At 33.4% G+C, this 61,141-nt stretch overlaps 9 protein-coding genes and 1 long non-coding RNA gene across 12 annotated transcripts; 7 read left to right on the top strand and 3 right to left on the bottom strand.

The window, feature by feature from the left end:
* Nucleotides 1-1,110: 1,110 nt before the first annotated feature.
* Nucleotides 1,111-7,529, bottom strand: LOC105179587 (uncharacterized protein SYNPCC7002_A1590). The gene is made up of 6 exons (XM_011103224.2): nucleotides 7,201-7,529; nucleotides 6,786-6,976; nucleotides 6,480-6,525; nucleotides 5,695-5,777; nucleotides 5,480-5,596; nucleotides 1,111-1,360 (listed from the first exon to the last, which is right to left on the bottom strand). The coding sequence occupies exons 1-6, from the start codon at nucleotides 7,424-7,426 to the stop codon at nucleotides 1,289-1,291; spliced, it is 735 nt and encodes a 244-aa protein (XP_011101526.1). The 5' UTR covers nucleotides 7,427-7,529; the 3' UTR covers nucleotides 1,111-1,288.
* Nucleotides 7,530-8,781: 1,252 nt separating this feature from the next.
* On the top strand, nucleotides 8,782-11,135 carry LOC105179588 (putative pentatricopeptide repeat-containing protein At5g37570). 2 transcript variants are annotated; one of them, XM_020691368.1, is made up of 2 exons: nucleotides 8,782-10,428; nucleotides 10,510-11,135. In XM_020691368.1, the coding sequence occupies exons 1-2, from the start codon at nucleotides 8,946-8,948 to the stop codon at nucleotides 10,614-10,616; spliced, it is 1,590 nt and encodes a 529-aa protein (XP_020547027.1). In that variant the 5' UTR covers nucleotides 8,782-8,945; the 3' UTR covers nucleotides 10,617-11,135. The 2 variants fall into 2 exon arrangements, with proteins under 2 accessions (XP_020547027.1, XP_011101527.1); XM_011103225.2 differs by having other exon boundaries at nucleotides 8,782-11,135.
* A 786-nt stretch (nucleotides 11,136-11,921) lies between these two features.
* Nucleotides 11,922-14,446, top strand: LOC110011358. 2 transcript variants are annotated; one of them, XR_002286356.1, is made up of 3 exons: nucleotides 11,925-12,063; nucleotides 12,335-13,844; nucleotides 13,955-14,446. It is a non-coding gene; the product is annotated as an uncharacterized LOC110011358 (long non-coding RNA). The 2 variants fall into 2 exon arrangements; XR_002286355.1 differs by lacking the exon at nucleotides 13,955-14,446 and having other exon boundaries at nucleotides 11,922-12,063; nucleotides 12,335-13,833.
* A 1,279-nt stretch (nucleotides 14,447-15,725) lies between these two features.
* Nucleotides 15,726-16,463, top strand: LOC105179589 (histone H2B-like). Its single transcript, XM_011103226.2, has one exon. It carries the CDS (start codon nucleotides 15,805-15,807, stop codon nucleotides 16,228-16,230), a length of 426 nt encoding a protein of 141 aa, XP_011101528.1. The 5' UTR covers nucleotides 15,726-15,804; the 3' UTR covers nucleotides 16,231-16,463.
* A 4,595-nt stretch (nucleotides 16,464-21,058) lies between these two features.
* On the bottom strand, nucleotides 21,059-21,931 carry LOC105179616 (sperm acrosomal protein FSA-ACR.1-like). The gene has a single exon (XM_011103261.1). The coding sequence runs from the start codon at nucleotides 21,929-21,931 to the stop codon at nucleotides 21,059-21,061; it is 873 nt and encodes a 290-aa protein (XP_011101563.1).
* A 3,721-nt stretch (nucleotides 21,932-25,652) lies between these two features.
* Nucleotides 25,653-26,339, top strand: LOC105179590 (histone H2B). The gene has a single exon (XM_011103227.2). It carries the CDS (start codon nucleotides 25,743-25,745, stop codon nucleotides 26,184-26,186), a length of 444 nt encoding a protein of 147 aa, XP_011101529.1. The 5' UTR covers nucleotides 25,653-25,742; the 3' UTR covers nucleotides 26,187-26,339.
* A 1,275-nt stretch (nucleotides 26,340-27,614) lies between these two features.
* LOC105179591 (prohibitin-1, mitochondrial-like) lies at nucleotides 27,615-31,661 on the top strand. Its single transcript, XM_011103228.2, has 6 exons — nucleotides 27,615-27,756; nucleotides 28,315-28,502; nucleotides 29,206-29,322; nucleotides 29,827-29,997; nucleotides 30,651-30,863; nucleotides 31,296-31,661. Exons 2-6 carry the CDS (start codon nucleotides 28,326-28,328, stop codon nucleotides 31,479-31,481), a joined length of 864 nt encoding a protein of 287 aa, XP_011101530.1. The 5' UTR covers nucleotides 27,615-27,756; nucleotides 28,315-28,325; the 3' UTR covers nucleotides 31,482-31,661.
* A 3,344-nt stretch (nucleotides 31,662-35,005) lies between these two features.
* Nucleotides 35,006-38,990, top strand: LOC105179592 (prohibitin-1, mitochondrial-like). The gene is made up of 6 exons (XM_011103229.2): nucleotides 35,006-35,142; nucleotides 35,693-35,880; nucleotides 36,555-36,671; nucleotides 37,165-37,335; nucleotides 37,897-38,109; nucleotides 38,560-38,990. The coding sequence occupies exons 2-6, from the start codon at nucleotides 35,704-35,706 to the stop codon at nucleotides 38,743-38,745; spliced, it is 864 nt and encodes a 287-aa protein (XP_011101531.1). The 5' UTR covers nucleotides 35,006-35,142; nucleotides 35,693-35,703; the 3' UTR covers nucleotides 38,746-38,990.
* Nucleotides 38,991-41,460: 2,470 nt separating this feature from the next.
* On the bottom strand, nucleotides 41,461-42,159 carry LOC105179593 (histone H2B-like). Its single transcript, XM_011103230.2, has one exon. The coding sequence runs from the start codon at nucleotides 42,088-42,090 to the stop codon at nucleotides 41,647-41,649; it is 444 nt and encodes a 147-aa protein (XP_011101532.1). The 5' UTR covers nucleotides 42,091-42,159; the 3' UTR covers nucleotides 41,461-41,646.
* Nucleotides 42,160-51,054: 8,895 nt separating this feature from the next.
* On the top strand, nucleotides 51,055-60,789 carry LOC105179595 (protein BTR1). The gene is made up of 8 exons (XM_011103232.2): nucleotides 51,055-51,476; nucleotides 53,455-53,693; nucleotides 53,770-53,876; nucleotides 57,461-57,654; nucleotides 59,142-59,227; nucleotides 59,774-59,869; nucleotides 59,942-60,003; nucleotides 60,094-60,789. The coding sequence occupies exons 1-8, from the start codon at nucleotides 51,383-51,385 to the stop codon at nucleotides 60,179-60,181; spliced, it is 966 nt and encodes a 321-aa protein (XP_011101534.1). The 5' UTR covers nucleotides 51,055-51,382; the 3' UTR covers nucleotides 60,182-60,789.
* The last annotated feature ends 352 nt before the right edge of the window (nucleotides 60,790-61,141 follow it).

Below are 61,141 nucleotides of genomic sequence, written 5' to 3' on the forward strand. Positions count from 1 at the left end.
TTGCCATCTCTGGTGGAACTCACTTTTTGGCCCCAAGCACAAACTTTTCAATGTTTTCGACAGAAATTGGGCTAAGAGATGCACCAGTGACTCCTGTTACTGGGCAGCCAATGGAGATGGTATCCAATTTACTGGCCACGACCCTCCAATTAACTGGGTAAAGATATATGACTGGGACAAAGACACTGGTAGATCAAATGCATTATGCAGATGATATGCATCTCAAAATTACCTATGAATAAAAACTAAACAGGCATTGTTGCGCTATAGTGATCTTTTTCTTGATAATCTTTTATGCTTGATATTTCTACTGCAGAGCAATGTGTCTCATTTCACACCGACACAAACAGAGAGAAAGAGAACATCGGTATACAGTTAAATTTCCAGAAATCCGTGGCTGCCTAGTGAAACAAGACCTGCAAAGATGTTATGACCTGCTGCAGCCTACACCATATCTTGTTAATTAATATCACTCCATTCCAGGATTATATGACTCTTGAGCCTGTTTTAGAATGGGTCTGAAAATCTATACTAACATTATCCTCACAGTAATAAGCGTCCACTCATACAGAGTCCTGCTTCAACATTTCGTATATCCAGGCACAGTGGCTTTGCAGACTGACACAGACATGGTGCGGAGAAATTTCCGCATAGTCATACAATTTCCTCATTAGACTAGGGATTAACAGCAGCATGCAGAACTCATTGTCAGACACCAATCGACCTTCTAAATCTATGCATCAAATTCAAACCATCAACTTGTATAGTGATGCGAATCAGCTCCTCCTTTCCCATGCCAAGAAATTTTAACCAACCTAATTCACCAGATTGAACTCAGAAGCTTTCTGCTGTTGTTAGCTTCAATAGCTGAGTGCCTCAAAACATAAGCGAAGGAGGTGCTAATTTTTTTTCATCAAATCTTTCATCCAGAGCACCTTCACTGCTTCGTCTGTATTTCTGGAAGGTTTGACATCATCACTTTCTTTGTCTTGAAAGTGTACTCTAGAGTCAATATGACAGTGATGTGTGTGTGTGTGTGAGAGAGAGAGAGAGAGCGAGGGAGACAGTTCTGTGAAGGAGAGAATTGGAAATAACGCAGCACAAAACTCATGCCTAAGGAGCACTAAAACTTAATTATTGATCTGTTTGAAAATCAAAAAGAAAAACATTAGTTACAAACTGATGTAGCTTTACCTCAGCTGGTTTCCCAATTAAACTGACAAATTTACGTTACACACCATAGAACAGATGTATTACAAATTGCTGGCGTAAAGCAGGTCACTCTATTTTAGATCTCACCCGTCCCAAGAGGCTGCCTGGAGGTGTCTCCAGAAGCCCAAGCCTGATAGTCCTTCACTAACTGCAAAAAAGCATCCAGAGAGGGTTATAAAAATGCTACAGGAGTGAGCCCATAGGAGACAAATAAACAAGGGATAATACATACCCCTCCTATGAGATTTGGTAAAATTACATGTAGACCCTTATGATTTGGGAAATTACATTTATCACCCTTGAAGTTTACTTTCATCTAACAAATAAGTCCCTCAATTAGTCAAATTTCACCGAATTTGCTAATATTAACAAAAAAGTTGGGAACGATATCTTTATTTACTCCCGACTAACTTATTACGAATTTATTTTAGGCTAAATAATCTTTTTATGATCATCAAATTACCCTCATATATCTTCACCATTATAAGGGTTGTTTAGTCGGAAAAAAATGTTTAACCTGCAATAAATCAGTAATCAATCAATCAAGAACACATATCCATTTTCATTCAGTATTTTTATTATTGTCAACAAATTCAGTGAATTTTGACTAAAGAAGGGATTTATTTGTTAGACGAAAGCAACCCTCAGGAATGCTAGATATAATTTTCCAAACCACAGAGGTTCTACGTACAATTACACCAAACCTTAGAAAAGAGGACTATAATAATCCTAATAAACAATCTTACTATATGATAAAGCAAAAACAGAGGTTACACTGAAACCCACAAAATCAATGCCAAGAGTGCAAATGAAACCAAGCAACAAAAGGGTTCATAATAATTCATAATAACATGAACATGACCATAGCAGGCGATCCCTGCAAACACAGGGATACAAAAATACATCAAGGGCAAGTTTTAGGCCAACTCTTAGGCATCAAACTACTATCATATGCACAATCATAATATTTTAGGGTAAATTGCAATCTACATACCTGTGATATGAAAAATAGACAATTAACCCCCTTATGGACCCCTCGATGTTTACAAAAGGTTCAAAATAACCCATTCATGCAAGTGGTGTTGTGTACGCGCGGATTTTCTTTTTTTTTATTATTATTTTATTTTTATTTTACAATCGTTGGATCTTATATAATATAAATCAACATTCAGATCTTATATATTATTTATATATAAAATATAAAAAATACAAATAATTAAAAAAAGAAAAGAAAAATTCATTGTCTTCCTCAAGCATCCCCCCACCCCCGCCTCTGCCATCGCCCACCTTCCCCTCTGCCACCGCCTCCACCTCTCCCAATCCCTTCACCCCCGCCTTCCCCTTCTTTTTTCTATATTCTTTTTTTTATTTCTAAATATTGTATATATATGTATACATGTATATGTATATTTTATGTATTATTCATTGTATAAATCTATTTTTATAATTTTTTATAAATTTATTTTTGTAACTTCAACCAATTTGGCCATTGATTTAATTCAAATGGATATAAGCTATTGATTTGTATCAAATATACACCGTTAATTTAAATCAGAAAAGATATAGACCATCAATTTTTTTGTTAGATCTGGACCAGTGATATATATATATATGTGTGTGTGTGTATAAAATAAGATCTAACGGTTTATGATTAAGGGTATAACATACAGCTAAAAATGAAGTAAAATCACACCCCACGTGCGTGATGTACACCGCCTGAGGGAAGGGGGTGTTTTGCACATTTTCTTAAAATTTAATGGGGTAAATTAGTGTTATTTTTTTTTTATAAAGGGGGTTAATTCACTATTTTTTGTATCACAATTTATTTTAAATTGCTTCATGAATTGTTGTATTTTAAAAAATGAATGAAAGTAAATTGCTAATTTTTTATATAATATAATAATTTATGCATTTATAAGATCACAAGAATTACTTATATTTTTTTTAAATTCTGAATTTGGCCTCGGGTTTCAATCAAAGGGTTCCAACACTGTCACAAACTTATCAGTATAGTTCATTGTATTTTTTAAAAATTATATAGAAATATATACATTATTACATTTGTATGTTTCATTGTATTTTTAAAATTAATATAATTTTAAAAACTAATTAAATATAATTAATTTATAAAAAAATAAAAAATATATATAATTTGTGAATTGAACCAATGTTAATTGCAATTCACAATGTGAAATTGGCAATTAACACCAAATTAATTTTTTTTTAAAAATATTTTCTTTTTATAAAATGTGTCACTGCGGTTTCTTACCGCGGTCACACAATAAAATTTTTCTTTTTTAAACAAAATTTGTGGCACCGCGTTTACAAAACGCGGAGCCACTTAAATCTTTAAACTTTTCACAACAACACCAAATCTCTATTTTTCTTTTTTTCTTCACATTTTTTAAATAATTTCCCCCATAGTTTCCGAAGACACCATTATATCTTATCTTCAAAAAGGACATCAAACACCCAAAATGCTTTGTTTGGTTAGTTTTAAAAGGGGAAAATTATTTAATTAATACAAAATAATATAAAATAAAATAAATACAAAAAAGGGGTGCTTTGAAATTTTTTCAAAGAGTAAGCAGACCCGCTATCTCAGATAGCGGTTTTGCCATTAAAAAATAAATATATAAATAAAAGGAGGAACAACAGCTTGGTTTTTACAGGTTGTACTTGCATACCAATTTGACCAAAAGTAAAAATATATATATATATAATATAATAATAAATTTAATATTTTTATAATATTGCTTACAAAATATTGACAAAGATAATATTGCATATTTATTAATTCCATGCACGAAAAATTAAAAATAATCATATTGAGTGACTTCAATTGAAGTAACAAGACTAAGCAATTGTTTTAAAAAATTATTATTATTAGAATGTATTTTTATCCAAAAATAATAATTTAATTTAATAATACATTTTAACATTTTTACTAAAATTATGTATAGAAAATTAACAAAAGCGTGTTCATTAATATTGTGTGCAAAAATTGACATCAATCATGTTGTGCAACTTTATCCGAAGTAACTACACCAGCTACTTTTAATAAAAAAAAAAATTATTATTATCATAATTTTTTATCAAAAAATTAATTTCGATTTTAGTTTTAAATTGACAAAAATAATATTGCATCTTTATCATTGTCGTGTATAAAAATTGACTATAATCATATTGTGTGACTTAGTTGAAGTATATTTATATATGTATATATATATCATGGGTTTAATTTATATGCACATGTCAAGATACTTTAAACTCATGATATATAATAATTATTTTTAAGAAAAATTGCTTGGTGTCACTACTTCAAGTAAAGTCACGCAATATTATTTTTGTCAATTTTTTTTACACGATACTAAAATAGAGCAGCTCCATTTTTTTTCTGGTTAATTTTTTTGTACATAATATTAAAAACGAGACAATATTTCTTTTGCCAATTTTTCGTACACAATATTAATAAATTAAATTTATTATTAAACTAAATTTAACTTTTTGATAAAGATACATTTTAATAACAATAATTTATTTTAATAAAAATTAGTTGGTGTAGTTACTTCGAATAAAGTAGGACAATATGATTGTTGTCAATTTTTGTACAATATTAATGAACATGCAATATTACTTTTTTTAATTTTTTTGCACACAGTATTGATAAATACATTCTAATAATAAGTATTTAAAAAAAATTATTGGTATGTTACTTTTAAAGTCACACAATATAATTATTGACAATTTTTTGTACGCGACATTAATAAAACTGCAATTTTATCTTTGTCAATATTTTGTACGCAATACTCCTGTACCTGGTTTTATTCTATGTTTAATGATAGAGCTGCTATCTCAGATAGCGGTCCGCCTACTTTTTTTCAAAACATCCTTTTTCTATAATTTTTTATTTTTTTGTATTAATTAAATAATTTTCCCTTTAACAGGCATTTAGCTCTATTCTGTTTCTCCCACCCTGACAAGTTTATCAATGAGCAAATACTTATCATTCTTCAACCAAAAGATGCTGGCATTATCCTAATGATCTCCCATACAGCTATTTCCCCAAAGCTTGTAAGGTCAACTCCGTGCACTTAGTACACAAACAAAGCCGGTTTAGAACAAGCTCAGAGTGTTGGAAAAATTGTATTGCAAACAATTCATACTGCAGAAACGTCAAGCTAAAGGGGCTAGAAAACAAAAGATTTTGTACAAGGACTAGTACAAGGAAGTAAAATAGAACTATAGAATAGTTTTATTCACAAACCTGTGACATAAATCGGGGAAGCATGGCCTTCAATATCTGTTCTAACACCTGGGAGCCTGTTGATTCAATGACCTGTGCTGGAATTGCACGAAATGCAAAGGGAATCTCAATGCTGACCTGCACATGACATACCAACAGCATCATACCATTTGAGTGAAATATGTGACTGCACGAAGTTAGTTATGAACTAAATTGAGGCATTCGCAAAACACTACCTCAATGACTGCATCTGAAGTCAACCTCTGAACTGGTGAATCGCGTTTCGTGCTATCACATGATATCTTATTCTCCATTGAAGCTGCATGCCCATACCAAATCAGTGTCAAAGGACTCCTGAAAAGAATTATATAGTAATTCTCAGAATCAAATGACACCAAACCAGACAAACAAATCATGTTTTAAGACAAGAAGAGGAAGAGAAAAGTTTTCGATATGTGGGAATAAATTTGATACAAAAATGCTAATCATAGATCATAATCTGTGTCACCAACATAATCATCAGTCTCCAGTTCCATTGTTGAAGGATAGGCTCTATTTTCAACTGAAAGGATTCTCTACAATCAGTCATTTCAATGAAGTAGCCCCTATAGAGTTCACTAAACTATGTATTACGCATTTGATCCCATCTCAGAAAGCTAATAGATCACAATATGCACCCAGCAGATCAGAGAAGTGTGCACTTGATTCTACTCGAATTAGCATTTCACAGTGCCAGCAGATCAGAGAAGTGTGCACGTGATTCTACCCGAATTAACATTTTGCAGAGTTCATTGCCGCACAATCAAATATTCCTTTAAAAGTGTTCTTGTTAGTTGTAACACCAGTTTATTAACTAAATTCAGTTTACCTGTTAAGCAAACTTATTACTCATTTTCTTGTTTGAACCATTTTTAAGATTTTTCACTTTTCAAAATTGAATAGTTAATAAGTTACCGGACAAGGAAGTTAGCAAAATAAATTCACTTCAGTCGTGAAATAAACTACAAGGGAAGATTCTAACCATCAAATTTGTCATTCTGTGCAACAACGATGGGCGAGCCCTCGAGCTGCAATTAGCATTGTCAAAGTTAACCAACACTCAAAGTAAAGATAATAATATTCTATTAAGCTATGTGGGTGCATTCATGCAGGGGAAAATGATTTGTCTATGCCACTACTAGCACTGTCCACAGAATTCAATATCACCTATTCCACCAATCTCAAGTTCATTCTACTCTGTTACAATTGCAAGTATCATGAGTGCACAGAGACCAGTAAATATGCATATAGCTCTTAAAAGTAGTACAGGATGAGCCAAAAACAATACCTTGCATGACAAGAGCTTAATGCAGCAACCATCAGGCTGCTCCTCCACTCTCACCAACAAAACTGGACAAACTTCAAAAGCAAAAAACTTAAACCTATACACATAACACCTGAAGGTGTTGTCATCCACTCGCTCTATTCTCTCCGCATCTAAAACAGAATATTGACTCGCAGGCAAGCTCATATACTCAGCTACAAAAAAATGAATACGACCAAGAATTAATATTAAAAAAATGGCATTTAGTAAAGACTGAATATACCACAATGATAAGCATTTAAAGGAGGCAGCAAAATAAAAAATAAAAATAAACACACGGAAAACTCATAAACTCAACCGAAACAATCAACATACAGAATGCATCATAATACAAGACTACATAATTGACTGAAAAACAAAAAGTGAAACAATATATTACTCAGCGGCCGTTGGAGCTGACGGACGGAGACGGATTCAGTTCTCCGGGCCACGAAGCGGGCTTTGGGGGCGGAATCCGCGGAAATGCGGAGAGTGGACTTGGAGGCATCGTCTGATGATGATGATAGGTTCGACAACACGACGAGGTGCGGAGAGTTCGAGCTCCTCAACCCAGTTCTAGGGTTCCTCAACTGGAATGGGATGGGATTGGAGTTCAGTGACGCCATTAATGGAATATCTGGAGTGATGAAAATTGTGTGGGTTTTGGGGGTTTTGATAACCCGTGGCAGTTGGGGGAATAGATTGCGGGTCGAGGTGTAGGATTTGAGTCCACGAGAGCGGTGAGGAGTTGGATGTGACGTCCCGGCGCAGGCTAGTGGTAACACCATATGTGTGGCTAAGATGTGCTGGGGGAAATAATTTGTAAAATTGCACTTTAATATTCAAAACGAAGTGCGATTTTATAAGATTTTGGGCGATTTCGATGAGCGATTTTAATACTAATAACAAAAGTTTAATAAGTTACAACTAATAAAAAAATAAGAATTTAGATAATTAAAACTCTTTAATCGACAAAAAAATAGCAAATTATTTGATTATTGAAATTCTATGTAATAAATTAAGAACATACATAGCTAAATATGAATAAATCATTCAAATAATTCGTTTTATTATTATAACTAGTAATCTTGTTTTATCTAATAAATATATATTCTGTAATTAAAATTTATTGATTAGCAAATAAATAAATAAATATTCATATTTATCCTTGTTGTTCTAGACTTTTAGTTTTAGATTTTTGTGTTATTTATTATTATTTATTTATTTCACAAGACAACCATAAAATTAAGTATTTATGCAAAAGATCACCTCAAATTAATTAAAAAAGAATTATAGGCATATTCGGAATTTATTTAGACTTTAACTAAACCAGTTTATACGTTGGACCTAATTTAAAAAATGGACCTAATTAGAGCTTTTGGACTAAATTGTGCCAATTTGACCCGCTGTACACTTTACAATTGGAATTTCAAACAAAAGTCGATCGAAATACTTTCTTAGGTGGATTTTTTTGTTAAATTTCATAAATATAAATCATTTTAAATGTTCTTGTAAATTTGATGCTTACAAACATAAATATTTAATCTCATGTAAATTGTAGATCTATAACCACGTATCATATATTTTTGTAATTTCAAAAATAATTATATAAAAAAACACTTAAAATGAATTATAGGGACGAACATATGTGTGCATAATCAATTTAAAATTATAAAACAAAATTATTATTATTATTTTAAAAATATACTAATTAGATTAATAAAATATTAAAAAATTAGAAGATAATAAAAAAGTGAGAAAAGAAAAAGAGACGTGAAGATTGAGAAAAGAGAAAATGAGAATTAAGAAAATCGAGAAATATGAAAAGTTAAAAAAAATAATTAAATATTAAAAAATAAAAATTAATATACTAAAATTAAGTGAGATATCAAAATAAATAATGGTCTACACTTTATATACAGTATAGATTAAAACAACTATAAATGCAAATTTCAGTGAACCAATTATACTATTTGCTCGTTAAAATTTCAGGCAACGAATTACAGGCGGTTCGGTGAACGAATGAGTCGCGAGTTTTTGTTTTGTGCACTCGTAGTAATTAGCAGCCCAAGCACACACGACTCAAAGAAGAAGAGAGAAACCTAGACAAATGCGCAGGCATTTACGCAGGCACTACCATCTCCGATGCTCTTCCCGTTAGTCTTGGAGCATTCATCGTCTGCTATATTACCCCTTTTAAGAGCGTGCAAAACTATCAGGGACCTCAACCAAGTCCACACTCACATAATTCGCAGAGGCTGTGAGCAAGATCATTACTTGATTGCCCAGTTTATTTCCATCTGCACCACGGTTCTGCCCACCAATGTATCTTATCCCACCGGCGTTTTCGACTGTGTTACCTGCCCAAATATTTATCTGTGGAACATTTTGATGAAAGCCCATTGTGAGAACTCTTCTCTTGATGAATGTTTCTCGCTTTTCAGTCGGATGAGGAGGGCGGTGAATGTGGTTCCTGATAAGTATACTTTTCCTTCTTTGATTAAGGCTTGTTCCAATTATTTGGCTTTGAGGGAAGGGAGGCTTGTTCATGGGGTGGCAGTGAGGTGTGGGACTGAGGGGGATGTGTTTGTGGGCTCTAGTCTGGTTGATTTGTATGGTAAATGTGAGGAGATTGAGTGCGCGCGAAGGGTGTTTGATGGAATGTCTGTCAGGAATGAGGTTTCTTGGACGGCTATGATGGTGGGACTCTTGAATATTGGGGATATTTATGCCGCGAGATGCTTGTTTGATGAAATGCCCCAGAGGAATGAGGCAACTTGGAATGCGATGATAAAGGGATTAGTGAAGTTGGGTGATTTGAAGAGTGCGAGGAAGGTGTTTGATGTGATGCCCTCGAGAAATGAGGTGTCATTTACTACGTTGATTGATGGGTATGCCAAGGCTGGTGATATGGTGGCTGCGAGTTCCTTGTTCGATGAGTTGCCTCAGAAAGATTTGGTTTCATGGTCTGCTCTGATGTCGGGGTACGTAGAGAATGGGAAACCAGGTGAGGCTTTGAAAGTATTCAGTCAAATGTGGGCTATGAATGTGAAGCCTGATGAATTTGTACTAGTGAGTTTGATGTCTGCTTGTTCTCAGTTGGGGTCCTTGGAGCTAGCAAAATGGATTGAGTCCTATATGAGTAACGAATCATTTGACTTGAGGCGTGCTCATGTTGCTGCAGCTCTTGTTGATATGAATGCGAAGTGCGGGAATATGGAGCGAGCAACTTTATTGTTTAAGGAGATGCCTAAACGTGATTTAATTTCATATTGTTCAATGATACAAGGATTATGTATCCACAGTCGTGGACCTCAAGCAGTTCTCCTGTTTGACAGGATGATAGATGAAGGCATAAGGCCTGATGATGTGGCCTTCACCGTTATCTTGACCGCATGTAGTCATGCCGGCCTAGTGGATGATGGATGCCGTCTTTTTGACTTAATGGTTCACAAGTACTCCATTAGACCTTCTCCTGATCACTATGCCTGTATGGTCAACCTTCTTGGTAAATCTGGAAAAGTCCAGGCTGCTTATGAGCTTATACAGTCGACCCCCGTGGAGACACATGCTGGTGCTTGGGGTGCTCTTCTTGGGGCTTGTAGGCTACATGGTGATATTGACTTAGGTGAGGTAGTAGCTCATAGACTTTTTGAGCTTGAGCCTCACAACGCTGGTAATTATGTTCTTTTGTCCAACATATATGCAGAAGCTGATAGATGGTTGAACGTGTTCCATCTGAGGGGCAGAATGAGCGAGAGAGGAGTTAGAAAAATACCTGGTTGCAGCTATGTAGAGTCAACTACCCCAACCTGATTCCTATCTTTTCAGGTTTTGGTACAATTATGTTGACTTCAAATGAGATGATGCACTTCCTCAGTTTGAAGTGAAAGCATCTATTTTGGCCAGTGCACCAGCAGTGCAACCATTTCCACGCCCTTGATATGCAAAGACGATATCGATTAATCAGTTCTGCAATTCTCGGTTCTTTCTCGGTTGGGCACAGTTCGAAGCCAGTAACACACTTTAGAAGAGTATAGGTTTCACATTGGCCTGACACTTCTAAAAAAATTGGGGTTGGTTGAATTTGGGAGTTTGCCCCAGTGACAAAGCTGGGGCTAGCTATAGTCTTTGAAACACTTTTGTCCTGCGAACTGACCGGAGGTATTCAGTGCCGGATTTGCTATGCAGACACTACTATATGGCTAATTCAAATCAGAGACCACGCAAGAAAATATACCTCAAAGAATCTGGTTGATTGGAATGCAACGCAATGTATATTGTACCCCTTAATTTTTTTTTTTTCAAATGGATGATTTATAGAAACGTCCTTGAGATTTGGTCTAAACATATACAGAGACCCTGTAGGTTTTCAAAATTACATCAATTCCCCAAAGTAAAACGGATGTTGAAGAACCCTAATGGAGGTGATGCGATTAATAATTTGCCCTTTGTAAAGGTTGCTAACATGAAGATTTGTAATGCTTTATTAATTGTGACGGCCTAAATTTTAATACTTTAACTTGTTTGATTTTCCTTTAAAATGTAGGGATTGGTGGAAACAGTTTGTAAGTTAGTTATCCGTGCAGATCCTTTCATCCAAACACAAGATGAAAAATAGAACATAACATAAATTGACCATAATAGATTGGATTAAATGCAGACACCCCGACATTTGGGGGTTTTTGCCTCCAAACATATAAACCATTGAACTCGACACCCCAACGACTTGAATTTTATTACACCATCACATTTTATCATTTTCATGTGTTAGAATGGACGTGCAAAACACGTGAACAATGTTTTCTTCACTTTTGGACGATCATAATATTTGGCCTCTAATTTAGTAGATTGTGCCATTTAAAATGGATGGATTATATAATAATTTTAAAGCTTATTGAACAAAAAAATTGGTTGAGACTTATTTTGATAATCACAATGAATCGAGGCGCTACGAGTTTTTATTAGTCAATCTCAAATCGAGTATCAATAATTTTATTTATTTTTCGGTCCTAGCTAAATGTAGAATAAGATGGGTGAAACTTATATTTATTCAACTTGTAGGACCGAAAATGCAATTTAACAAATCTTACTTTCATGAGCCCAAATACGCGCTCTGGTCTCCGGCGGGCTGGTCCCCCAAATTATTTGGAAAAAGAGGGAACAAAGCCCAATTATTTTATTCAAAATGCAAAACTGAAGAAGAAAACCCTAATCCGCGCCAGTTTCTCTCTCCAGCAGCAACGTTCTTCTTCCACCTGAGGTATGTCTTCTTCTCGTTCTACTGCTTTCGTTTTGTTATGCTCTTCTTCTCGTTTCTGTCAAAGATTACTGTCTCACCGATTATTTATCTGTTTTCTCTCACTGTTACTAATATTTTTTTTTTAAATTGTTGAGTAGTTGATTATTATGTAATTTGTTGTGACTATTTAATGTCTTAGCTCAATTTATTGCTGTAGTATGCAGGTAATTTGCTAAGTTAGTAAATTGTTGATTTTTCTTGCTGTAATTGTTAAATAATTGTTGATGTGAAGGTGGCAACTACACACAGGTTTTGTATGCCATGACGTATTGTAGAGTAATCCGTGACGCAACTACGCAATTGATTTGCGAAAGCTTCAGGTGTTTGAGGAATGATTTAATTGTACAGTAATCCATGACGCATTCCTTTCTATAAAAGTGGTCAGGCAGCTTCCTATTCTTGGTTCAAAGCGAAGTGTCAGCAAGATTATCTGAGTCTTGTTTGCCAAACAATCATTTGTTTTCTCCTGGTATTTCATTTGTCATTTATCTATGCACATGGTTGTGGGATGCATATGCTTGACCGTGGCTTCATGAGGAAAAAGTATGGCAGATCCTGTGCCCATTTGGACTGCCCAGCTTTATTGCTGCAGGTGGTCTTTCGTGGCTTGGATATGAGTGTTGCCTTGCTCATCTGAGCCTAAGTATAAGTCCACACATATACACAAATTTGTATCATCTCATATCTGATGCTGTATGATGTTTTTCAGTTGTTATTGATCTGGTTTCGATTGAAAATAATTGTGGTGGAGGTAAAAGAAAAGCCGTCTTAGCCAACAAAATTTAGTAGTTGACATGAAAGAAAATTTTATTGAGAAAGATGGAGAAAGGAAGATGATGAGTTATGACAGGTACTTATGATGGGCTTGCATATCGTCTTAGGTGTTTCTCCTGGTGCTGCCAATTCTTGTTGTGCCTGTACCGAGCATCTAAAATATGAATTGTCCCTCTGACTACATTGCTCGTTTCAGCTGATTCCTTCTCTATCCTGAAATTAAGATTTATTTCACTATTTATTTGATACATGATGCTTGGAGTTTTTAAAAGTGACTTAATAAGCTTCAAAGTTACATCGCTACTATTTTGGTCCTCATGGAGAAAGTGACCTTTTATGCTTAGGATTATAAGTCAAAAGGTGGAATTATTCATTTTCTTGAGTCATATTGTTAATTGACATATCCTTTGAACTTATTTCTGAAACATTTGGAGGTAATTGTGAGGCCATTTGGAACTTTTATATGCTATGTTATTACTCTGTAAAGAGTGGTGCATGTGTTCTATTAAGACTTTGGTTTCATTTAGATGAACTCCTTATTTTGCTTATGAAAAATATACGATTCAAGTCAGAAGTCTGGCTGAGAATGTCAATGTCTGTCTTTCACTTTGCTTGTGCATCATTAAGTAGCAACCGTTCTCATATGGTGCATATCAGCTTAAGTTCTGGAGAGAGTGTGTGATTCATCCATTTCTCTGCTTGGAGGAACTGCTTTTTTCTGCGTTAACCTTTCAGGTTCATATATTCGGATAAGGGATGGTGCCGATGGTTTACTGCCGGTAAGCATTGTCTTTATGCTTCATATGGTGAAGCGGGCCAGAGTCATGTGGTGAAGCAAAATTAAGAGCTGATTTTCTAAATAGTGGCTCAACATTTAATTCTTAATTTACTTTTGATGTAATGATTTAGATATGTATGATGACTTGTACGTTGTTTATCTACTTCTGTTATTATGATTTTTTAACAACGTTTTCGGGAATAAAATTTAAAAGCGAAGCGTGTTTACTTTGGTTCTGAAGAATAAATCAAAGTCAAGTGAATATAAAAGCTTTTTAGGTGAACTTCGACTCTTTGCCAGTTTTTCATAAAAACTAACCAAACATGTATTTTGTAAATAAATTCGCCTCAAATAATACATCAATATTCAACACATGTTCCCATAAATTGCGACCTATATATCTGCTAATGATGATTTCTGAATGTAAGATAACAAGGTCTCAGACAGCCCGACCCTTAATATTTTATATACTTGCTCCAGGGACCCAAGGAGGAGGATAGAGGTTTAGGGCATCCTTAAACTCGACCTATGATTATGACCCAACAAGAATGATCAGCTAAAATGGCTCATGAACCTAACAACTCCCTCTCCCCACGTGGCGTACATCTAATTCACCAGTCAAACGTCACTTTAAACCACATCAGTCCTACAAAAATAATTTAAATGAGGAAGGGCTCTCTAAAGTCTAGAATTTCCTGACAGCTATGGCTCCTTGAGCCATTTGTCACTTTATCCAACCATCCTAACCCATTTCTTCGAATATCTATGAATAGGGATAGACCCCCAGCAAGCGAGAGCACTCTCGTATATATATAGATTTGGTCCATAAACACTTCAACCCAAATCGTGATCGATTGTTCAGATTCATTGGATCTATGCTATTTTTGTGCGCATTAATCATAATAATATTTTTATTTGGGTAAATATTACTTTTGGTCCCTCAACTATGTGACTTATCTAGATTTAGTCCCTTGTATATATTTTTTTATTAGACTTAGTGCCTCATGTTTATAAATTCCATCAATTTTGATTCATTCTATTATCTATTTGTTAGTTTTAATGAATTTGTGAGGAAAAAGAATATATTTTTTATACTGCGTAAACACAAAATTTGTGACCTTGCATGAAAGAATAGGTGGCTCACCACTCCACCAAATACACTAGTTTATTATTTTACTAAATGAAAATTTTCTTATACATAATTGTGAAATAAAAAATATGTTAAAAAATATTTCAATACATAATTGATCATTGTCATTCTATATATCTTGATAATAAAAAATTAAAATATAATCAACCAGATAACACAAATACCAAACAATATCAAAAATTATGATACGTAAAAATACATTTAAAAAAAGACATAAAAATTATAAACAAATACATAAAAGTCATGTCATCAAATACTTAAAAACAATCTAAAAAATATTTTAAACATTAGTTAAAACATAATTAAAATTACCTAAAAATACCTCAATTTTATAAAATATTAAATTAAAACAGGCTCGATCAAGCCTAATTTGGATCCGAATTGGCTCTGGACAAAGTTTTAACCACGTTGGTTCATGAGGAGAGTCTGAATTTAAAAATAGATCCAATTAAAATTATTTAAAGATTCAAAACCAAACACAAATAATAATCGACTGATCTCAAATCAAAATTTTTCAAATTAGTTCGCATGGATCCTGACCCAATCCAACCTAACTCATTATACACGTTAAATCTTGCCGTAACATTTTTTACATTATCTCATTAGATCTTTTACTTCGTTTTTTTTTTCTCAAATTTCAATCTTCTAACCCTTTTCAACTTCCACGCATATTTTCTTCTTTCAATAATTAATTACGACTTAACTTTCATTTTAATACTTTTTATTTATTGGCTTAAATTACAATATTTACAAAACAACTTAACTTAAAAAGAGGACATTGGAAAAACGGATTTCTGAACTGTACGTCTTTCCTTCCAATCTTGGCCGTTGAAGTTTCATCTAACCAACGGTATGTACTCTCGATCCGGGACATTTGAAATTGACCAATAACAACTCATCCCAGTATTCTATATAAAGTCCACCTCGAGTTACAATTCCTCACGTCGAGAGATCCTCACAGAGTATTCACTTTCCGCTACCTCAAACCGAGCAGCAGCAAATGGCACCAAAAGCAGAGAAGAAACCAGCGGAGAAGAAGCCCGCCGCCGAGAAGGCTCCGGCGGAGAAGAAGCCCAAGGCCGGTAAGAAGTTGCCGAAGGAAGGCGGCGCTGCTGCCGGAGACAAAAAGAAGAAGCGGATAAAGAAGAGCACGGAGACCTACAAGATCTACATATTCAAGGTGCTGAAACAGGTGCATCCTGATATTGGGATTTCGAGCAAGGCCATGGGCATCATGAACAGCTTTATCAACGATATCTTTGAGAAGTTGGCTCAGGAGGCGTCGCGACTTGCGCGCTACAACAAGAAGCCGACCATCACTTCTCGTGAGATTCAGACCGCCGTGAGACTGGTTTTGCCGGGAGAACTGGCTAAGCACGCTGTTTCAGAAGGGACTAAGGCGGTTACGAAATTCACTAGTTCTTGAAGGGTTTTCTAGGGTTTCTTTTGTTTTCCTGAAATTACGAGTCTGTGAGAGGTTAATTTTCTAGATTTAGTGGTTATTAGGACTTTATGTTTGATTGTGTAAATGGGTTTTTAGTATTCGTTTGAATGAAGATGCTTTAACTTGGGCAATGGCTAATCGTGATTGGAGCTTCTGAAGTTTGACCCTTTTTTCTTGTGTTCTTATTTTTCTGGGTAAATGGTTTGGTTTGTTTCTATTTCTAGACTTTTTAGATCGTGTTTGGAAGCCTCTTGGATATGCTGACGGGATATTATATTTGGTTGACTAATGTCTTTCTTTCATATTACACGCTCCATGACAGAGTTGCTTGACGGGATGGTGTCTATACAGCGCTTTAGTTTTTAGCTCCACTGAGATGCCGAAAACATTTTTGATTGTGAACATTTGCTCATCTGGATAGATATTCTATTTTTACACAAGCACTTCTGATGCCTGTTCTATTTTTTGATTTCACTACATATCATTTTATATTGATTCAGAGATCCTGCCATTGAAAATTTTGCTTCCTGATTGATTGGTTAAGCATTGAAGCTTCAATATAGCACTTGAAGTTAAGCCTTCATTTGTATTTTTATAATCAAGTGATATCTAATGAGTTAATAACAAGATTTGGATATTCTTGTAACATTTTTGTCTGTAAACAGGGGAGGCGATGAGCCCGCTGCGTACTGATTTGACTTATCTTCTTGACGGGTAGGGTAATGTTATTCCAATTGAATTGATGGTCCTTATTTCATTATATTTTTGTATGCATGATCTGTATTTTATGCACTGTCAATTGTTGTAACACTGTAAATTGGATAATGCAAATTTCATAACTATATTTGGCTTTCCAGACCAGTTGTCGTTTGATTTGGCTTGTTAAGTGAGCAATATAACATGGAGAGCTTTTTAAACCCGATAGGGAATAACTCATGTTTTCCTCTCAATGTCAATTATTGAGAGAATTGAGTTGTGGAGTGTGCTTGTGCTCTGTATTTGTTAGAGTTGAGGACCTAATGATGATGAATTGATTTTGTTGCAAAAAAGAAGGCATGTAGACGTCTACATACTCTGCGATCTTGAGTTTCTTTCTAGTGTAAGTAACTTATTGTTTTTGTTGATGTATGGTTAAAGAAAAGTAGTGCTACATCACAACTTTCTTGTGTTGGTTTCAGCTTGAGGGTTTGCTATTTTTGGTTGCATGGAATGAATGATTCTGCCTTGTCTTTAGTATTACCATTGCATAAATGAATTCTGGAGATCTTTCATTTATTCAAAAAGCAAATACTTATATTATTTGAAGTGTTGATTTCAGTTGTTTTCTTGAGACTGAGATTATGTGATCAGGTGCTTATGCCTGCTCTTATTCATTCTTATAGGAAATTGTATACTTGTCCAATTTTCAATGACTAACTTTGGAGTTTGTGCAGAACTGATCAAAGTGTTTGGTTTCGGTTTTGGACCATCTCAAAACATTTTCATGTTTTTGGCTTGAATTATTTTGCCCATTATTTACTAGTTTTTTATAGTGTTATGATAGAACTATTATAGATTTTAATCCACACACAACTAAATAAATTATATATATACTCATATATATATATACAAAAGAAACATGATTTGACAATAAATAATATTTTTGTTTCCCACTAACCAACATCAAACATAGGGGTAGCAGATGAGTCGAGCTGGCTCTGCCTCCCGGGGGAGCCGGCTTGATTTTGAGCTCGACTCGAGCTCGAGTTCAGTAGTGTGTGTTCACCAGCTCGCGAGCTGGCCTTTTTTTTATATTTTTTTATATATATTTTTATTTTTGAATTTTTTATATATTTAATTTTATATTTAATATTTGATCAAATTTATAATAAAAAATGATTATATATTACAATTATTAATCAATATCATATATTTTATTTTGAATAATAATAAATTATGATACTTTTATTTATACATTTAATTTTTATACAAACTAATGTAATCAACAACTTAGTATATCAAAATATTTTTTGTAATTAAAATTATTATTTAATATGACATATATAAACTTTATGTTATATTTTAATATATATTTGTATTACGTTATACTTTTTTTAAATTGACAAGTAATTCACTTATTATTTTTTTTATCTATTTTTTAGTTTTATATTTATATCAGGATATATACTATGTATCATGCAATCTATTTTATTATTTATAAATTTATGTCAAAATTTAGTAATTCCTATGAATTAATCTAAAAATAATGATAATGATAATAATATTGATGGTCAACAATTTTAATTATTATTTTATTATATATATAATGAGATCAAAAAATTTAATCAATAAATATCATATCTTAAAATCTGGGCACTCGATTCACACCAAATTTAAATATATATAAGACCGTGTCCATTAAATGATGTTGGTCGGTTTGATTTAAAATCAAATGGCCTAATTCTATGATACACCAACTTGAATTATTATTCTTATATTTCGAATATGATATCTTGACATCCGTATATCCAATAAGTTTAAAACTTTACCAAGTATATTTTTCTGTAAGTATGATCATATCTTACGGTCTGATCTGAATTTTGATAGTCTGATTAACCCATGTTGTTTAATAATGTAAGAGGATAGTTACATCAATGTAATACTAATATTTATAAATATATAAATTTACTGCAGATTATGAACATATATCAATCTCAACTATACAATATTTTTATGTATTTCAATTGCATTATTTCAGATAATTGATACTTTTCTATAACTTTAAACTGTTCAAAATTATATTTTTTTTGTACATTTTACTAATTATATTACTACTAAACTAATTTGTAGTTTATATTTATAACAATAAATTAGAATTTCATACCATATTTTGGTATATTTATAATATAATATACATTATACAATCTATTTTATTACTTATAAATTTATATAAAAAATTGGTGATTCCCATTATTTAATTTAATAATAATAATAATATAGTATGCATTATACAATCTATTTTATTACTTATAAATTTATATATAAAAAATTGGTGATTTTCATAATTTAATATAATAATAATAATAAACAAAAAAAATTAAAAAATTAGTTTGAGCTCGAGCTCGAGCTCAACATATATGACTCGAGCTCGTCAAGCTCAAGCTTGAGTTCGAAATTATAGAATCGAGCTCGAGCTCGAGTTCCACAAAAATGGTCGAGCTCGACTCGTTGTCAGCCCTAATCAAACACACCATACTTATTTTATATTATCTCTAAAAATAAATTCAAATATTTACACTATCTCTGACATATACTTATTTATCTTTATATCTCTATAAAATATACTAAAATAAGTTAAAAATGAAACCAAAGACAGTGGATGTTCTTTTATCTCCACTCTGTGGCCAACTCCTATTGTAGTCTAATCATGCAATAGTGACTAGGGTCTATGAGCAACATTGTTGTGCATTCCTCAGGTAGGTTGTTAAGTTTCTGAGGTGAATTCTCTTTTGCCAGCCATTTTTCAGGTAGGTATAGATATGAAATTGCGCGCAATTACAATGATGCCAAGACGTAATATTCAGCCCACCACCAAACTCAACGTACATGGATATCAACAAATATTATCAGTGGCGAAGCCAAGAAATTATGAATTTAGCTTTATTAAAATATATTTAATTTTTTATTGGATATAATATTAAATTCTTTTAAAGTTACTAGAAAAAAAAAAGGAAAATTAGTGAAAAAAACGGTGATTGTCAATGTTAATATCATCCTTAATTATAAATTTAGTGACAAGAAATTTTATTTTATCTCAATAATGAATTTTATAATTTTAGCAGTGATTATTATTTATTAAAAAATGTTATTGATAAGAATAAGTAACAAAAAATAGTGCATAATCAGACGTATATATAATGGCGATATAGTAACAAAAAATAATTTTTGTTGTTATATTTTGCTGTTACTAAATTTTTACTATAAATATTTCAATTATTATCTACATACAACTTTATGAATAAATTTTTCACTAATAATTATATAATGGCAGGATTAAAATTGTTATCAGTTAATGCATATATATATATATATCAGTAATAATTTTAGAATTATCACTTGATATTTTGTTACTAATATTATATATTTTTTATAGTAAACTTTAAATTAGTACAATATTACCAAATTAAGTGCAACATGGTATGACTAGAACTACAAGTAACTGCGACAACTATTACTAGCTACAATAATGAAAGGCGAGTTAAAATCTATAAATTTGCATATTCTGAAACTTAATATTACATGCATTTGTATAATCATAAATTTTATATTTCTAAATTATATATGAAATTGTCTATTTATCTTGAGATTTGATCATGAAAAAAATATTAAATAAAACAATGAAGAACAAATTTAAAAACCCAAAACTATTTTTAAAAATTTACAATAATTTATTTAAAAAACACGGAGTAAAATATACACAAAATGGGACTTGATTATTACCCCTTTATAAAAAAAATATAGCAATTTATCCTCCTATACTTCTTAAAATGAAGCAAGTACCTCCCTATACAAGGAGATAAATTGTTTTATTTTAAAAATCATAGAGGTTAAATCGCTATTTATTTTTTCATAAAGGAGTAGTTTGCTTATTTACGATATCATAAATAGGTTATATATTACACATGTATATACATGTATACACTCATATATATATATATATATATATATATATATAATACACACGTACAACTCGCATGGCCGTTTAGGTAAGATTGGTTTACTGTGCATCCTTAGCTATTTCCGATAAAGGCTTAGCAGACAAGGAGGAGCACTACGGCTGTTTCTTGCTGGGACTGCTGCCAGTGCTTCGATAACTACTGCTGCCAAAGGGAGCAATGGCGCGGTGATTTCCTGCAGAAGTGGGTTCACCAGAAGAGAAACTATAAGTCTCCCTACTTAGTAATGATGCTGCGGCAAAGTTTTGGGTATTCGTGTTAAAATTTTTGTGGCTGGGAGAGTTTGCAGAAGTACTGGGTTGATATGACGAGTACGACGATGGCTTATGCTGCCCGGAACTGCTGCTATCACTGCTGCCAAAGAGAGCAACGGTTTTGCGATGTCCTGCAGTAGTTGTGCTTTGAGCATCACTGCTGCCAAAGAGAGCAACGGTTTTGCGATGTCCTGCAGTAGTGGGTTGGCCAGAAGAGTGACTAACAGTGTCCCTTCTTATTAACAATTCTGCAGCAACAGATGTCTTTGAACTGCTGCCACTGCTTTGAGAAGCATTGGTGTTAAAGAGAGCAACGGTTTCCTGATTTCGTGTAGTAGTCTGTTCACCAGAACTAGCCTGCTCCTTATTATTGTGATTGATCTGTCGTCGAGTAGTACCAGAATCATCGGTGGTGTACATGGGATGGGAACCACTACTCCCCCTAGGTTGCTTGTTGGTAGAAGATGACCCCCTAGGTTGCCTCTCGGCAGAAGATGACCCCGTGGGTTGCTTGTTGGTAGAAGATGACCCCCTAGGTTGCCTCTCGGTAGAAGATGACCCCGTGGGTTGCCTGTTGGTAGAAGATGATCCCCTAGGTTCCTTGTTGGTAGAAGATGACCCCCTAGGTTGCATCTCGGTAGAAGATGACCCCGTGGGTTGCCTGTTGCTAGAAGATGATCCCCTAGGTTCCCTGTTGGTAGAAGATGACCCCATAGGTAGTGTGTGTATATATATATATGAAGAATATGAATATTGTGTGTGATCGGTAAAGATATGAAATGGAAGTGTATTTACAGAGGAGTTGAACTGAAATCATGTGGCACAAGAAACCTTTGTGTGCCATTCTTGATCATATTCACAGTGGAATGGCATTTCAACTACACCAGTTGTGCAAGCACCGTTCATCTTTTGACAAACAACGCGAGAGACGCGCTCTCCGCCAGCCGCTTTGTTCTTGCGATGTAGATGTAGATGTGAATTCATGTCCTTGTCTCTAATTTATTTTAGAAAAAATTATATTTACAATCGTAATGTATGATTTGTTTATACAAATCCTCAGTCAGAAACTTTTATCTCATTAATTCCCTGGTTCGAAATCTAAAGCCTGCAAACATCCGATGTCGTCAGGAAGCAATGAGAGGGGAATGTACGTATATATGGTGGGGTAATGAATGACTGCATACGAATTGATCAAACAAATATAGGATGAGCGTTGAAGTTAAACTTAATTGGCTATAAATATAGATGTTGCTTAGCTTGTCTGAGAAGTTAAAAAGAGAAAGACTCGCTCAAGGGCTGCCGTTTTCTTCATCCCATCCATGTTCATATGTATGTATCCAAGGGCTTATAATTTTTCATGTGCTTCTCTTTTAATTTGTCCCAGTTGAATCTTGAATTTCTCGAATTATGATTCTCAATATCCGCAAAATTGCAAACTCAGTCCCACATAATAGGCTCATTACCAACTTGATCCTATGCTAGTTTTTTACGCAATTTTAAAAATGACCCATACATACACTCATTCATTAAAAATGGTAGATTTGAACAAAAAATGTTGCACATTTGGTCCCCTCGCGGCACTTGTTGCGGATATTATGTGATTTGTGTTTATATTATATGTTCTAAATAATCTCATATATAAAATATCAAAAGAATATATTATCATAATATATATAAAGTGATAACATAAATTAAATAAAGCTTTAAATTAGAAAAGTGTACTGATGGAGAGTCACGACACTTGTCTCTATCTTAAAGTCATGATTAACTCCCTATGTACAGGTTTTAACGGTTGATCATAACTTCAGGACAAAATCCTATTAGCTCTATGCAGTGTCTCATTTCATGTGCACAACCACGAACAGACTAGAAATCAGTTCATAGTCACGTTACCAAATCTTTAAAATACTTTGTGGAAGATATCAAGTGTTTTTTAAAACTCATAAACTATCCACAAAAAAATTCACTATCTCGATGTCAAATGAAGAAAGCTAATGCCTTTTGAATAGTTGTAAGAGTTTGAATGTTCTAAAACATCAAGTAGCTTAATTAAAACTCATAATATTGTAATAAATCTAATTATAAATCAGTTACATAAATATATGAAACATAACAGTGAAATATTTACTAAACCTCATAAATTCACAATTAAAATATTATAATTATGGGATCGTAAACCTTTAATACATATCGAATTAAATAGGCACGTTAAGTTAAAATAAAATACTAAAAATAATTTATTTTGGGATAATTATACTCTCCTGCCTTGAGATTTGGTGTAATTACACATAGAACCCTGTAGTTTAAAAAATTACATCCAGCACCCCTAAAGTTTGCTTGCATCTAACAAATAAGTCCCTCCGTTAGTTTTCCAAACTATAGGAAATCTATGTGTAATTAAACTCATCTACTAGAATTGGAGGGGAAAAGGCATGAGAAAAGAGGAGGGGAAAAGCGTTCTTCCTCCTCCTTCTAAAGGAGAGCAACCATTCTCTTTTCCCCACTTCTCAAACTCATTCCTCATTTTCTTGCTCGTGCTCAGGCATCCAAAATCAAGAAGGAAAAGAGACAAAAAGTGAGTTTCACAGTCCATAAATGTCTCAAATTGCAGTGTAATGCTTTGGGGGAGTGCTGGAAAGCTTTGAACGTCATGGACACTGTTGTTGGGGTAGGAACCGGTTGTTGTTGGGGTTATTGTTGATTTCATGGTCCATGTTATTTTGCTTTATGTGCAACATTTTTGTCCTCCATCCACCATTTCTATAGTGTAATATGGGATCATTTTAAAATCTCATGAAGTGGCCTGGGGATGACCAAATTTGAAATGGCCCTACTCTATATATGTAACTAAGTTTGCAATTTTGCCTCTGAATATCAGTGTTACAATGGGGATTTACATAGGCACATGCATCCCGAGAGTGTTTGGATTCATCTCGGGAGTTCGCTCCTGCTCCTCCTGCTCTTTAAGTCTCCGATTGTCCTTACCCCTTCTGGTACCGAATGGTTGTTGGACTTCCTCTTGGGGCGTGTGTTCGGAGTTCCATTCGAGCTCTCCTAGCTTCCATTCCTGTTCCGCGCTCTTGATCTAGTGTTCATATTCAAGTCACGTTGAATTGCAATTTTCCACAGACGGTGCCAAGTTGATGTTGCCAAAAAGCGAGATCAATTAGATTTGTATTACAGGGGTGCGACTCAATACACTTCACACTATAATTCTTCTTCCCTAAAAAAAATCCTCCTCCTTCTCAAATGAAGGTGGGTATTTGTACTATTACAAAAATATGCTATTTAGGATAGGTGAAGGCGAAATACAATTTCGTCATTTACCTAACCCCTTTACATGGCTAAAATTTATCTACTGGGGGTATTTTGCTAATATGCCGAATCACAATAGTTTGGTAAGTTTGTGTTCAAACTTTCCTTTTGAAGCGATATTCTCCTTTTATTGTTGGAATGGTATTTTCTTTTATTCTTGAAATTTGTTTATCCTCTATCACTACCGATCTCGTTTCTTCCCAGCAAAGGATTTGAATTCACTTCATGGTATGGTGTAGATTTTCTTAAAAAGGATTCTAGATTGAATCCTCAAATGGATGGACAAAAATTTTGATAAATGAATCAAAGCATGTAGTTGTTCAAGAAAACGAAGAAGACAAAACTCGTGGTTGATTTTCATGCCTTTAACTATTTATTAACCATCTCAATTAATTTTTAGTTAATTAATTGATTTATTTTTTGTTGTTTTTGCCTAATTTTTACATTTTGGACGCATATTTAAGTTGACGTAAACATGTTAATTATTCTTGCCCTCTTAGCAAAACAATCGCGGCAAATAATTTGGGAATCCAACTCTTTCCTTAACTGTATTCTAAAAACTCGTTATTTTCCACAGTCGGACTTTCTTTATGTAATGAATGCTTCTAATTCTTTCTTTACATGAAAGAGTATCTTGTCGACTCAACATCTATTGAAACCTGTTGTATGTTGTTGGATAATTGGAATGGAGCTTCCTTTCCTATTTGGAATGTTGGATTCGATGGCCTCACACTTGCTCCAAACATTTACTAAATATTTATAATTCTCTCAGATTTTAAGAGTGTTTTATAATTTATCTTTTAATATAATATTTTAAAATATTAAATTTTCAATTTACTATAATTTTAATTTAATTTTACCAAGAGTCCACCTGGCGATTGAACTGAAAACATCCCCCCCACCCCCATATTCTTCACCGCCAAACGAGAATTTCAAAAGATTTCGAAGCCCAGGCCTCAAATCCATTTCCTCGAAAGTGAGAAATGCGCAACCTCCATCTTGCAATCTCTACCGTAAATTGAAATTCTGATCAACGGTTAGAATCCAATATCCGCGCGTCCAAATTCGGACCAATAATGGCGTACCCCTGGTTTTATATAAAACCCGCCCGACCTTTCCACCATTTCTTTCATCAGCATACATACATTGAAGTCCTCACCCAAAAAACTTGCAGAATCTTGTCTCGCTCTACCACTTTCTCTCTCTAAAAATGGCACCCAAGGCGGAGAAAAAGCCTGCCGAGAAGAAGCCGGCTGCAGAGAAAGCCCCTGCGGCGGAGAAGGCTCCGGCGGAGAAGAAGCCCAAGGCCGGGAAGAAGCTTCCCAAGGAGGGCGGTGCCGCCGCGGGGGACAAGAAGAAGAAGCGGATGAAGAAGAGCACGGAGACCTACAAGATCTACATCTTCAAGGTGCTGAAACAGGTCCACCCTGACATCGGGATCTCGAGCAAGGCCATGGGAATCATGAACAGCTTCATCAACGACATCTTCGAGAAATTGGCGCAGGAGGCGTCGCGTCTCGCGCGCTACAACAAGAAACCGACCATCACTTCTCGCGAGATCCAGACCGCCGTGAGATTGGTGTTGCCGGGGGAGCTGGCGAAGCACGCCGTCTCTGAAGGAACCAAGGCTGTGACCAAGTTCACCAGCTCTTGAATTGCTTTATGTGTAGCTCTGAAATTAGGGTTTCCGAATTAGGGCTAAGGTTTAGGGTTCCTTTTTGTCATTTTGATGTAAAGAGTGCAGAATTTGTTGTTGTGAATCAAATTCAATCAATGGAAATTCCTTAATTTCTGGAATTTGTCATCATCCCGTGTAGCACCACTGCTGATCTACTGGAATGCGTAACTAAAGCTTCACAATATCTCTAACAATTGGATTTAAAGAGTGATGTTTAGTAATTTAAGTAAAATTTCTATAAATTAATAATTTTGTGATCATGAAATTTTATTAATTTAGAGAGATATTAATTTATCGATAAATTAATATTTTATTAATTAAAAGAGAGATTTTTTAAATTCAGTAAATTTAGTATATATGTATTGAAAATAAATGAATTTATACATGTTTTATTGATTAAATTCATGCATCAATCAATTCTTTGTAACTAATTAAATATATTTATGTATAATATCAATTCATTGTATACAATTAACTATTATATTCACAGACGCATGTATCAATTTATTGGAATTACTTAAATATACTTGTTTACATTAATTCGTTACACTTAAATAACTATTATAACTAATTGAATATATTCATGCATAATGAATGAAACATATATTATATAAATCTCAACATGAAAATAAAATAATTCATAACACCCACTCATGTCTTCTCATTTAAAAGGTATCGCAAAATCATCCATGAATGATCAAATGCGTAAAGCATTACAGACTTTATATTTTAATAAATTACCATAATATTTATAATTGTAATATTTACGAATTATTAATTTAGAGTTTTAATGGGACCTAATATTTATAAAGAAATTTTTCAAAAAATTATTTTCTTATTATCTTATCGAATTTGATGTTTTTTTACAAAGGCCCAAGTCGGGACCGAAAGATTTTATTATTTTAGAGAGTTTATTAATTTATAGAGTTTTAGAGGGTAATTTTTTATATATTTGGAATTTTTTTAGTCCACGTATTAATCTGCTAAAATTAGTTGATTGTGATAGATTTATTAAATTATAATTGGACTAGACTTGGTATTAAGTTTGATAAATTGATACTTAAGTATCATTTAAAAATAATTGAATTTTAATGATGGAGTTCCTAAAAGAAAATTATAGTACATAATTTGTAGACATCTTAATTATCAATAACAAAAATATATGGTATTAAATAATAAAAATATTATTTATGTAAATTAATGTACAAATTTTAATTTATATTTTATAATTGAAGAGGGATGATTCGTGGTGTTTAAATAATATTTTCTAAATAATTAAATATTTATTATTTATTATTAAAAAAAGGCTAAATAGTTCCTACGGAACCATAATTGACAATTTTTAAACATATAAGTGAATAGGGGCCCTTTTATAATTCAAGAAAAACAGAGGGGAAAAGTGTAATTAACTAAGAAATAAGGTTGCCCAAACGGAGGAAAGAAAAACCCTTCTCCGACTCTCTCTCTAAAACCCTTCACCTGTGCTGTTCTTGTTTTTCTTTTCTCCCAAGTCCACATTTTTGCTCTCGTTTTTCGCTCCGTCAAGGTATGTAGATCGGATTCTCTGTATCTTTTTTCTGAAGAGCATTTTGTCCTACTCTCGAACCATATGCAAAAGCGTCGGATAATCTGATTGAGTTCAATTGGGGGGTATTTTCTGGGGGTGAGAAACAATGCTCGGTACTCGAATTAGTTTTCTGCTATAAAAAATGGGTCTCTGAGTGTAAAGCATGCATACGTTTTCAGTCTGGAAAAACAGAGATCGTTACTTGATTTGGTTTTTGTTGATAAATTGCGTAAAACCATTCTTGTTTTACCTTGAAGGGTTTTTTGGGTGGAGTACTTGATTCATATAAATGTGTTATTCGTTTTGCATTTGTTGAAGTTGGTAATTTTGTTGAACTCTGGCTGTTTCTTTACCGTCTGAGTTTTTGAGGTGTAATATTTGATGCTATGTAGCTTATAATTTTAGTTGATGGGTTGTTCTCCATTGGTTTACTCTACGTAGCAGATAATTTGGTTGGAGAAGGGGTTTTTTGTTTGATGGTACGCATTTTGAGAAGGAACATTTTGATCCTACTATTTGCATTTTGCTATTATGCAGCGGTCTAGAAAATGAATTTGAAGAATGTCAATGTTCCGAAGATGCCTGGTGGAGGTGCAGCTTCTGCTTTAATTAAGCTGGGAGTTTTTGCAGGACTCGGCATTTATGGACTTGGTAACAGTCTCTACAATGTTGAGGGAGGGCATCGCGCCATTGTTTTCAACCGTGTTGTTGGAATCAAGGATAAGGTTTTTGTCTTGCCTTGATCTATAGGATATGACATGATATTAAATTTCAAAATTGGACTTGTTATGGTTCTCGATTACCTCCCAGTACTATGTGCATTTCTGTTGAATACTTGCTGACTTTGCTGTTCCTAATCACCAATGAAACAGTCAGGTAAGGTCAGTAGGTAAATGCCTGCATGTTCCTTATCCTTTGTAGTTTGTAAGTAATTATTCATAAATATGAAAGGCTACAGAGTTCTACATGTTGATGAGAGAAACGTTTTTCTAGTTGCTTATCAATTGCTGCTGTGTCATTGCAGTACTTGGTTGCCTGCTATGTGTTACTTCATTTATTAATTAACATAAAATGTGCGTATTAAATTTGTGAATTTTGATTGGAATTTCAGTGTACATCATGCTAATGCACCGAGAGAGCAACTTTATCTAGATATGGAATTGACATGCCGGTTGTGCTTGAATTTTTATGCTCCTTGATTATTGTTAGCAAACTTGTCTTTGTCTATGGTATGAGATCTCTAGTTGAAAATTTGTGAGAACAAGATCAAGTGTTTTAATATATCCCGATATATATAACTTGTACTGGAAAGCTCTCACTATATTGTTAGCTGTTGTCAAATGATGTACTTAGGCTAAAGCATGTACATCCTTTTATGGTATTCTTCAAGATATGTCTATGGACTTCTCTTGTATGCTCAATGTACAGGTGTATCCTGAAGGAACACATTTTATGATCCCATGGTTTGAAAGGCCAGTCATTTATGATGTTAGGGCACGACCACATCTTGTTGAGAGCACATCAGGCAGTCGTGACCTTCAGATGGTAAACCCCCTCTCTCTCTCAGGAACTCACATTCTAGTAGGTCCCTGTGCTGGCTGACAGTTGATGGTGTTGGAAACTCAGAGAGTTTGATATTTACTCTCTACTTGAAATGCGTTGTCATATGATTTGTCAAATGATTCAAATGTTAGCTTACTACTCATATTCATGTGTGAAGATAGGAAGTCATTTGTACACAATAGAGGAGATATTTAGGTTGATTAGACACCATTTTCTACCTGTGCTGCTTTAAGATTGTGTTTGCTTGTTTTGTTTAGGCGGAGAGAGAAGGTTTCTTTTACATCTGCCAAACATGCTCCTTCAAATGGCATGTGTTGTGTGTTTAGGTGTTCCTCAGAAATCCTGAGGCAGGTCCATCAGATAATACAATATATCTCCTTTTTTTAATTAGTTAATAAGGCACTGTTCAATTTATTTTTATCATTTTTGAGGGATTGGGTGCCTTGACTTTTAGTATCTACTTTATTAATTTTTGAATTGTTGCAGGTAAAAATTGGTCTTCGGGTTCTCACCCGTCCTGTGCCAGATCAGTTACCTACTATTTATAGAACCCTTGGTGAAAACTTCAATGAGAGAGTCTTGCCTTCAATTATTCACGAGACTCTTAAAGCTGTGGTAGCCCAGTACAATGCTAGCCAACTTATCACCCAGAGAGAAGTAAGTAAACGCACTAGGGGGGCTCTTTCGTTTTTCTTTTTTTGGAGCAATGGTCACTACAAGTATGGTTATGCTATTCTTACATTATATGCAACCTTTGTTTAACATTATACTTGCTTATTTTGGAAATTATTTTCTTCTCAAGCAAATCTAGAAGACTGATGGTTTACTTCATCTTTGTAGATCATGCATTTATTCATTCTCAAGCATTAGTGCGCGTTTTGTCAGATATATTAATGTAGAATATGGACGTGGTAGATGAATTGACCTTTTAGCTATGTCAAGTTTATAAGGAAGAAGTTAATAATGTAGAATGTCATGTAAGACATCACACTATAAATGGACAAGGATAAATGGCATGTTTTCTGTAAAACAATTTCTATTTAATTGCATCTATGGATCCTCTGGATGACAAAGTTACAAAGTAATATTTTTATATAATTTCGACTTGTTGAATGGTTATTTTGTCAAGCAGTTAGAAGGATGACATGGTAGCTTTTGTAAGTGAGGTATTGAAACTCGGATGTGAATTACTTATGAAGCTTAATATTGTTTCCATCATTGTATTAGACTGAGTCTCTGTTGGATCAAGCGGATTCTGAAATTCCATAATGTGATGGAAGTGGTATTAACAAGAAGTTTTTACTTTGTAGAATGTGAGTAGGCAAATACGGAAGATATTGACCGATAGAGCTTCCTACTTCAACATTGCATTGGATGATGTGTCAATTACCAGCCTGACCTTCGGAAAGGAATTCACTGCTGCAATTGAAGCTAAACAAATAGCTGCCCAAGAGGCTGAGAGGGCCAAGTTCGTCGTTGAGAAGGCTGAGCAAGACAAGCAAAGTGCAATAATCAGAGCTCAGGTAAATAGTTTACTTTATGCTCTATCTATGTCAAAGTAAAGACTTGATTTGTTACGGTACAAAGTCAAACTTTTAAATCTTGTGAGTTGTGACTAACTCATCATATGGATTTTCTGACCTAAACTTCTGAATGTAATTGGAAAATTGATTAGATTGTTTATTATTTCATTAAGAAAAATAGTCAAATTAACTGATCAACTGTAGAATAGTCTTCATTTTCAGGTGTAGGCTATGATATTCTTTTAATGTTCACTTTTTAATTCTCATTAGCCACAATCGCACTGTAGGCAGTGGTTAGTTCATTTGGTATCGATGTATCCCTTCTGGCGCCTTATTGGTAGTTTGATACAGTCCAATGATGTCAAGCTTCTGATGTCGTTTATCAATTATATAATGAATCAAATGCAATTTTTTTCTCCTTTTTGCCCCCAGGGAGAGGCTAAGAGTGCCCAACTGATCGGTCAAGCTATCGCCAACAATCCAGCATTTATTACGCTTAGGAGAATCGAAGCATCTAAAGAAATTTCACACACTATTGCAGCTTCAAGCAACAAGGTGTACTTGAACTCCGACGAGTTGTTGCTGAACCTCCATGAGCTCAATCCCCCTAATAAGTGAACAGTCCAGATGGCAAATACTTCTTTCTTAATTTGGATTTTATCCCACCAGGTTAACTGCTGGTATTAACATTTCAGTTATTAGTGACATAAATAGTAGACTCTTTTTCAAAGGCATTGGATTCAACTTCCTGGGCCAAGTTATTATTTAAAAATATCCTGCCTCCTCGGTTTATCTTCATATGTTACGGTGTTTTTTACCCAGATTTCGGTATTGGGATGTCGGCGCACGTTTTCAAAAAAGTGCTTTTGAACTTTTAAAGTAGCACTTTTGAGTTGTTTGGGCTACTAGTTTCGGCTTATGAAATAGTTAAGAAAAATGCCCTTAGGCCGAAAGCTAGAAGCACTTTTGGGAGTGTTTTTAGTTGCTTTGATTTTTTTGTAAATAAATTTAAATTTATTTTTTACTAGTTTATCTTTATTATAATAATCTTAATTCAATTTTATCATTTTTAATTTATTTTAATATTGTATATCATCTAATAATATTATTTTCTTTCACATTATTATTTGATTAATTAATAAATTAATTATTTTTTTGCAATTATGCAAGTTTAATTATTGTGTATGAATCAATAATTATATTACTTAGTGATAAACATATTTTTATAATATTTTTAAAAATCTAAATATGACATACTAGTCGAACTAAAATTTATGATTTTTGTGAAAATAGTTTATAGTGATAAGTAACAAGTGAAATAATAAGCAAAAAATAGTATTTTTTAACACATAGGAACAAAGTAGCCTTTCATCAATTAAATTTATTATAGAAGTGATTTTTCTTCAATTACTATTCAATTTAGTTTTTATTTGCTTTTTATTTTTTTTTAGAGATACTATCTATTTTTTATTCTACTAAAACTTCTAATTGTTTTTTTTATAAAAATCACTTTTTAAAAACAAAAGTTGTTGTAAACACTCCCATTATCTTATATACTCTACTGAAGTTTGGCTACATTGAATCCTCCACATTGCAAGTGTTATCGTACACTGTGCAATTGATCACTCTTGTACTTATTCCAGCATTATGTGTTAATGAATATTAGAAACTTTTCGAACGCTTCTGTAGAAAAATTGTAAATTAAAGAAACATATAAATAATCATAATCCACGCCTATAATGCTCTCTGGACATCCCATAGTCTAACTAGGTAGATTCAAACAGCCTAAGTAACTCAAGAAGCTCAGGAAGAAGGAAAAAGCCCCGACATCTCCTGACTCGGACGATGGTTAAAGTCCGACAAAACATTCGGTTCAAAAGACCCACACAAATGGCAACCCACACTCCACTGTGTCATCCAGTTGACCTATGTGTTAGCAGCCACCTTGGACCACATTAGCTTTAGAAGGCCAACATGAGTAAAAAGGGCTTCCTTGGCGGCTGGGACTCCACGCAAGCGAGGGGTCTCCCAAAACAAAGAGGACTCCTACCAAAACACTCCTAGATATAGATGGGGTGCACTCCTCTTATAAATGCATATTTAGTCCTCTATACAAAGGACACCTCTCTCATGGTCCCCTCACTCTCTAAGCACTCTACAAGCATATTATCACATATTCTTAATTTTTTCATCAAATTTATTCATCATATCTCGATTTTCAATCATATTTGTTTACCTTTTGAATTTATTCAATCTCGAGCAAAAATACTAACTTGAGCATTTGAATGTTAACGCTTTTTTACAAGTCTCTCTTCACGATCCACATACACTTCGGCCAAAGACACACCAATCCAAGACTATTGGATTTGTGCGATTTTTACACACGTCAGTAATTATTATTATTATTTTGAATGTTAGTTTATGTATTACCAAAACTTTTGTATAAACATTTGAAGAATTATAATATATCATAATCGTCGTCATCATCATGGTCAAACGCAATCCATGCAGTCTACGTAAATATAAAATTAAACCCAATTGTTAAAATACGATTTTTCTTACTAGTCTAAGACCAATCCAACCCACTCTTAGCCCACTAATTGTGGTGCGGTTTGGATTGGGTTGATATACTGGGACAATCCGACTATTTTGTTGAACACTCATAATAAAAGTAAAATCATACTTTTAGTCCTACTAGATCGAGTCGTACCCACTTTTGATCTCATATTTTATGGGTTCAGCACATCCAATTTCAAAATCCTGAAAACTGGATGCTTTTAGTCTTCTGCCATTAAGTATTTATAGCAAAAGCACATGTTGACCACGTGTCGTTAATCAACGGACAAGAAAAGGGAAAAAAAAACTGCCTCCAGACATTAGTTGCTGGTTTATGGAGGGAAAATTGATGCTTAAACCTCAAAAATCTTATCCCTCCTGACTAGAAAAATTACCGAAGCGATATAGCATTTTTCTTCACTTTAGCTTGAAGAAGAAGATGTGAAAATATATCATAAATATCTCAAAATACCACAAATTTTGATAAAAAAACAAAAACAAAAATAAAAATCACAAATATCTCAAATCAAAAACTCTGTATGAATCTTATCAATCATGTATAGTTTGTACCATATCAAAACAAACTATTTGATATAATTACGTCTTCATCAAAACGATGTCTAATGGCGTATAATTATGTAACTGGAGTCGCAGACCTGGTCCACAACTCGGCCCTATATTTATTTTCTTCATTTTTCTGTTTGTCCACAGCTCGACACATAAGTGTTATACATTTTATTTTAATTATTTTTTAATAATATTAAAATAATTAAATCTGTATATCTCTAACAATTGAATTTAAAGAGTAATGTTCAGTATTACTTATTTAGACCTCTCAAAACACTGTTAATTATTTAGAGGGTGATTGATAAGCTTATTTGCAATAAATTTTTATACATTTTATAGCATGTTTTTAGAGTTTATGAAATATTGAATTTTATTTTAAAAATATTTTTTGAAATCTTTACATAAGATAACATTACAAAGTTTGTAAGATATTAAATTAAAATATTTATTCAACATGATTTTATAAATTTTTAGTATTTTTTTTATCTTATAATATTTTTTCTTAAAAATCTTATCATATATTTTTCATCATTGCATAAGTTATCAAATATTTTGTGAGGCGTAGACTACAACTGACATGTCTATTAAGCTATATGGGTCATCAAAAAACTGTATTTGAATCGGTTAAAATTGGCTGATTATGCTTGATTTATTAAATTAATTAGACTGGACCTCGTTTTGAGTTTTGAAAAATTGATACCTTAAGTATCATTTAAGAATAACTAAATTTTAATAATAGATTTCGTAAAAGTACATAATTTGTAAGCATCTTAATTATAAATAACAAAAATAATGCATCCAAGGAAAAAAAAAGGCAAGAGAAAAAAGAAATATTATTTTCTAAATAATAAAATATTTTTTCTTTATTAAAGAAAATAAAAGGGATAAATAGTTGTTACAAAAGCATAATTGACAAGTTTTGAAAATATAAGTGCATGGATTAAATAATATTTTAAATGAAAGGGGCATTTTTATAATTTAAGAAAAATGGAGGGGGAAAGTGTAATTAAGTAGGAAATAAAATTAGGCAAACGGAGGAAAGAAAAACCCTTCTCCGACTCTCTGTCTAAAACCCTTCTCGTGTGCTGTTCTTCTTTCGCATTTTTCCCAGCTCATCTTTTTCTCCATTCTTGCTCTCGTTTTTCGCTCCGTCAAGGTATGTAGATCCGCTTCTTTTTATCTTTTTCCTGTAGAGCATCTTTCTCGTACTCTCGAACCATATGCAAGAGCGTTGCAGAATCTAATTGAGTTCAATTGGGGGTTTTTTCTCGGGGTGAGAGACAATGCTCGGTAGTCGAATTCATTTTTTGCTATAAAAAATGGGTCTCTGAGCGTAAAGCACGCATACGTTTTCAGTCCAGAGATGGTTACTTGATTTGGTTATTGTTGATAAATTGGGTAAACATTCTTGTTTTTCCTTGAAGGGTTTTAAAGGATGGAGTACTTGATACATATAAATGTGTTCTTCGTTTTTGTATTTGTTGTAGTTGGTAATTTTGTTGAACTCCGTATGTTTCTTTATCGTCACAGGTTTTGAGGTGTAATATTTGATGCTATGTAGCTTATAATTTTAGTTGGTGGGTTGTTCTCCATTGGTTTACTCTACCTAGTAGATAATTTGGTTGGAGAAGGGGTTTGTTGTTTGATGGTACGCATTTTGGGAAGGAACATTTTGATCCCACTATTTGCATTTTGCTATTATGCAGCGGTCTAGAAAATGAATTTGAAGAATGTCAATGTTCCGAAGATGCCTGGTGGAGGTGCAGCTTCTGCTTTAATCAAGCTGGGAGTTGTTGCGGGTCTCGGCATTTATGGACTTTCTAACAGTCTCTACAATGTTGAGGGAGGGCATCGCGCCATTGTTTTCAACCGTGTTGTCGGAATCAAGGATAAGGTTTTTGTCTTGCCTTAATCTATAGCATATGACATGATACTAAATTTCAGAATTGTACTTGTTATGACATGATATGTGCATTTCTGTCGAATTCTTGCTGACTTTAATCACCAATGAAACAGTCAGGTAAGCTCAGTAGGTAAATGCCTGCATGTCCCTTATACTTTGTAAGTAATTATTCATAAATATGAAAGACCACAGAGTTCTACATGTTGGTGAGAGAAATGTTTTTCTAGTTGCTTATCAATTGCTGCTGTGTCATTGCAGTACTTGGTTGCCTGCTATGTGTTACTTCATTTGTTAATTAACACAATGTTCGTATTAAATTTGTGAATTTTGATTGGAATTTCAGTGTACATCTTGCTAATGCTCCAAGAGAGCAAACTTTATCTAGAATATATGGAATTGACATGCCGGTTGTGCTTGAATTTTTATTCTCCTTGATTATTGTTAGCAAACTTGTCTTCCTCTATGGTATGAGGTCTCTAGTTGAAGATTAGTGAGAACTAGATCACTTGTTTTAATATGACACAGTATATATAATTTGTACTGAAAAGCTCTCTGTATATTGTTAGCTGTTGTCAAATGATGTACTTGGGCCAAAGTATGTTAATCCTTTTTAAGGTATTCTTCAAAGTATGTCTATGGACTTCTCTTGTCTGCTCAATGTACAGGTGTATCCTGAAGGAACACATTTTATGATCCCATGGTTTGAAAGGCCAGTCATTTATGATGTTAGGGCACGACCACATCTTGTTGAGAGCACGTCAGGCAGTCGTGACCTTCAGATGGTAAACCCCCTTTCTCTCTCTCAGGAACTCACATTCTAGTAGGGCCCTGTGCTGGCTGACAGTTGATGGTGTTGGAAACTCAGAGAGTTTGATATTTACTCTCTACTTGAAATGCGTTGTCATATGTTTGTCAAATGATTCAAATGTCTTGTATTCGTGCGTGAAGATAGGAAGTCACTTGTACACAATATAGGAGATATTTAGGTTGATTAGACACCATTTTCCACCTGTGCTGCTTTAAATTGTGTTTGCTTGTTTTGTTGAGGCAGAGAGAGAAGCTTTCTTTTACATCTGCCAAACATGCTCCTTCAAATCTCATGTGTTGTGTGTTTAGGTGTTCCTCAGAAATCCTGAGGCAGGTTCATCAGATAACACAGTATATCTCCTTTTTTATTTAGTTAATAAGGCACTGTTCAATTTATTTTTTGCATTTTTGAGGGGTTGGGTGCCTTGAGTTTTAGTATGTGCTTTATTAATTTTTGGATTGTTGCAGGTAAAAATTGGTCTTCGGGTTCTCACCCGTCCCGTGCCAGATCAGTTACCTACTATTTATAGAACCCTTGGTGAAAACTACAACGAGAGAGTCTTGCCTTCAATCATTCATGAGACTCTTAAAGCTGTGGTAGCCCAGTACAATGCTAGCCAACTTATCACCCAAAGAGAAGTAAGTACAGGCACTAGTGGGGCTCTTTCATTTTCCCTTTTTTGGAGCAATGGTAACTAGAAGTATGGTTATGCTATTGTTACACTATATGAAACCTTTGTTTAACATTATACTTGCTTATTTTCTCAAGCAAATCTAGAAGATTGATGGTTTACTTCATCTTTGTAGGGTAAAGCACATTGTATTAGAGCCTAGACATGATCTTGCTGAAGCATTAGTGTGTATTCTGTCAGATATATTAACATAGAATATGGACCTGGTAGATGAATTCACTTTTAGCTAACTCAAGTTTATCAAGAACGAAGTTAATAATGTAGAATGTCATGGAAGAGATCAAATTATAAACGGACAAGGATAAATGGAATGTTTTTCTGTAAAGCAATTTCTAATTAATCGCATTTATGGATCCTCCTGATGACAAAGTTGCAAAAATTACTTTATATAATTTGTTTCCATAATGAGTTCACATGGCATTAGATTGAGTCTCTGTTTGGATCATGAAGATTCTGAAATTCCATAATGTCATGGAAGCGGGAATGACAGGATGCTTTTACTTTGTAGAATGTGAGTAGGCAAATACGGAAGATATTGACCGATAGAGCCGCCTACTTCAACATTGCATTGGATGATGTGTCAATTACCAGCTTGACCTTTGGAAAGGAATTCACTGCTGCAATTGAAGCTAAACAAATAGCTGCCCAAGAGGCTGAGAGGGCCAAGTTCGTCGTTGAGAAGGCTGAGCAAGACAAACGAAGTGCAATAATCAGAGCTCAGGTAAATGGTTTACTTTATGCTCTATCGGTGCCAAAGTAAAGACTTGATTTGTTACGGTTCAAAGTCAAAACTTTTTAATATTGTGACTAACTTATCATATGGATTTTCTGACCTAAACTTCTGAATGTAGTTGGAAAATTGATTAGATTGTTTATTATTTCATTAAGAAAAATAGTCAAATTAACTGATCAACAGTAGAATACTCGTCATTTTCAGGTGTAGGGTATGATATTCTTTTAATGTTCTCTTTTATCTTTAATTCTCACAAGATACTTGCACTTAGACAGTAGTTCATTGGTATTGATATGTGGTTTCTGGCGCATTATTCTGCTATGTTTTATGCAGTCCAATGATGTCAAGCTGAGCCTTTACCGGGTCAAATTGTTTTATCTGAAGTCATTTATCAATTATATACTGAATCAAATGCAATTTTTCTCCTTTTGCCTCCAGGGAGAGGCTAAGAGTGCCCAACTGATCGGTCAAGCTATCGCCAACAATCCAGCATTTATAACACTTAGGAGAATCGAAGCATCTAAGGAAATTTCACACACTATTGCAGCTTCAAGCAACAAGGTGTACTTGAACTCCGACGAGTTGTTGCTAAACCTCCATGAGCTCAATCCCCCTAAGAAGTGAACAGTGCAGATGGCTCAGATGTCTTTCTTAATTTGAGTTATTAGCGACACAAATCTGGCAATCTCTCTTCCTATTAGACTCTGAAGAAAAGCATTGGATTGAACTTTCTTGGCTAAGTTATCATTTAATAATATCCTGCTGCCTCCTTAATTTATCTTCCTATGTGATGGTGTTTGGTACGCAAACTTCGATATTTTCTTGTATACTCTACTGAAGTTTTATTACATCAAAATTCAAATCCTCCACATTGTAAGTGTTATTGTACTGATTATGCAGTTGATCCCACTTAGACTTATGGATTATATTTTCATTTCTAGCATATGTGTTTTTCAAATGCTTTCTGTAGAAAAATTGTAAATTAAAGAAACATATAAATAATCATAAAAATAATCTCTTTTTAGTTAGAATATATCTATTTTAATTTGTATCATTCATGTTAACCAAAATAATTTATTTTCATGTAGCATAATTATATATTTGGAGTCATTATTTAATATAGTTACTATTAAAACTAAATACTCATATAGTATTTATTCTTCTAATTAGTGTTATAAAATATCTTGATTATATTGATATATATATATATATGCATATAATATTACTAAACTTAGTGTACTATTAGGTCAGTTATCATAAAATGAAATATTTACTTGACATTAATAATTATATAATTTATATCTCTCGTCTCCATGTAACCCCAAAAACACATTAAGATTTCAATTTTGCTCATTTTTCAGATGGCCAACTTGGCATTGCAGAGGCATCGTCGGTGGTGGATGAAAACAATTGTAAGTCATCTGCCGCTTAATTATAAAAGTAAAAGATGGTGTGAGCATTAACTTGTTTGATTCATGTGTGTTCCGCCTCTATTACATCTCATTTCTTCTTCATTTTCTTTTTTCATTTTTTAATTTAAATGAGTTCACCGATTCTAAAAGTGGCTGATTTTGATGAGTTTTAATTGGCCCACCATCTATTTTTATACTCATATTCCAACTTATTATAGCTGCAATTTTCTATCCAATCCTATCTGGGTTTGAAATATATTGATGGCAAGGCACCACATCTATTATGTAAGATGTGGTTTAATTGTACAATTGCATCTTAATTTTCCCAATACATATTTATCTCCCCAACAAAACAAAATGCTCAAAAATATGAACCCAAGCACTATGCAAAAATGTTGTCTCTATTAAGTTTTCGTTTATTTTAGTAATTATTTAACAAACTAATCCAATATGTTAGTCTCTATTAAGTTTTCGTTTATTTTTTATGCTGAACTAACTAAAATATTCTTATAAAGTATGAATTATAATTTTGTTTATTTTTTAAAATAATTGAAATTTTATGGTCTAAGACCTCATTTACTTTGAGTAAAGCCCGTTTATTTTGATGTATAAGCCTGTATAAAAAAAAATTAATACATGTTAATACAAGGTTCACTTTATTGTATGGGAACCTAATATAAAACCATTGTCCTATACTAATTACTTTTATATTTGAATAACTAATACCACCTGAAAATGTGGTATAAAATAGTCCCAAGGTTGCACCAAGAAATAAGTGACCATTGTACCCCATAATTTGCTGAATAATAATAATAACAATAATAATAAATGTATTATTATAAATAAATGTAGTAATAATAATACATTTATTATTATTAATAATAATACACTTAATATTATTATTATTATTATTATACACTTGATATCCTATTTCAAGAATACATACGAGTAAATACCTAACTAATACACAATCCAATGTGTATTTTGAGTTATACCCATTTTTCACAAATTCCATGAATTCACAAAGAACAAATCCAAGTTTCCAACTACTAACATAGTCTAAAGCAAACACTCTTCCAAGAAACTATATGCAGCGCTTACATACTTTTCCTCCACTTAACCCCTCCAAGAATTTCCCACTTTTAACACATTTAATCTGTGCTAACGGTGTTTGATGCCTCCTCACTTGGGCGACTTTCAATTCAGTAAATTGTCTTAATCTTTAATTAGCAATTTTGGGTGGAAGTGATCAATGCTATATACATACTAAAGTCAGGAGAGGTGAAAAAGGAGTACCAAGTCTTGGCCTTCTCTTTCCATTGGCTTCCTTTCCATATCATTCCATATCAGCTGGAGAATTGACTTCACTTGCTTCTTCCCAGATATGAACCCCATTTGACTGTATGAAAACCAACATGCTTCAGGTGGGATTGGTCAATTATCATACAATGCAATATCTTTTTAAGAAAAACAAATTTACAGAACTAGCACCACTCTTGTCTAACAGTACTATAACTAAGAATTGAGTCCCAAAAATGGCCAACAGAACCTCTGCAGTCTCAAGACTCTAGTTCTTGTATACTTGTTCATGCAAAGCGCTCAAGACAACTGGTAGTCAAAGATCATTTTGGGGTCAATCCCATCACCATTTGACATTCAAATTCCCACTAAAAACACAAAGAACAACTGCAACTATACACACCAACGTTCCTTTTCTTGAATAACAATTCCAGTTAACTTACTTTTACACCGTTTCTTCTTAGTGATCTTACAACTTTGGCTTCGACTCTAAAGTGACAAATGCTTCATTTACGACACTTGGGGTTCGAGTATACCGTAAGCAATTGTTGGAAGTAAACTTTACGTCTTCTTTTCTTCTTTGATTTTTCCAATTTCCAGTTTCAAGAAGAAATCAAAACCCACAAAATTATGTAAAAGAAACGGAGATAGTATTCACTAGAAGAGAAAAGTGATGTTTACATGGATGATCTACTGGAAGACTCTTAACAGTAAAGCCCCACCTTTAAACCCTACAGCAGCCTAACTACAACAAAGGGAAAAATAGTAAAATTATTCTTTTTTCTGATTAAAAAGAAAAAGGAGACCATACTCCTCAAGAACTGGTGAATTTAGTTACGGCCTTTGTTCCTTCAGAAACAGCGTGCTTGGCCAGCTCGCCGGGCAACACCAGCCTCACGGCGGTCTGGATCTCGCGAGATGTAATCGTCGGCTTCTTGTTGTAACGTGCGAGCCGCGACGCCTCCTGCGCCAATTTCTCGAAGATATCGTTGATGAAGCTGTTCATGATCCCCATGGCCTTGCTCGAAATCCCGATGTCAGGGTGGACCTGCTTCAGCACCTTGAAGATGTAAATCTTGTACGTCTCCGTGCTCTTCTTCATCCGCTTCTTCTTCTTGTCACCCGCGGCGGCGGCGCCTTCCTTCGGAAGCTTCTTCCCGGCCTTGGGCTTCTTCTCCGCCGGGGACTTCTCCGCCGCCGGAGCCTTCTCGGCAGCGGGCTTCTTCTCAGCTGGCTTTTTCTCCGCCTTTGGTGCCATTGAAAATGAGAATTTACTCTTCAGAGAATCTGGATTGCTTCAGTGTGAGGAATGGGAGGGAGTTGTGAGGAAGTTTAGGGTTCATATAGGATTTTGGAGTTGAATATTTATTGGTTGATATTCGCTTAACACGGATATTGGTTTTAAACCGTCGATTGGATGAAACTTTACACGGCCCTGATTAATTCGTGCACCGCACTTTGAAATAAATTGTTGCTGGTATATGATTGGCGGATTTTCAGGAGCTCGGATCGTGGACCTGAGCCGTTCATTAGACGGATAATGGACGGTGCAGATGGAGCACTTTGATAACTAAATATCTAGTTATTTTCCTATTAGTCAAATGATTAATTACTATAAAGTAATTATTAATTATATGTGCTTCTGAATAATATTATTGACGTGCATAAAAATAGACTAGCTCAAAAAGGCCCAATGTGCTCAAAAAGGAAGAAAGAAACAAACAGTCCAAGGAGCCCAGTAGGAAGGGAGGAGGCCCAAGACATTTGCCGACTAGAACTATGATCAAAGCCCACCAAAACACTCAGCCCAAAAGGCCCACACACGTGGCAGCCCACCAAAACACTCCCTGTATAAATACAGATTTACTTCTCTACACGGGGATACTCCTCTCACGCTCCTCTCACTCTCTAAACACCTCTCTTACTCTTTAACCTCTTTCTTAAGCTTTATTTAAGCATAGTATCACGTATTCTTACACTTTTTAGCAAATTGATTTACTATATCTCGATTCTTAATCATATTTACTTACTATTTTGCTCTATTTCGTCTTGAATTGAATACTAACTTGGGTATTGTATTGCTAATGCCTTTTTTTGCAAGTTCCCCCTTTAGGATTTGCATTCGCTTCGATCCAAGACTTAAATGATTGTCCAGATCTATTGAACCCATGCGTTTTTTGCACGCATCGAATATAGTTCATTTTTGGATGATTAATACTTAATCCGTCTACCAATAAATTGAGTTCAGAGATTATTGGATGATTTTATAAGTTTTTTCAAAATCTTTTATAAAATACTTCAGAATTTATAACATATTTACCAAAATTTTAAAACAGAGTATATAGGATTAAAAAATAAAATGTTATAATTTTCTAAACTCCTGTAAGAAAAATACAGAGTTTTAAGTTAGAGTACGTTTGGTTAAGCTTATTTAAAAGATTTTAAGCTCATGCATTGTATGAGATATTTATAACATTTTAAATTTTATTTTAAAAATTAGTTCCTAATATGCTTCGGTAAAATAATATTACGCATCTTATAAAAGGCTAAAATCTCACTTTTTTGTTCTAGTAGATAGAGTCATGCCACTTTTGATTCTATGCTTACGGATTAACACATTCAAACCCAAAATTTTTAAAAGATGGAAACCTTTTTAGAATTTTTTTTTTTTTTTGTGATGTGCATAAAAATAAGTTAACCGATATACGATTGTGTATCATATTTTTATGATTATCACTTCACTCATTACGTTAAATGAGTCGAAGGTCTAATCATCCAATAACATTTGAATAGATAAATATAAATTTTATAATTTCAAGAATTTGTAAATTTATTAATTTAAAAATAATATTTTACTTACAATTGATGTTAAACACTATAGTTTTTGCTATAGGACCTCTTAAACAAAATAAAAAAATAAGTACATATTCATATAAAAAAAAATAAAACATGATGAAATAGTCATAAATTTAATAAAATGAAAAGAGGATAAAAGAGTAAAAACGATCATAGTTCAAACAACAACATATAATTAACCCTCTTTTTTATTAAAAAATAACTTATCAAGAAGATAAATAAAAATATTATCGGGTATCTATTAATTAATATCAGGACAAAATCTAGTTTTAAAAGTTTTGGAAGATTTTTATTTAAAATTACTTAAATTATAAAAACTAACTGATCTAAAATTTGAAAGAAATTGTAAAGATTTAAGAGTAAAAAGTAACTTATAATAAAAAATAATTAAGAATTTCACATAAATGGATGGAATAAAAAAATAAGAATTAATGATGAGAAAGAATAATTAATGAAAGTTAATGCAATTAACTATTTATATATATAGAAATAAATGTACGTGAAAAATTAGATCAAAATTAACTTGTCCATGTCATATGACATGTACGAGAGATATAGAAATATTTGTTGGTTTATAATTTTAAGTAATATAATATGATATAATTTAACTAGTTCAAATTTAAAGTTAATAGATTTTAAAATTATAGACCAAAAAATTGTTCCTATAAATTTAAAATTCATGATTTCATGTTCATCAATTTAATAAATCATCATCAATTTAAAAAATATAATTCTATATGATGTCATTATAGTATAGATTAAAAAAAAATCCTACTATTTCAACTATAGTTTTGTATAGATGCTTTTTTAATTCTTCGGACTTGGCATGGTACATACACAGTACGTCCTCGAATATTATAAGGGTGTATTTGGGTTGACGGATTTAAGTTTGAGTGGAGGACTTGGAATTCTTTTTCTCTTCATATGACTCCATTTAAAAAATAAATAAAATTAATAATTTTCGACAAAATATAATTCAAAATTCAAATTAAAGGATTTGAAATCCTTCAAATTTAAACAAATTCAAATGATTTGTTATATTATTAAGGATATTTTATAATTTTTCAATCCAAATACAATCTAAAAAAAAGTATAAATATATAGAGCAGTTATTAGCCACCAGAAGTTTCCCCGAGATACATTTTGGTCAAAGGCTCCTTGGAAATGTCGCCAGAAAAATAAATGCCATCATTTTTTGCCACCCAGTAACAGTTTGTGCTGCATTTATTCTTCAAATTTTTATTGAAAACATCGAAACTCCTCTCCAATTTCGGGCCCCACCATAGGTGACAGAAGTACAGAGTGTTGGGCAAAAAGTTGTCACAAAAACTCCAGTGAAAATCTTGACCGTTTGAAAGATCATGATTTCCCAGATCGTCATTCTTGGATGCGCAATGCAACTTTAATGGTGCAGAATTTTGAGGTAGATTGCTAATGATATACACCTCGTATTCATCAGTAAAGTGACAGTTAAGACTCACTACAACAAATATATGAAGAAAAAAACTAAGTATTATGAAGAGAAACAATAAAATGAGTTTCATAATTTTATACTTTATTTCTCTAACTATAATGTTGTATGAAATATGCTATTTTCAACTTTGGTAGTTCTATTTATATGATTGAGAATACTAAGGATGATGATAAAAAATAGTAATAAAATCCAATCTATTATGATTATGCAATTAAATAATTAAAATCATATTTTACTATACATATATAATTCAAAAGTAAATAGAAATATTTTATTATTATAGTATACTAACAAAGTCAATTCAAATAAATTTCCTAATATTGTTACATATTAGATTGGCAGTTGGAGGCAATCACAAAATAAGACAGATCTTTGACTTCATAATAAGATTTTGGTCAAACAAAGATTTTTAGATTTATAATATCTAAATAATATTAAAGTAAAGATAATAAAAATCACAGTAAATTTTATGTTGGAAGTACTGTAGAAATAACAATTACAATTTCAAAAAATAAAAAGAGATGCTTGTGTTAAAATAGGTGCAAAAAAAATCAAATATCGGCCCATAACGATTCTTTCAACTTGTAAATTATAACAAGGTAAAGATAGACAATAAAAAAAAAAAAGGGATGAGAGAAGGCGTAAAAAAGAACAATTACTAGTCATTTTATTTTTTATATAAGGGTAGTTTAGTCCACACGAATAATGTACACCAAATTAGTTACTCTATAGTCTTTTCCCCTCGATATCAATAATATAGTTAGATATATAGAGATGACAATGTGTCAGAGTCTAATCCGGACCGAATTGAACCCAAACTACATACAAATATGTATTTTTGCAAAATGATCTATCTATAAGCGGCAATTTGATATAACGTTTGTTCGGCCCTATGATTGAGCAGATAAATTTTGTATTTTGATTGTAAACACAATTTTTTATATGGGTTATGTACACTTAGACTATATTTAAAATGTGATATTTTACTTTTTCTTAAATTTTTTTTACACCTAATACACTTTCACTAGGATTTGGACGAAAAATGATAAATGATAATCAAATTTGTAGGAGAAATCATGTTCAGAGTGCAAAGAGTGTGTAAAGTAGAATTTGATAGCAAGATTTCAGAGTCTGAAGGATCGCCTGGGACCAAACCTGTATTTATAAGGGGGTGCCATTCTTTGGTGGGATTCTGCACGTTGTCTTCTTTTTGGGGAAAAGTAGATAAAAAAACTGTTTAGTTAAGCTCTAATCCGATCTATCTTCTGCTAATTTTGTTGAGGAAATTATGTCTTCGAGTTGAGGGGAATTCTCCACCAGTGAGGACTCCTTACTTAATAAGGAGTCCCTCTACTTCAGGACTCCAGAGCAATGAGGGGACCTCCTTTGACTCGTATGTTCCATGTTGGCGAAGTGTCTTGCGTGGCTCCAAGTGGATGCCATGTGTGGACAATTGGGTATAGGCCTTAGTTCGATCATCATTATTGAGCCACATACTTGACCAAATCATAGAGTGGCTTGGCCTCTTTCATTCATATGAATTATTGGGTTAATGGAGAAACTTTGGACCCTTCGTCATGGGCCCCATCTAGACTGTTGGGTTTTCTTCTTTTTTTCTTCTACTGAATTTCTTTGGGTCATATATATCAAATTGTTATCATTATTTTACTGAGTCGTGATTATTTATTTAAATTGTATTATCAAAAAAATTAGTCTTTATATTTTCTAAGAAACGTGTTAAAATAAAAAATATCTTTATCAATTTACATTAGAAAAATAAATTAAGATGATTCCGTAAATTATGACAATATGAATTTCGAATGAGATATAAATTTTCTTGTAGATTTAAAAGTTATTCATTAAAAAACAGAGTTGCAAAAAATGTTTTGAATACATTGATTCTGAATATGCCCGTTTTCAAAAAGTTTTGGAAGATTTTTATTTAAAATTACTTAAATTATAAAAACTAACTAATGTAAAATTTGAAAGAAATTGTAAAGAATGAAGAGTAAAAAGTAACTTATAATAAAAAACAATTAAGAATTTAACATAAATGAATGGACTAAAAGAATAAGAAATTAATGATGAGAAAGAATAATTATTGAAAGTTAATGTAATTAACTAATTATATTTATACAAATAAGTGTACGTGGAAAATTAGATCAAATTAACTTATCCATCTCATATGACATGTACGAGAGAGATATAAATATTTATTGGTTTACATTTTAAATAATATAATATGATATGATATGACATAATTAACTAGTTCAAATTTAAAATTAAAAGATTTTAAAATTATCGACCAAAAATTTGTTACTATGAATTTAAAATTCATGATTCCAAATTTATTAATTCAAATACAATTCTGACGTCATTATTGTAAAGATTAAAGCAAATCTATAGATGCTTTTTGAATTCTTCGCACTTGGCATGGTACATACACACAACGTCTTCGAATATTATAAGGGTGTATTTGGGTTGACGAATTTAAGTTTGAGGGGAGGACTTGAATTTTTTTTTTTTTCATATGACTCCATTTAAAATATAAACAAAATTAATAATTTTTCGACAAAATATAATTCAAAATTAAAATGGAAGGATTTGAAATCCTTCAAATTTAAAATTATTCAAACAAATTCAAATGATTTGTTATATTATTAAGGATATTTTCAAATCCTTCAATCAAAATACAATATAAAAAAAAGTATAAATATATAGAGCAATTATTGGCCACCGGAAGTTTCCCAGGGATATATATAGGTCGGAGGCTTTTTGGAAATGTCACCAGAAAAATAAATGCCATCCTCTTTTGCCACCCAATAACAGTTTGTGGTGCATTTAGGCTTCACATCATTATTGAAAACATCGAAACTCCTCTCCAGTTTCGGGCCCCACCATAGGTGACAGAAGTACAGAGTGTTGGGCCAAAAGTTTTCACAAAATCTCCAGTGAAAATCTTGACCGTTTGAAAGATCATGATTTCCCAGATCGTTATTCTTGGATGCACAATGCAACTTTAATGGTTCAGAATTCTGAGGTAGATTATTAATGATATACACCTCGTATTCATTAGTAAAGGGACAGATAAGACTCACTACAACAAGTGTATGAAGAAAAAAACTAAGTATTATGAAGAGAAACAATAAAATGAGTTTCATAATTTTATACTTTATTTCTCTAACTATAATGTTGTATGAAATATGCTATTTTCAACTTTGGTAGTTCTATTTATATGATTGAGAATACTAAGGATGATGATAAAAAATAGTAATAAAAACCAATCTATTATGATTATGCAATTAAATAATTAAAATCATATTTTACCATACATATATAATTCAAAAGTAAATAGAAATATTTTATTATTGTAACAAAGTCAATTCAAATAAATTTTCTAGTATTGTTACATATTAGATGGGCAGTTGGAGGCAATCACAAAATAAGACAGATCTTTGACTTCATAATAAGATTTTGGTCAAACAAAGATTTTTAGATTTATAATATCTAAATAATATTAAACTAAAAATAATAAAAATCACAGTAAATTTTATGTTGGAAGTACTGTAGAAATAACAATTACAATTTCAAAAAATAAAAAGAGATGCTTGTGTTAGATCAGGTGACAAAAAAAGTCAAATATCGGCCCGTAACGATTCTTTCAACTTGTAAATTATAACAAGATAAAGATAGACAATAAAAAAAAAAAAAGGATGAGAGAAGGGGTAAAAAAAGAACAATTACTAGTCATTTTATTTTTTATATAAGAATAGTTTAGTCTACACGAATAATGTACAACAAATAAGTTATTCGATAGTCTTTAGCTCTCGATATAAATACTATAGTTAGATATATAGAGACGATGATATGTCGGAGTCTAACCCGAACCAAATCGAACCCAAACTACATACAAATATGCATTTTTGTAAAATGATCTATCTATAAGCGGCAATTTGATATAATGTCTGTTTGGTCCTGTGATTCAGCAGACCAAATTTGTATGTTGATCGTAAATACAATTTTTTTATATGGGTTATTTACACTTAGACTACATTTAGAAATATAAAATTATACTTTTTCTTAATTTTTTGTTTGAAATTACACTTACACACTCTTCAAAAATTCTTCCTTTACACCTATTATACTTTCACTTGAATTTGGACGAAAAATGATAACGCTAATATATTTTGTACTTATAAAATGATAAATGTAATATACTTATGTGGAGCGAGGTGAACATTACTACATTTTTCACCTTATATGCACAAAATTATTATATAAAAATGTTAAATGATGGGTAAAATTAAAAATTTATGTGATTTTTTGCTAACATTAGCGTTTTTTGTTCAAAGTCTAACGAAAAGAAGTCAAATCTAAACAGTAAACTTTCAAAGGGGTGTAAGTATAATTTTAATTTTTGAGAAAAGGTGTGGTTTTGCATTTTTACTGGGGTCTAAGTATAACTAACCCTTTTTGATACAGGTGCTTGTAAAATCTTACACTTTTTCAGAAGTGTTTAATTTTAGAAGGAAAAAAAAAGTGGGTAATCGATTAATAAGATCTAAAAGTTGGGGGTGTTTGAAAATAACAGTTACTAGCTATAAATGGAATAATTAAATATTATCTATTAAATTCTTTTATAGTAGGAAAAATGATAATACGAAAATAATTATATTAAAAGATACATAATTTTGAAAGAGAATATTTGGAGTGAAAGAGAAAAAATATTAACTAAAAATAAATAATTACTTTAAAGAAATAGATTTTATTACTTGTAGATAGTAGGGAAAAAGCGGCAGTAAGTGGGCAGAAAGAAAAAAAAAAATAGCATACAAAAAATAAGAAAGACATTAAAGAAGTGCTATCCCTTTATATATAGTATAGATATTGAAATGGTTGGTAAAAAAATTAGTGCATCACCAACTTATGTATCAAAATTGCCTAACGATCATAGTAGGTGGGTAGATTTTAGCAAATACTGGGATAATTGTTTCGAAAATATACCAAAAAAACAATTACGGCAAAAAAATCTGTAAGTAAAATTGTACTTATTTACAAAAATGCCTTAAGCTGGAGTATAATCACATTCTTAAAAACTTACAACTAATAATTTAATTTAGGTTAATTCAGGAGAAACTTGAGCTAAAGCTGTATTTTCAAACACTTTTATTCAGCTTAATTTAAATTATAATTTAAAAAGTACTTTATTTAAGTTTTTGCGAACACCTCGTGTACTGTTTGACCTATTTTTCTAGGATCACTTTTGGGATTTAAATCTACCAAAATCACTTTTTGAAAGGCTTTGTTTGGTTTTGTTTTTGACCATTTTTGGGATGGGTCAAAATACACTTAATATTTGTCTATTTTTTTTTACACATTATCTGTATGATTTCTTGTCTTGGATTTTCTGTATATAATATATATACACACACATGTATAAATATAATATAAAAAAGACATGATTTGACAATAAATATTGATCTTTTTCTCCCAAAAATATAATATTAAACATGTAATATTTATATATACATATATATTACAAAATATATATAAAAATAACATGTTTTGATAATAAACAACGATTTTTGTCCCAAAAGATACAACATCAAAGATACAACACTTATTTTAAATTATTTCTAAAAATAAATTCAAGACGTACACACTGTCTCTAACAATATAAAAAAAATAAGTTTACTCTTCACCATTATCAGAATATGAATAATTAAACAGTCGAATGTGCAAAGAAAAGATTAATAATATCAAACTATACAATAACAATGAAAAAGAGTTTTATCGTCCGTATTATTTCTATACTTTTTAGACTTAACAAAATTAAGTATTTTCAGTAGTTAGAAATAGCACTTACGGTGAAAAATGGAAACACTGCAGGATATGACACCGGAGAGGACACGCTCGAGCCCTCCTTCTCGAACAGCTCAGCTCATTCTTCAAACCCCTTCCTCAATTTCCAGTTTACGCGGCTCTTTCAACACCTAAACGCCTTCTAATTCTCTCCCTCTCTCTCTCTCTCTCTCTATACATACACACCGGACTGTATCTATAGCCTATACACACATGAAACAATCTAAACACATCACATTGGGTTTCTCTCTCTAGGTTTCAGATGCTCTGACCTCCTCTGTCTACATACGCACGCGTCGTATACACATATACCCGTATATTTATAATTATAGCATAAGCAGATATATACGCCAAAAGCATGGCAATGGAAGGAAGTGAATCTGTGCGCAATGGGCCGTCGTCTGAGGTTCGCCAAACTCAGTCTTCGCCTCGCAAATCGACTCCGCCTCCGGGTATTTCCCTCTTTGTTGACGCATTTGTGGAAATGTGTTCATAATTTTACATGCATAAATGCGGGGTTTCCGTTTGTGAAGATCTGTGGTCCTGGATATGCTATGTCGGTAAAATGATTTTTCGATATGGAAATTGGTTTCTATTTACTGCCTTTATCGCTTTCCAGCGTACAGTGTACAATGCGAACCTGGTTAATATTATGCTTGTTGTACGTGATAATTATTGTGGTTGAAACCCTAGTAATCTTTAGCTTCCGTGATTTTGTGAAAATTTTGGCTTATCAGACCGAAGTTTGTTTGGTGGACTTTAGTGATTATTACCGTTGTTGTAAGCGTGCAGCTTTGGATGCTGAAACTGGTTTAACAATGATTTCCTGAAACTAAATGAGAGCTTTTGGTGGGACCAACTTATCTTTAGAAATCTATTACTAACACTTAAGTTAGAATATATTGCTTCAGTAAAGCATTGCTTTTAAGTTTTGGTATTTGATTGCTAAACCATTATGCTAATGGAATAGTGATAAGTTTTTCATCCTTCTGCAGTTTTATGAGGTGAGTTTATTACATTTATTATGATGTTAGAAAGTTTGCTTTTTGTTTTGTCAGGGAAAAACCATTTGTGCTTTAAGAATATCATTTGTGTTATTTAATTTATATTTATTGCTCCAATTCTGACATGAGATCTTTGTATCATTTTGTTTGCCCCTGAATATTTAATTAATTATCATCTGTAACCAAAAAAAATTGGATCTATTGGGGTAAGGAGAGGATATCGTCAAACTTTGGGAGGAAAATTGGAGAGAGTCAAAATGAGAATGAGACACGACTTTCAATTTGTAATTGAAAATTGTATCATTAACTTTTCTTGGCATTTTTTGCAGTTAAGCTATTTTAATTATATAAACTTTATCTGTTATCTGATCGCGGGCAAATTTAGTGTGACTGCCGGGGCCTTTCTGTTAAATTCTAAATTGCAATGGGCTTTTACTCCTGAAAGAATGAGAAACTGCCATGCGACAGGTGGAACTGCATATCAGATATAGAGACAGAACTTAGTCTGGTCATGTCATTCCTTTCGAGGCCTTCAAATGCATGAAAATCTGAATACAGAAATATTATAGTATATTGGTTCGGAGTATAATCTTTTTGGAGCTAGACTACACTACTCATGTATTGGAACTTTTACTTAGCTTCTCAAGATTTATTCTGGGGATTTGTTTTTCGATCAACTTCATGCATTACATATCTTGCACACTATTTTCTCTTGGACCTCTAATTCCAGTCTTACAATGATATGCTTTGGTCATTTGTCAATTACTATGCCTTGAATTTCACGTCTACCTGACTCAAATGATTTAGCTTTATGTACTAAAGCTACTCTATTTTATAGTTTTACGTTTTGTTTGGAACGGCACCATAATGGAGAACAGTTCCTTTATGTGAAAACAAGTATTCTGGTTGTGTATCTTAATCTGTTAGTGAGATTTCATGTCTATGCAACATAACAATTTGGTGTGAGCAAAAAGTTCAATTTTTTTTTGCATAAGGTATGCATCCCTGCTCTTTGGTGTTATTCTTAGTATCTGGAATCTGGATTATATGAGGGCTGGAAGTCCTTTATTAAACTTGAGCAAACTTCCAAATTTGCCCTATTCTGTAGCATAATACATTGGACTATTTGTTGAATGACTAGAAAAATGCAATGAGAAATCTGTTGCTCCAAGGGCTATCTTACTTCTTCTGATGGTGATTTTCATTGTAGGTTGGAACCAAATCTCCTGCTATATGTTTTTGTATTTTCGAAAAAGAAACTTAAAGTCCAAAAGGATGCTCTAAGATTGTAGTGAAACATGATTACGTTCACTCCTTCAACTTCATTTTATGGATGCATATTTCATTATTTTCTGATAACTGCTCCTAATGACATCTCTTTACCCCTCTATTTGTTTAAAATTTCTTTCTTGTTGATATTGCACAGGCAATGAAGATAAGGGCACTCATCTTAGGTTCCTTTTATCAAATGCTGAAGCTGGTTCTGTAATAGGAAAGGGTGGCTCAACAATAAATGACATTCAGTCACAATCTGGAGCACGGGTCCAGTTGTCACGCAGCTATGAGTGTTTTCCCGGCACATCTGATAGGATTGTCATGGTCTCTGGAACAGTTGATGACGTATTAAAGGCGGTTGATCTCATTCTTTCTAAATTGCTGGATGAGGTGACATAGTGATTTTAATCGTTTTCCCAGATAAGCATATGAATATATTGTTAAGGAGATGTTTTCTGTTTGCTAGTTTTACGTTGAGAACGGAGGTGAAATGGATCCAGAATCGAAAATTAGATTGGTTGTGCCCAATAGCTCGTGTGGTGGAATAATCGGGAAGGGCGGAGCCATTATAAAGTAAGCCTGCTTGTTTGTATTAGAATTCTCCTCGTTGATGTTAAAGGCATACTTAATCAATGTAGATTTCAGTTTATGTAAATTAAAGGCTAATTTGTTGAACATGTGGTCTCCAATTATCAATTTGGCTCATTTTACATTCTTCTCAAACTGAACTGAACTTTGTTCTTGACTATTCCAACACATTTAATCTTAACTATTCTGATTTTCTGTTTTAGGCTGCAGAAAAAAGTGTATTCAATTTATTGCTTTATGAATGATGTTTGCTTGTATTGATTTGATTTCCTCATTCAAATGCTGCGATAACTAGTGTTTCCTCTATTTGCAATTGTGAATTTGAAATAATCAAACTGTGGATGGTGGCTTTACCTTGTCTTCTGTATTCTCAGTCACAAAAGTTCTTAACTTGTTCCGTAGCTTGACTAGGAATTACAATGGATCTGTTGAACAATTGGAGTTCTAAAGAAGAAGCATAGAGCCTCTGGAAGTACAGCTTTTCGTTCTTGCTCTGCTTGCAAAGATCCACAGAAAGTAGGGAATTGTAAAACTATCATTTAGCATCCCAGCACTTAAAAAGTTATGTGACCGTATGACGTGATCTTTTTCTTGTTTGGTGGGATCTTGGTACATAAATCATTTGACCAGCATAGCTGGTGCTGGTGGTTTCAGAAAGTTTTCTAGGCTGGAGACTAATGCGTGTTTCTTGTTCTAAACAAGTAGTGCAGAATTGAGTTTGAGAAATGGTTGTTTCAGTATGGATAAGAGAGATGTCAACATTAACCATCAGCGAAAATGGCAAGAGAATTTACTGGATTACCAAATTTCATAACATAGTCACATCTTCTCCTTGTAGCTGTTCTTAACTGTTTCCAACTCATTAGTTGGTAAAATTCTTCTATTAGCTTTACAGTGTGTTCACGTGAAAGTCATTGAAGTTGATGAGACGATGGGCGCAACAACTGACAATTTTAATGATGAATGAGAAAGGGAGGCAGGCCCTTAACCCATTAATCTGTGGTCTTTATTATAAACATGATCAATGGAGAAAGTTAACCTGTTTGTGGCCAAATACTGGGGAGCATGAAATTCTGAACCACACCAACTTAGAAGTTCTGTAATATGGGGCCATCATGGAAATAAAAAAGTTAACGGTTGGTTGGAAAAAAAGAACTTTCATTACTTGAAGACGGCCAAGCATGGGAGAGAAAACAGTCATAACATCTCCATAATGGTCTCCGGCCCTTCGACCATTTTTCCCCTCCTAAAGTCTAATCGGGCTCTTTTATAACAAGTGGCTATTTTAGCTTGCCACGGAGGAGCTAAATGTGATGGCAACTTCTCACATGTTGGAATTAACTTAACTAAACATGAGAATATAGAGATTCTTGTAAACTGTAGGCACTGGGATTACTGGTTCAGGCGAGCTGGCTTGAAGCCTGCTTCAGTGTGAGTCCATACGAACTATTTGTAATAGAGAGGTTGAGCATATAAAAAGAAGATTAATTTGCGAGTCAAGTTTGAGCTTGAAAAGGCTTAGCAAATTCTCTTGGCAGGTACAGGGCCATAGGGTTAGTTTCTTTACTTAATAGTTTATGATTATTTGCTGGTATTAGAGCTACATTTTACCTTTTAATTTAAATATGTTGGTCTTTTTGAAAGTATTGTATGAGACTGTCCTTCATAGTCATTTTGTCATATATTTTCTTTCTTTCTTCTCATGAAATTTAAATATGACCGGTGGCTATTTGAGTCCGAAGCTTTCAAAATATCGTGACATGTGTTTTCCCGTTGACGCAATGGAACTTCTTACCGGGTTTAAATTTGTGTTCAAGATCATTAAGTACAATCTATTGAACTTGGGCCATTGTGTATCCATGAAGCCTGGAGGAAAATTCCAGTAAATAATATGCATTATTTTACGGGTTTGGGGGAGTTTGGGCGTGGAGATGCATTCATTATTGGGTTGTGGGGGGGGGGGGGGGGGGGGGGGGGGGGGTGGTGCTGGTTGTTGCTGCCCTATTCAGACCATCTGGAAACATGCTAAGGGTGGGCCGAGTTTGGCCAGGCAAAGTTTTTGGATGCTTGCATATCTCATAACTTGATGCATTTTGAAGTGGTCATCCTCGATTGTCTAGTATTATTTGCAATTCTACCTGTGACTCAATATTATATTTGTAAACTCAAGGTGGTTACTAGCTAATTAAAACGTTATAGCAATAATATTGCAAGAATGCCTTATATTCTTGTCTCCATATGAACAGGTGCACTGCATGCTGTTAAGATGTAACTGTTTGGGTTTGTTTCTACTTTAAGATTTCTGTTTGCTAATGGCCACTGAAGGGAATGACTTAAATTCATCATCGCATTTTCTCTTTTCTGATCTTGCCTCTTGGTTGCATGTTCTTGCAGTAGCTTAGCTTATATGCTATAATTAATGAGTCACTGTTTATGTGCTGCAATTGCTATCACCCTTCAGGGAAAAATTATGTATGCTTTCTAAAAGTTGCATTTGGCAATTGACACTGATGTACTCTTTTGCTGCTTTGGAGCTTCATCTAACAATTAGCTACCTGAACCTAAATGCTGAAAAGAGAATTTACTTCTGCACTTTTTGTTCCAGCAGTTGCAAATGTTTGAGCCTGAATATTTGTTTCTTGCAAAGTGTGTTTTCCGGCAATCTATTATGAACCGAGATTTAAGTACAACTTACAGAGAATCTTCAAAATGGATATCATTTCACTACTTTGTTGCTCACTGCTGCTGTAGCTATGGGTGAATTCATGTCTGTTATTTACTCAAATAGGAATGTACCTTTAACCTAAAAGGAAAACTGTGTTGAACTATGCCGACCTCCTTGAAACCTACAAATGGTGAGTATACCAATTGAAATCTGTAATTCTTTTGAGGATGAATATAAATTACAAGTTATTCAATCCCCGAAACCTTGTGCTTTTCTCCCTTTTCTTTTAGGATGTGTGTAAGGATGAAGTAAGTGCTATTGAATTGGTTTTCTCCTGATCTTTCACTGCAACTTTGGCACCTATTCTTGGTCGCACTTCCATTGCATTTTGTTTAGTGAGTAAATATTTTGATAGAGTACTTGGCTTTATGTTTGTCTTGTAAGTCTTGGTGGGTGGAACTGAGTTCTTGGTAAAATGGTTTTCTACATCCTAACTAGGAAAAATGTGGCTTTTATTTATCTCTAATTACCCATGGTTCTTGTGATCTTTTATTAGTCGAGTAATGACACTAGTTTGGGTGTGCTATATCCTAAGATTTCACAGATTTGAAATGAATGTAATGTTTCCTCTTATCGTACGGTAAAGAGTTTTGAGAATCCCAAAAATGGCCATACTGTCTCAAGTCAATCAGCATAAATAGCTAGTTTTTTTCCTTGATCAAAGTGAAGCAGAAATCTGATGTTACCTGAAATTTTTCTCTTGGTGTGATGCTTAAGACATATGTGCATAAAGATATACTGGCACTCACATAATAAAACGTGCTTGAATGGTTATTTGTTATGTTCAGCCATTCACACTTATTAATCTGAATGTTCCTGTGTCTTCATATAATTGTTGGAACAGGTCATTGATTGAGGACTCCCGAGCTGACATTAAGATATCTCCCCAAGATATCTATTACCCTGGGTTGCACGATAGGTTAGTGACAGTGACTGGTACTTTAGGAGAACAAATGCGGGCGATTGAGTTGGTCCTACTGAAATTGGTGAAGGACCCATATTATCAGCAGTCTGCTAATGCTCCATTCCCTTATCCAGGTATTAGTTGCCAAATGAAATTTATTCTTTTTCTTTTCATTTTGTTGGCGTTTATTTAGGTACTAGTTTTCCAAGTGTAACTTGTCTCCTTCCCTTTTGCATTTTCTAAGTGTGATTTACCATATCTCTTCCATATTATTTTATACCCAAGCAATCTTCAGCACTGTCAACAATTTTAGCTATTTCCCTTACAGCAAGGATCCAGATATTAGTTTCTTGAATCAGCCATTCTAGTCGAAGTTAGATTGTGTAACTAGTAAGATCTTCTTTTACAGATGGTTGCACCACTGACTTAATTGTAGACGAACATGCTTTTATTCAACAAAAACAGTAGAAAAAACATTCTAAGAACACTACCGGTCATGTCAAAGAAATGTGAAAAACAACTGTGAACAAGGAAGATTGACAGTCATCATTTGAATCAATAAAGAAGTATCTAGTCTTGAGAAAGATCTGATTGAGTTGCAAGTTTCACAAATCTGATTAGTGCTTTTGCAATTTAGTAGTATTTAAACAATTGATCTGATCTATTTCTTGACTTGTCCAACAGGTCACTAGCATATGCATTACATATGCCTCTGTTCCAAATTCATTGCGCTACTTTCATTTAAAATGGCAGGACTAAATCTCTATTTCTCAAAAGCCCCCAAAAGATCTACCAACTCACTTAAAAGTAATTATGACATACCACCAACTCTCAACTACTATTTTTAGAGGTGAAAAGGTGATAAAACTATACAAAACATTTTCCTCTACAGCTCTCATATAACATTCCATATCAGTCAAATTGGGCCTGTAAAACATGGAATGGAGAAAGTATAACAAACTCAAGTTCCATAAGTCAACATCTTCAGCATATCATAGTCCATCGATGAGGAGTGATAAACTAATGAAACAGGAGGCTGGCTGCTCTATTAGAATGTCTGGTGCACCATGAACAAAGTACCCAATACAACTACTTGATAGCAGTTTGAATCACCCAATGAAGTATGTTAGAATCTTCACTGACAAGAAAAGAAACTACAGTATGGGTTACATGCTTAACATCTTTGATATTTTAACATGATCATTTTCTTGTAGCAGCTAGTTTGTTGTAAATATGACATTGATATGAACTACCACTTTTTCTCAATTGTCATCGGTTATGGAATTTAAATCAACTGGAAGTGAAAGAATATCAAAGATGTTGGATATTCATTTTGCCATTATAAGTTCTGATATGGATAAAAGCTGTGGCCTTTTCAATATAGCTCATACCAGTTAGACGGCTACCTGGCAGTGTTTGTCAAGGTAATTGCGGCGAGTTCAGTACTTAAGCAAAACTGTGTATTTTCAAGAAAACCTATAATGTAATCTGGAGTGAAAAAGATTGAAAGGTTATATCCTTTTTATTTGTCTTTTATTTGTTTTGGATGTTTTTATCTATTAAATGTTTAACTGTTTCTCAAAGTTAATGGTTAGTCATTTCATGTAACCTCCTTTTCCAGCACTTATGTACAGTGGGATGAACTATGGACCACCAAATGGGGTTGGAGTTGGAGGGAAGTACCTGAACAACAGGGTTCCAAACAAGGTGTGTGATTATCTTTTATAATTTTGATGAATATTTCTTTGTCGTGTTGCTAGCTGTTTGCTTTGTTGGCTTCTTTTTATTTCTGAAGTGTTTTTTACTTTTTAGCCCCACAACTAACCCACTTTTTGACTCACTTCCTGTTCATGCATAGATTGTTGCTTATTTAAATACGTTTGTAATGGCTTACAAGTAGCTGATTATGAAATCGTGGCTTTAAATGTGCACTCTTACGGTAGCAGTGGGCTTTTGAGGAAAACCTACTGGTCCTCCTCTCATGTTATTTTCTAATGGATTCTCCTTTCCCCTGTTTTATTTGACTGGGATTATTATTACATCTTATTGTAGAATTGCTTTAGAGTTGCAATCTGCATAATCAAACTGTAACTATGGTAACTGTTTACTTGCTTCTGCGGTTCAGTTTCTCCTGAATGTTTTTAAGGTTTTGATTATACTGCCGGGATAGAGATGTCATTTTAGCCTCCTTCCAAGTTTCTCATATTCTGTTTGTGTGACTTACTGAGTCGTGAGTGCAATGTGCTACTGCAGGAAGATAGAAGCAGTTCGGTTACTATTGGTATTGCAGATGAACATGTTGGCTTAGTTGTTGGACGTGGTGGAAGGAGTATTATGGAGATCAGTCAGGTATGTATTTAGGTTCTCGTTTTGTCCTTCTCATGTGGTTGTTTACCAACTACGTGCTTGTTTGTCCCACAGCTTAGTGGAGCTAGGATAAAGATTTCTGATAGGGGTGATTTCATGTCTGGGACATCGAATAGGTAAGGGCAGATGAAAATGGCTGGCATTTCCAAATGTTTTGGGTGTGTAATAAGAAAGCAATGTCTTCGTTCCTTTGCTCCTTCTTGCAGGAAAGTCACCATCACAGGGTCTCAAAGATCAGTTCGTATAGCGGAGTCCATGATATCACGGAAAGTTGCTTCAGTTGCTGAGAGATGACGGAGTAGTCCTCAACTTCTTATCTAATCTTGTTAAGATTTTTAGTCTTGGATGACCTGGAATTTCGTTCAGCGTTTGGCCAATCCTGGATTTGTCCATATCTTTTATTATGGTGAAATTAAGCGAATGATCTGATTCAAGCAAGAGGATGGATATAAGTTTCACTGAAGAGTACCGTTATCTAGAACTGATGGCAGGAAAAATGTTGCATTTGACGCTGGCTGAAAAAAAATTGCTTCCATTGACCAAATATAAGCATTTAATGTTCCCCGTCTGTATACTGGTGTAATTTGTTATGCCCAAGTGACATATTCGCTAAATCTAGACTAGAGGATTCTGATTATGCCTTTGACATGTTAGTGTTACTATTCTTTCCTTAATGCCCTGCACTGTGATGCATATAAGCATCATTAGTCACCTGGCATAAATAAAGAGATGCGAGAAATTTACTTGTTGATGGCTCAACAATTGGATCTTTTCTGCATTGTAGTCTGTGATTTCTAAGACCAGCTGCACATACAAACGCACACGTTCCTATGCCTGAAGGAACTCATGTTTTATAAACCATTCTACTGATATTTGTAGAATTATTATCTTTTGCATTTACACTCACAAGTCTTCCATTATTGGTGGTAACTTTTTAGTTTTAATTTAAGATGATTACATCAGATGAATCGCGGTAGTCTGTACTTTGTAGTGTTACCAAAAGTCACAATCGCTTGTTAACCATTCATTAGCTATTATTTGATAGCTTCACATTACCCCTGTGTATTAATTTTTTGTGTCTTATTGTAGGATTACTTGACTGTGAATTACAAATACTGATTCATTCCTCTCAAGAGCTCTCATTTGAGAGCCTAGTGTACTCAAGCTGTACTGTTCTTTCCCTTTTTGTTGAAAGTTGTGCTGGAATTTGAACTTTGATATCTGGTGGTGTCATTACTAGTTCCCATTGCTGTT

This window comes from Sesamum indicum, unplaced genomic scaffold (assembly GCF_000512975.1).
Source record: "Sesamum indicum cultivar Zhongzhi No. 13 unplaced genomic scaffold, S_indicum_v1.0 scaffold00177, whole genome shotgun sequence".
In the NCBI taxonomy this organism is placed as follows: domain Eukaryota; kingdom Viridiplantae; phylum Streptophyta; class Magnoliopsida; order Lamiales; family Pedaliaceae; genus Sesamum; species Sesamum indicum.

What these genes read in the sequence shown, in the direction of transcription:
- LOC105179587 (XM_011103224.2), bottom strand. Translation starts at nt 7,426, where the DNA reads ATGGCGTCACTGAACTCCAATCCCATCCCATTCCAGTTGAGGAACCCT. An exon ending in TTAAGCTCTTGTCATGCAAG is followed by an intron (nt 6,526 to 6,785) that starts GTATTGTTTTTG and finishes TGCTAATTGCAG; the next exon opens with CTCGAGGGCTCGCCCATCGT. An exon ending in TTCCCCGATTTATGTCACAG is followed by an intron (nt 1,361 to 5,479) that starts GTTTGTGAATAA and finishes GCTTTTTTGCAG; the next exon opens with TTAGTGAAGGACTATCAGGC.
- LOC105179588 (XM_011103225.2), top strand. Translation starts at nt 8,946, where the DNA reads ATGCTCTTCCCGTTAGTCTTGGAGCATTCATCGTCTGCTATATTACCC.
- LOC105179589 (XM_011103226.2), top strand. Translation starts at nt 15,805, where the DNA reads ATGGCACCAAAAGCAGAGAAGAAACCAGCGGAGAAGAAGCCCGCCGCC.
- LOC105179616 (XM_011103261.1), bottom strand. Translation starts at nt 21,931, where the DNA reads ATGGGGTCATCTTCTACCAACAGGGAACCTAGGGGATCATCTTCTAGC.
- LOC105179590 (XM_011103227.2), top strand. Translation starts at nt 25,743, where the DNA reads ATGGCACCCAAGGCGGAGAAAAAGCCTGCCGAGAAGAAGCCGGCTGCA.
- LOC105179591 (XM_011103228.2), top strand. Translation starts at nt 28,326, where the DNA reads ATGAATTTGAAGAATGTCAATGTTCCGAAGATGCCTGGTGGAGGTGCA. An exon ending in TTGTTGGAATCAAGGATAAG is followed by an intron (nt 28,503 to 29,205) that starts GTTTTTGTCTTG and finishes CTCAATGTACAG; the next exon opens with GTGTATCCTGAAGGAACACA. An exon ending in AACTTATCACCCAGAGAGAA is followed by an intron (nt 29,998 to 30,650) that starts GTAAGTAAACGC and finishes TTTACTTTGTAG; the next exon opens with AATGTGAGTAGGCAAATACG.
- LOC105179592 (XM_011103229.2), top strand. Translation starts at nt 35,704, where the DNA reads ATGAATTTGAAGAATGTCAATGTTCCGAAGATGCCTGGTGGAGGTGCA. An exon ending in TTGTCGGAATCAAGGATAAG is followed by an intron (nt 35,881 to 36,554) that starts GTTTTTGTCTTG and finishes CTCAATGTACAG; the next exon opens with GTGTATCCTGAAGGAACACA. An exon ending in GTGCAATAATCAGAGCTCAG is followed by an intron (nt 38,110 to 38,559) that starts GTAAATGGTTTA and finishes TTTTGCCTCCAG; the next exon opens with GGAGAGGCTAAGAGTGCCCA.
- LOC105179593 (XM_011103230.2), bottom strand. Translation starts at nt 42,090, where the DNA reads ATGGCACCAAAGGCGGAGAAAAAGCCAGCTGAGAAGAAGCCCGCTGCC.
- LOC105179595 (XM_011103232.2), top strand. Translation starts at nt 51,383, where the DNA reads ATGGCAATGGAAGGAAGTGAATCTGTGCGCAATGGGCCGTCGTCTGAG. An exon ending in TTTCTAAATTGCTGGATGAG is followed by an intron (nt 53,694 to 53,769) that starts GTGACATAGTGA and finishes TCTGTTTGCTAG; the next exon opens with TTTTACGTTGAGAACGGAGG. An exon ending in TGCTCCATTCCCTTATCCAG is followed by an intron (nt 57,655 to 59,141) that starts GTATTAGTTGCC and finishes CTCCTTTTCCAG; the next exon opens with CACTTATGTACAGTGGGATG.